The sequence below is a fragment of the Agelaius tricolor genome, unplaced genomic scaffold (genome assembly GCF_023055355.1).
Source record: "Agelaius tricolor isolate 1412-34295 unplaced genomic scaffold, bAgeTri1.0.p SCAF_1, whole genome shotgun sequence".
In the NCBI taxonomy this organism is placed as follows: Eukaryota; Metazoa; Chordata; class Aves; order Passeriformes; family Icteridae; genus Agelaius; species Agelaius tricolor.
In genome coordinates this window covers 68327413-68399501 of record NW_027269261.1, presented here as the reverse complement: position 1 = coordinate 68399501, position 72089 = coordinate 68327413, and positions in this window count along the sequence as shown.

Sequence of the window (72089 nt, the reverse complement as noted above, 5' to 3'; positions counted from 1 at the left end):
CATGCAATATTTATGAAATCAAAATCATATGCCAGGAAAGTGTGAGAACTGCAGTCTACTTGGTTACAATTTGTGTTTTCTTTCCAACTTTCAAGTATCAAACATACAATACAAAATTCCAAAGTGTTGAAGAATTGGAGAGTACAAGAATATCAGGGAAAGAGAATCACAGAATATGCTGAGTTTGAAGAGACTCATATTATAAAACAATGAAATTCCAGATGGGTTTACAACAATGAGAAAGGGACTGGGTCAATGACTGCACATCAGTTTATGGTAGATATGGAAGAATTTTTGGGTGTCTGTGGGAACAGGGTTAATCTTGTTAGCTTACTTGAAAGTTACATTTTCACTTTGTAAGTCAGATTTTTGCTTCTGATCTTTGATTTATCGTTAACTATTCTGTATAGCTTCATGTTGGACTTCTTTCTCTAAGAAGTTATACTTCCCAGAGTTAGAATACAATTAACCTTTTGTAAAAAGGTTAATTGTCAAAAAAGACCCTTTTTGATGCAATGAAGGTAGAAACATAATTAATCAATAAAGTAGTGATTTAAGCAATCAGTTCAAGCTGGTTAAACAATGCTTGGTTACCTTGGGAAGTTTGCTTTTTAAATAGACAGAAGGAAATTGTTATTATATATGTTTTTTTAATCAGTTTCTTGTATTTGAATCTGTGCAGGTCTTTTTTATTTTACAAAACAATTAACAAATCCTCAGCAATAGGCTCAGAGAAACCTTATATACTTCTCTATTTACAACTCACACCTGAAAATATTCCACAGGTTTTGATAATAAATTCTATAAATTTTATTAGGATTCTTAATACAATCACCATGTTTACATATTGCATAACAAAATTAAATAAGACCGTTAAACTACTTTTGGCCTTACTACAAAGACACCACACTAAAAATTAACCATAAAGGATTAAGTCTTGAATAGATTAAAGCAGGTAATCACATACATATCTCATGCAATTTGTCAATTCAACACATAATTAAGACCTTTACTGGACCACATCTTCAGATTGTAATCAGAAAAAGATTAAGAAATTTAAATAGGCTTTGTTGGGTTAGTTTTGGGGCTTGCTTGTTTTTGCTGTATTTTGTTGTTGTTTCATTACATTCAGGAGCAGTTTCTGGGGAGGGGTTGTTTGGTTGGGTGTTTTTGTTTGGTTTGGTTTGATTTGGTTTATATTTAGGGTGAGTATGACTCACTTTTTAACACTGCATTTAAATGTCTTCCTCTCTTGTATTTTGTATTCTTTGTAGTCATGTTGTACTTAAAGGCATTCCTCAAAAACTGAGAACTATCATAAGCATTCTATAAAAACAAGTGGACTGATCAGAGAAACCATGAACCAGGGTACTGTAGAGCCCATTCAGATTGATTTCTTCACCACTTGAAAGTCATAAACTCCTTCTATTAAAAATTTTAGTATTTCCTGAAGTTTGTAAAGAGGAAAATTTGAAAAGCTGAATGTATACTTTTTAAGAAAGATTAATTTTATTCTTAGTTTCCACTATTAAGTGAATAACTTCCACATAAATTTACACTATGTTTTGAAGACACTAAAAACTGTTAAGTGACTTTCTTCGCAGTTGGCCTTCTTATATGTATTAAATGGGCTACTCCAACACTGAGGCTGCAAAATCACAAATGACCCAAGAAAAAGTACTCTGAGACTTTCACATCAGTAAAATTTGTCCTAACTTTCTTATGATAATCACTATTTGATATCAACATTGCAGTTCAAGCTAAAATGTTATATCCAAAATGTATATCTTCTATTACTTCAATATATTTAAGATATCCAGGCACTTTTAACAAAAACCCAAGCAACATTTTAAAAATTCAGTAGGGGGAAAAGGTTTCTAATTGTTTTCACTTTCTAGAAATTTAAGTTAATATAAAGCATATTTCCATGCCCATGAATGTCATCACAGCCAAGATTTAAGTACATTCTTTGTAAGAGAAGCCAATCTGAACCATTTGAACTTTTATTAGTGGAAAACTTATAGCTGAAGTCAAATGATTGAATGCAAACTCAGATTGCAGAGACATTCCAACTGCATGTGACTTCCCTCCACATGTTTAAGAAATGCTGTCACAGTTTTCTCTGCTAATTCAGTGGCCATAATACCACCAGGACTAAAATTACCATGGCAGCTTGGTCCTTTTTCATTGCGGAATGGTTGCTTATTTATTAAAAGTGTTCTAAAAGAGTTACTATTACCTTTAAACAAACGAAAAAAATAAAAAAAAGAAAAAGCATGGAGATAAACACTTGTTTTTATCCATTTTCCAACTCAGGATTTTACTTGTGCTTCAAAAACAGGAGGAAGCATCTGTCCTAGCATACTGTAAATTCAGTCATGAATTAACTTGTACAAATTCAAGCATTCTATTTCTGATCTGCTACGGAAATGCGTTTTGGAATTAAGTTGCCAACAGTCAGCTCCACGTATTGGCTTTGGATGACATTCAAATCTTCCCAAGAATACCAGCGTCCTTTCCTAATTGGCCAATATTTTTTTATTTAATATAACATACATCCATTTATTTTTATACATAAATCATTCAGGAACAATGAAAATTTTTAAGATTCTTTTACCCAGATTTTATTTCTGAAACCTTCATCACACAGTTGCTTCCACAAGTTGCTACCAATTAAACACAGGGAAACTCTTTTCTTACAGGAGACAGGCTGTGCAGAGGAATGTCCTTCCTAATGGAAACCCTGCTTTGCAGAAATTTCTTTGATTACCAGGAGCTGCAGAATTAGACCCATATGACTGAACAAACACTGTGTGACCATTCCTAACATCTTTTGCAACAAGGGACAATTTTTTGCATCTTTGTTATGTCAATCATAAACTGATCTTTTCTTCTTTGGTTCATTTTTCTGACTTCACTAAAATGAAGGAGAGAAGACACTTTCATTTAGATATTACACTATATAGCATGTCAAATACATTTAAGGATCTTCTTCCCAATGTGGAATTTAATCTGGAATTGAAGCCAGGTTAAGAGAGAGAATAGTGGATTATAAACATACATCTTTATGTCTAAACAAATAACAATTACAAAAAGAAGCATAGCTATTATCAGCAATAGTGGGGCCAGCAAAGCTATGGTAGTTATCATCCATCTGTACTTAGCACTGGTGAGGCCACACCTTGAATCATGTGTTCATTTCTGGGTCCCTCACTAGACTGAGGTGCTGGGCCGAGTCTAGAGAAGGGCAATGAAGCTCATGAAGGGTCTGGAGCACAAGTCTTACAAGGGCTCTATAAGGGAGCTGAGTTTGAGCCTGAAGAAAAGGAGGTTCAGGAGGAACCTTACTTCTCTCTACAACTACCTGAAAGGATTTTGTGGCAAGGTGGGGGTCAGTTCCTTGTCCCGGGTAAGAAGAGATAGGATGAGATGAAATGGCCTTACATTGTGCCAGTAGAAGTTTATATTGGATACAAGAAAAATTTCTCCCCTGAAAGTGTGGTCAGTCATTGGAATGAATTGCCCAGAGAAGTGGTAAAACCACCATCCCTGGAAGCATTTGCAATGTATGTGGGATGCTAAAGGACAAGATTTATTGGTGGATTTTCAGTGCTGGGTTAATGGTTGGACTCAATGATCATAATTAGATCCTAATTAGAGGTTTCTCCCAAATTGAAAAACCATATGATTCTCTTACTGGGACTGTGGTACAGAAAAAGTAACAGTTGATAAATGTATGTATTGGTTTTCAGGATTGAGATTGCTTAGAAGAGGTTAGATGCTTTACTTAACTGTTGAGCAAGCAGGACATGGTAACTTCTTCAGTATTTGAAAAATATTAGATACATAAAATAGAGGCATCTTTTCAATCAATGCAATATGTTCATTACAAGATGCATAAAAGCAAAAATCAATAAAATGACTGATGTATCTGCCTGCAGGTAAGCAAAGGAAAAGGGATTAACTGACCAAATGAATGCATCTGATATGTAAACACGTACAGCAGAGCTGGTAACATTTTACTCAGTGGAGAGAAATAAACACGCCTAGGATTTGTTTCACCCTTTTGTAAAACAGACATCAGAAATAGGCCACTTGTTCTGGAAATTCCTTTTAAGCCTTGAATGTTAAGATTTTGTACAGAAATCTAAGTCTAAATCAATGAAATGGTCATTTGTGGTGAAGCTCATTTTCCCTTGGAGTGCAGCAGTTGAGTTTGTGGGCTTGTGCTTTTCCTGGCTCCTGCTGAGATCAGAATTTAAAAGTGCACAAATAGTAGGAGAAATGTCATGTTTACAATTCTTTTCAGCATGGTGAGAAACAGGAAGTGACAGAAATAGTATTCTGGGATGATATTGTACCAAAGGGTTCTCAGACATTATTCTTCACGCTTCGTCTCAAATGCCTCATATTATGGTTTTGTGAGTTTGCAGAGTGGGTGAAATGAAAATCTGTGGAATCCATCCATTTTGTTTTTTCCATTAAAACAATAAAGGTTTCCTACGACAGGAACAAGATCCAGAAAGGAAGAAACACACTTAGAAAACAAAACTTACATTAAGAATGCTTTGCTAGAAATATTTATACTTTACTCCTGGAAATTTTACAAACTACAAGTTCACAGTGGTATCACTTGAATCAAAGGGTCTCTGCATGTTAAGATATTGAATGGAGGTCTAAGGTTATCCTTTCTGATGAATTTTGTTTAAAAGTACTTGACACATGTTGAAATCTGTTTCTTCCAAAAGTCAAACAAAAACTGGCCTTTCTAAAAATTGCATGAAGTTCAGAAAAACAATATTTTATAAGGCTGAAGCAATACACAAAGTGCACAAGGAGGATCTTTTGCTAATTCTCCAAAAATTGTTTTATCTTTTCATTATGTAGTCTACTACAATTCTCTCTTTCATCAATGAGGGTGTGTGAAACATACTTTCAGTCACTTTGGTTAAGTGAAAACCTTATGGTATGGTAGGAGTATCAGCCAACCTGTAGCCTGGGTTCCTCTAGCAAGATTATGAGATGCTGTATGGGCGTCCTGGGATCATTTGGCTCAAGTGAGGGTTGACCTTATCTGGATGCCATGTACCCACCAAAGACACTCTATGACTCTCCTGGGGTAGTGGAGAGGAGAGAAAGTGGACAGAGGAGAGAAAACATAATGAAGACTTCATGGGTTGAGATGAAGACCAGCAGAGATCACTCACCAGTAACCACCATGGACAAAACAGACTCGAGGATTCTAACTGAATTTATTACTAACATAATCAGAGGAGGTTAATGAGAAGTAAATTAAGTCTTAAAGAACACCTTCCCTCCTCCTCAACCCTTTCACAGCTCTGCATCTTTCACCCCAGCAGCACAAGAAGTCAGGGAAGGGGGGCTATGGTCACTTGATCACACGTTGTTCCTGCTCCCTCTCAGGGAAAAGAGTCCTTCCCCTACTCCAGTGTGGGGTCTCTACTACAGGAGACAGTCTCCCATGAACTATTCCAGCATGAGCCCATCCCACAGCCAGTGTTTCTCCACAAACTGCTGCAGTGTGGGTCACTCTTTCCTGGGGTGCAGTCCTTTAAGGACAGGCTACTTCAACGTGGGTCCCCCATAGGGTCACAGGTCCTACCAGGAAACCTGTTCCAGCATGGACTCCTCTCTCCATGGGTCTGCAGGTTCCTGCCAGGACTTTGCTCTAACTTGGGCATCCCATGAGGTCACAGCCTCCTCTCAAGCATCCACCTGCTCCAGTGTGGGTCTCCTCCAGGGGCTGAGGATGGATCTTTGCAGCCCTGTGGTCCTCCATGGGCTGCAGGGGCATAGCTGCTTCGCCATGGGCTGCACTACAGGATGTGGGGGAACCTCAGCTCTGGTGCCCAAAGCACCTCCTCCCATTCCTTCTCCACTGACCTTGGTGTCTGCAGAGTAATTCCTCTTGCATATTCGCACTACAATCTTCCCTGGCTGCAATTAAAACTGTTTAATAACTTTTTTTTTTACCTTCTTAATATGTTAACATTTAACACCTATCACAAAGGTGTTCCCACCATTTCCAAGTGGCACAACCTTGGCACATCTGTCTTGGAGCTGCAAGAAATGGAGGAAACTTCTAGCAACTTCTCACAGAAGTCACCCCTGTAGCTCCCCTCCACTACCAAAACCTGGTCATGCAAACAAAATTCACTGGGATGCATGTATTTCTTGCTTTCATGAATGTTTGGTTTTGATTCTGTGGTAGTAAACAAAATTATGCCTTAAGCTGTTATGTCAGAGAAAAAAAACAACCCTCATCTAAAGCTGCTCTCTTGTCACCTGCTGAGAAAATTGCCTCTTTTCCACTATACCTACTGAACTCCTTGTGGGGAAAATGCCTTAATCTGCTGAAGTAAAATTAGTGATTATTTTCTATTTAAGCTTTTGAAGTTAACCTGTTGTGCCCTCAGAGTGGGTTGGAGAGCTCATGTAGCCAGCCATTGTAGGGCACCAGTAGCCTCAGAGGGTGCATGGTGACAAGTAGCAGGAGTGGAAAACTCAGCCAAACTCAGCCTGGAAGAGGACTGAGCTGTTCTCAACCTGCTCCAGCCAGGGAGCCTGCTAACAGCAGACAGACAGGCTGGTCCTGGGTGGGATGTTTGTCTCTTCAACAACACACACTCTAACCTGTGAATTTCTAAGCCAACACACCACAACACACAACAACACAACAACACCACAAGGCACCCTGCATGAAGAAAAGTATTTAGCTAAAAGTGCAAGGTCCCCTCTTGTTCCCTTTCATCTTCTCTCCCCACTAAAATTTCAATTGATTGGCAGAGTTTGTGCAATTTAAAAGTATTTGGCAAACACAAATGCTGACTAATTGAGTAGATTTTAAATGAAATAATTTAGTTATTATTTTTTTCTCTTTTTCTGAATTTTCAGGTTGACAGCTGAAACAGCATTCACACTGGAAGACCTGAATACTGTTGGGATGGGTTCTGGCACTTAAGTTCATGTGTCTGTCATTGGCTGTCTGAGTCTGTCATTGTTTATGAGATGGCCTCAGTAACCTCAGAAATAGGTCTGCACAACCAGGCCAACTGAGTCAGAAAAAGCTTTGACAACTCTTCCAGGTCTTCCTTCTCAGGAAGCAAAGCTGGTGTGTTTCAGAACCACAGCAAGGATAACTTTCTACACTTGATTTTATAATGAATCTAGTGACTGAGGAAAGAAAAAAAAAAGTGTATAAATTAATTTAATTAGATTTTCCCCTGTGTCCCTGATTATCCACCCAAATTTCTTTTACTGTTGCTTGTTAAAACTCATAACATACAAAACCAAAGTTAATGTCTGGCTGCTTAGCTTCTCTTTCACATCACTCATGGCACAGATACTCTGTAAGTGATTCCCGACTTCAGCTCTTTTTTATTTCTTTTTGACAGACCCTTCTTTTTTCATCAAACATTAGAAAGACTGATGCTCTTTCTCTGAAGAGCAAACTTCTGGTTTAGTTTTCATGGCCCACAGTGAGAACTACCTCATCACTGGAGTTTGTTCACAGAAATGTTATACTCCAGAGTGATGATGCTTTTTAGAAACAGTTTTAAGCTGATGGGTCTAGTAATTATGACATGCATGATGTCCCACAAGTCATTATTTTGCTTCTGAACCAGAATCCAAGTAAATTAATGTTACTTTATTTATGTGGTTTTGTGGGCATTGTATGAATGACAGGCATTTGAATCTCTAAAACCACTATATTTAATTAGCACATCTGTTGGGAAATTTGGAAGGGGTTGGAAGCTGGAGGATTACTGTTTTACCACTAAAAATTATTATGATTGATGAAAATTAGCAAATTTTGGCTGCAGATGTTTTCAACAGATTGTTCTCCAATTGAATTGAGAACTTTGGGTTTAAGGTGTAGCATTTCAGTACACATGTCACAGGCACAGGTCATTTTTTGAAGGTGTGGTTTCACCACTTCCCATGGGCAGGCAGGAGTTCAGCCATTCCCAGGAAAGCAAAGATCTATTGCACACAACAGTGACCTGGGAAGACAAATGGCAATTCCTCCTTCTTACCCAGCTTTATATGCTGGCATGATATATATATCTGTATATGTCTATATAAATATAGACATGCATATATATACACATGCATATGTGTATATATATATATATATATATATATATATATATATATATATGTCTTGTTTGTCTGTTTGCTTGTTTTCTCTTTGTGGCCCTCTGCTTTGGAAGTGATCTTTTATTAAGATGGGCTGTTCTTCCTTTTTAATGTGAAAATTAGTATTACAAAAAAACCTCCAAACCCAAACCATTTTTTTCGTATTATTTTTCAGAGCTTATTTGCCTTTGATCAAGATTCTAAGGCTTGAATGATTGTGGTTCCAGGCCTGTAGAGCAACAAAATAAAAAAATAAACAGAAAAAAAATAAAATATTTTCACTTTGCAGACTTAATATTTCAAGAGTCTGAAGTTCCACTTGATAAAGCTGGAGTGTCTCTTTTACTTTTTCTCCCAAAGCCTTGGGCCACAGTGCTGTTGGCTCTTGGAAATCACAGCAGATTTCACGTCCACTTCTCTATGCTAAGCCAGCTCAATTACAACACTGAACAACAGCCACAACAGAGTATCTGACAAGTAGAACACAAGCAGATTACTTTGCAAACAGCAATTAGACAAACCCTTTTTTTTTTTTGCCAAGCGACACTCACAGTTTCTCACAAACATTCTTCTTTTACTTCCCCCAAACATCTATCTTCTGGTGAACATATAAGGAGAGAGGAAACTGGTTTTTTCCTTTTTGACATTCTACCGTTTTTTTCAGGCAGAGACCTATATGTAACCACAGGTACAGTAGGAAAACCCTAGAAAGTCAGCAAGTAGAATGCAAATGGCTGACCTTCAAAATTATAAAGCAAACCAAGAAGTTCTTTTTGCATCAATTAGATAGTGTTTTCCCAAGAATATATTGAGGTTTATTTATCCTGGCATCAATGCACTTATGATTAAGCCTGAGGAGAGAGAAATTATCATTTGTCCTCATTCAGAAGTCTCTCAGAATATTTTGATTTTTTCCTTGCTGTCTTCATTATAATCTCTGGCAAACTTATACTCTTCCATCTTGCCTTTGTTGCTGTGGTACTTGTGCAATTGATACCTTCTTAGTGTCTAGTTGTGCACAGCTACAACTAGACAATAATTGCCCCTTGACAGATGGTGAACTGAGATGCTGAAAGAAGCTTCAGTGCTACAGTGCTGTGCACTGGGACAACCAGCAAGGTGACTTACCTCCCTAGAGCTGGGCGTGTCTGAGAAGGAAATCCATCAGCACACAGTGGCTTGGCTGATAAAAATCCTGGGTATGGGCAGGACCTGGACCCTGCTCCCCACTGTGGGGTGTTGTGGGGGTTTTAGTCCTTGGTTTTTCTGGGTGTGGATTGAAGGCTCTTGAGACAGTAATTCATGTTCAGACTCAGGTGTTTATTATTTCTTATCAGTAAAACAGTCTTATACTGTGAGTTCAGCAGCTTTTCATTAGAAGGCACAAAGTGGCTAACAATCTCTTGTTACAAAGTCTTTTAAGACCAAACTCTCCAATTAAGAACTGACACTTAAATTATTTTTCTTTTAACCCAATAACTGATCCCAATGAGCCCACCATGCAGACTTTTCTGCCCAATTACAAAATGCCACCCAAACCCATGAAGAAGAAGGAAGAAGAAGCATGAGGAAGAAACCCAGGACTACACCCTGTGCCCTCCATCTTGCTTCCATCCACAACATATTAACAATCTCAAAACCTAAATTTCTCACCAATTGATACTCCTACACTACTTTCTATAATCTATTTCACACTTTTGTGGATTCTAGTCTATCTTCAAGTCTAGGAAACTTTCTTCATGAATGAGGGTCAAAGTCAATGCTCCCTTGGGGGTCAGGGCACTGCAGAGCAGACAGAGAAATATTCCTGGTGCCTTGGGTTTCCACAGGTGAGCCTTAGTCCACAAAGTAGTCTTATATCATCTCCTGAAGGAGAATATCTGAATATTGTATGTGAGAAAAAACCTGCAGAGGATACAGGAAAGTAGAAAACTAAAAGAAGACAGAACAAAAGGAATATTTCTTTTCATTTAAAAGCAACCATGGGGGAAGTGTTATCCTGCAGATTTATGAGAAAATACTCACAATCCACAAGTGTGTTTCCAGGGCTTATTTTGTGACTGAGAGATTTCTGACCCACATTTCCCAACTTTTTAAAATGTTAAGGCATAGATTCAACAATGAGACCACATGTCCCAGCTGAACAGCTAGATTACAAAATAATTTGTGACAAGACAGATCTAGGAATGCCTTTCTGAAACTGTCATGAAAAATGGATGAATAATGGGAAAACATTTTCAAGTGCCTCATTCAGTCTTTACAAACAATATAATTTTGATGTGATAAGGAAGTTCATGCAAATGGTCAAACTAAGTATATTAGAATCTACTCAAAGCAAGTGATTGAATTGGTAACATATTGAATGTCTTGCATCTGTACTTCATGCTCCATATTATATAATTAGGATTAGTAGGAAGGAAAATAGACATATCTCAAAAAGGCTTTTCACCACTTTCTGTAACAGTACGTTGTTATATAAGGCCTCAAATAAAGACACAGAATAAGTTGTAATTATTTCACCCTGCAAAGCCACCTAGAGATGTTTTTGTTTTCTGAGTCTTCATACTTAGACACATTTATGGAAATTATGTTACTTTTAAATGAAATTATATGTGCGTGTACAGAGGAAGTGTTCAGGCTGTTACAGGAAAGTGGATTGTTCCTTAATTTTATAATGCTATTGAAGCAGACAGTTTTAAGTAGTACTTGTACAATAATAATAAGAAAGTCACAGAATCGTAAATGACTGAGCAAACCATCTCCAGAAAGCCACATAATATTAGTCCCACAATTATGTACCTTCTCTAAGTCTTCCCTCTATAAAAAATTCCTTCAAAGATATCACTTAGAGGCTTCTAGGAGAATTTAAACATGTTAGGAGTACTTAATTTGTTTTCTCAAACTGCACTCGCCCTTTTCAGGATGTGAAAACTGAGACTGAAAATAATTCTTGGTAATTAAATGAGCTACAGAAAGTACAGAATAGATTAAGTGGAGAATAACAGTTTGTGATTTGTTTTCAAAAAGCACTCTGCCTTCAATTTCTTTTCTGCACACTATAAATCCCCCACATAAATTATGTCATGTTGTGGCTTCCACATAAGTATAAGAATGTATGACACTACAATGACACCACCTAGTATCACTGTATTTATAGTGGCTTACATATTTATTATTATAAAATCCATTTTAAACTTCTCATATATTTCCTAATAAAATACATTCACCTCGAAATCTGGAACTCTGTTTTTTTAAGGAACCCTTTATAATCCAGATAACTCTGATTAAAGCAAAAATGCATGTATTTGGCAAGCCGGTATATTTTTAATGGACTTGGTTGTGGACTTGTCACAAATGTTGTGGAGGAGCTGGCTATGTAGCCTTAGAAACCAAGAACCTAAAGGGAAAGTCCTCTATGGAGAAAATATAAAAGCACAGCCAGATTCTTAGCTCCTCTTATCTGAGTTGGGAAAAAAGAAAAAGTTAAACTTTTCCATGTATGAAGCCAGCAGAAAATTGCAGCATTCTTCCCTTGGCTCAGCTCCCTCCTGTTCAGTGAGGGAGGAAGCAGAGTCCAGTGCTGATACCTGGCTGAAAGGCACTCACTCATCTCTGTGAGGGACCTCTCCTCTTGCTCCAAGACCCCAGGGAGGTCTTCCCATTGTGTTCCCCATCCAGCTTAGGGCAGGAGGAACAGGAAAGGAGGAAAAGATGATGGAAAAAAGAAGAAAAGGTTGAAAGGACAGAAGGAAGGGAGGAGAAAAGGAAGGGAAAGAGGCCCTGGCATTCCTAGCATGTGCTCTGCAAGTAAAACACAGCCATTTTCAGAAGCTGAGGCAAAGATAGAGTAATTATGAATACTGCTTTCTTTAAAACTCCCTCTCTTTACTTTGTCAAGCACTTTACAAAGTGTTCCCTGGATATTGCACTCAAGGATTTTTTATATCAGAATCTTTCTGATAATTACAAACATTATCTACTAAGTCATCCAGATGTTTCCAGAATTATCATTTTTAGAATGAGAAGAAAAGAAATATAGCAACTGTTAGCTCCATCACTATACACACAAGCTGTATTCACACAAGCTGTGAGAGTCTTCAGCAGCAAAAGAGAGTGTTAGAAGAAGGAATCCTCTCATGAGAGGAATCTCTCATGAGACATGCACAAACCAGCATTATTTCTTGAAGAGATCCTTCTAGCTGCACAGCTGATGTCCTCTGGGTCGCAGATTGGGACAGGTATAATCTAGGCTCTCCTCTAACTTTAAAACCTTCTGCATTATGTTTAGTGAGAATTCCATCCCTGTGGAATAAAAAAAAATTGAATTCTTAAGATTGAATATGCAAATAATGCCAATTAAGATCCAAGTGTTTTATACAGATGATTTAACCTTTTGGATTTTGTGCCAGCTCTGACTATGCCTCTGTACAGAATATGGCCACTGAAATTTAAATCCTGTTGTACAAATGATGATAATTCCTGGGGGGCATGGCCATTGATAAGCCTGATATTTTCTCCTTTGTTTTCTAAATCAGTATAAGGAGAGGAGAACCAACTAGATAATAACAAATCCACAGTAACATCAGATATATTCTCTATGCAAAACCATCTCTAAGTACTCTTGGTTTTAAAGCAGTTCATTATACACTGAACAAGCTGAGTCAACAGAAGCCAAGTCAGCAAATACAGCTTTAGTGCCTGTTTGTAATTACTTTAGACATTCAGACTACAAAGGATGCTAAATTATTTCTCTTTGACTGTATCATAAAAAAGGGAGAGTCAAAAGAAGCCAGAGCAGGTTAGTGTACTACATGGAATGCTTTCCATGGGGAGAAACAGTCATTGTGCAACATGCTACTGAAACATCTGCATGTCAAAAATTCATCGCGGAACACATACTCTTTCTCAGTGAAGCCTCTGCTAACCTTGTCTTCACCTGAGCTGTTATAACATGTCTCCAAGCTAAAAAAAGCTTCTTCTTTGGGATGCAGAAGCTTGGGTACCTCACTATTAGCTTTCAAATAAGTAAATGAGTTAGCTTGTTTACTTAGCTATTCCCAGGCTGTGTTCACTGGAATAGGTGAGAAAGATGTGCAGCTATCTCCTTCATCATCCATGCAGTATCAGCTTCACAGGTACCTAGTAATTAGTGCCCAGAGAGCTTGCTGATTAATATCTAATTTGAAAGCTTCTCATGATGACTCACCTCACACTCAGCATAATGCAAGTATTCCTGTGTAAATAACAGGCTTGGCATAGATTAAGTTGTGTGAACTGATTTAAAGGATACTGAATGCTCCATGTTTATGGACTTCCACTTAAACAAAGGACCAAAGTACAACCTGAGGAATAACTGAGCTTAGGGCCACATTTGTAGAATTGATGGGGTTTAGTCTAGAAATCGTGATCCCTTTATCCCTCCCTGAGACTCATGTTTCAGATACCTAAGATCAACACATACCATCAGTGTTTAACACTTTAATCACTCAAGAACACAGGTTCTGCAGATCCTTAGCAGCTCAGTGGTGAGGGTACCAATGGCTAGCTCATGTTTAACCACTACTTTGTATGCACAAACAAGTAATTTCACTGCCAGACTTATCTGAGAAGCTTGTTCTAGTAACTGCTGGGAGTCCACTGAGTAAAAACACCCTGAGTGAAAGCTGCTGGTGGTTAGCCCATTTTTTTTTTTAAGTGGAAAGCTGATGTTTTTCTAGCAGTGTCTGCTTCAGGTGTCTGGTTAGCCCTACAGCTGAGGGGTTATGGATCTGATGTAGGGAAAGGGCTGCTGCTTATGGCTCTCCTCAGTATGCATTTTCTTGCAGGTGTCCTTCTGTGGCTCCACACTCACCATAGTGGCTGTTAAACATCTTGTTAAGGGGTGTATAATACCCCTGGGTGTTGTACAGGAAGCCCTCATAATGGTATTTCAGGGACACAGCCTCTACTGCAGAGATCAAATTCTAAAAGCCAAAATGCAAGGACATTCTTGTTTTTTTTCTTAAATCTGGGACAAAGTTTCTGTTTATTTCAGTGGCAGTGCATAAGATCTCAGAGGAATAAGGTCCAAAGTAACTGTACCCCCATCACCATAGGCCAATGAAAATACATGTGCCCTGTGGATCACTGGAAGCACAGATCTGGTTTCTCTGAGCACAATGCTGCTACTGTCATCTGGAGACACAAGGATCTAGACAATGCTTTTTGCATCTGCTATGCAAACACAGATCCTCAGCAAAATCACCAAAAGTTATCCAATTCTAACTACTCGAGAAGAAGGTTACAATTTGTTTTGAGATTATTGTTTCAGTGTGCTTACTAACTCATTTAATACAATCAAGAAGAATGTTAAGTTGATATATAAAGCTTATTTCCTGTATCCCCAAATCTGATACTGGATATTTGTGAGCAACAGCCATAGATGTCAGAGATAGAGGGTTTTCAAAATTTCTTTTGCTATTAATATGAACAGGACAAGCAGGAAAACAAAAACAAAACTAAAGAGAATAATATAAGAATGAGAAATTAAGAAAAATAAATAAGAAAAAGAAAGTTATGTTGTTCTTTTATTATTTCTAAAGAAAAAGTTTTGACAAGAAGTTCTTGCAAGTGAGACTGAGGGAAAAAAAGAAATAAATTATTATGGTTTGGTATAAATGATCAAAATTGTTCAGGCGGGAATTAGGCTGTGTAAAAATTACCTGAGGGATGTTTGTCTAGTCCAGAGGACTGTGCTGTTTGGGACACAGGAAGCAGGCTTTTCAACTCTGCTATATCTGAATCTGCCATTTAAGGGAGCAGGGATTGTGTCTCCTGTAGAAGAAGGTGTCATCCCATATTTTATCAGAGAATTCCAAAGGACTCTCATTAAAGATTTCATTGGTGGCATATTCAATATCCCTATTCAAGAAATACATCAGTGTACCATTTTCAGCATTAGTTTCCATCTTCTATCCAGACTCCTAGGTGTTACAGCTTTCCATGAACAAAATAGTAAGGATTATATTGGTAAATCTTGAAATCACCATTGACTGTATTGGTTGCAAACTCGTGCAGGAAAAATACTTGCTCGGGCTTTAGGAATTTACAACTGCTTCCTGAGCAGAATTTGGGGACAGTCATTTTGTCAAGTCTTGGATAGACTTTTCACACTCCTACCTTGTGATTCACCCACACTGAAAAATATTTACAGATGGCTACTAAAGAAACTCAGAGAAGAGCATATCTTCCCATGATGGAAATTTTTCCTATTTTCTCATTCTGAGTCTGAATCTAAGGGTCCTTCATACATATGCAAATTTTAAACCTGTTTCTCAGTGCTGTTGGAATTTAACTGTCCTGAATACATTGCCTGTTCCACATTAAACCTGATCCTACACATATCATACAGGAAAAACTTCTATAAAATATCCCTTCCAGCTCTTTTCCTTTCCCTACCCCTTTAGACATTTTTCTCCTCTTTTTTTCTCTTTTCTTTGATATTTCTGTTTCTCTAATCGCTCACTAGCATAGTAATGTACTTTGTACATCTCTGTTTAAGCTTATTGCAGAAATGTGATTTTCCTTAGCTTAACCTATCAGCAGAATTTCTGACTATGAAACAATCTTTCATCCCAAATACATCATTCTGTATGTAATTTCTTGATGTGATGGAAGCAAACACTGAGAGACTCCAAGGGTGGCCCTCTACTAATGGAAGAGTTTTCCACCTGGTTGAGGCAAATGGGTCTATGGAGTTCAAGCAGCAACAGATTCTTGGCCCACAGTTCAAACCCATCAAATGCTATATTTCTGCTGGGCTTTTTTCTCTAATCTACAGTGCATTTAGGACCAAAGAAAGAAAGAAAGAGACTCTGCATATTGAGTGTTGTTCATGTTTTTATTGTTTTATTTGTTTTTTTCCCCAACTATGATGGATTTTGGTTTTACTTCTTCCATCACCCTGAGTTCCCAGTGGGAAGGAGGATCACTTCTGTGGCAGACCCCATACAAGGCTATGATGGGAAGAGAGTCCCTGGCCCTAGGACCTACTTAACCTTTTATAATTACCTGCTCAGGTTAAGATTTCAGTCCTCACACTTGGAGTATTCTCTTCCTCTCAGTCTTTTCAAAGGGCAGAAAGACCAGATTGTCCTCTGGCTTATTGAATGACTAAGAACTCTTTCTGGAATGCTTATTTTTTATCACATTTTGTATCAGTTATTTATTGTATGGGCTAGTGCTGAATCATACCTATTGCTCACTAAATGAAAATACATGATACCATACTATGAATGTATCCTTCCCTTTAAAAAGCTCAGGGTATTTGAACTGCTTTATTTTTGTATTTTTTGTCAATGGCTTACAACAAGCTCATGCATTGAAATTCATCCTGTGAATACAGCACATGCTACAGGGTGTTCTTATTGCAGCACAGACAGCAATGGGTCACAACTAAACCAGAAGTGTACAGCACATAGGAAAGGCTCTTCTTTTCTGGGCTCTCAGAGACTGCAAAAATGTTACTTTTCTGATATTAACAACCTGGCCTAGTCTTATTTTAATAATTCAAGCTTTATTCCATTCTTAGAAAGTCAATATTCCACACCTGATTAGAAAATTGCAAAGCATTACAATTATTTCACATCTGAAATATATTTTGGTTAAAAATCTGTACATTTGGAATTAATGTACAGGTTTTGATTAGTGTTTTAGAGAGTGGCATAGTGTTTTCTCCTGACTTTCAACTAAAAAATAATGGAAAATTTTAAAAAGATGTTTTCTTTTAGACCAAAAAGGAATTAAGGGCTTTTTTTTCCCCTAAATACTGCAAAACTGGATTTTGATACTTAAAATCATGAGCTGCTCTACCAAACCATTACTCATCAGAATGTGTTTTATGCTGATATTGCAAATATAAAGAATCTTCATCTGAACGTGAAACTTGTCACAGGGAGTATCCTTTCTTTGACTTAAACAGTACTGTTTTAAAGATCTTCTTTTAAAACATTTTATTCTCTGCATTTAATTAAAACCAAGTTTTCACCCATTTGAGTTAGAAGCCTAAAGTGGAAACAAATATAAATCCCATTTCCAATTCCTAGGGCATTTATTTTTGAAGAGAGGCTTATAGTGAGACACTTCCATTTCAGCAAAGGGATCTTGTATTTTAGTGCCTGGATAAGACCAAATTTTTCATTTTTAAAAACAGCAAGAGTAACGATACCCTTCATAAGCAACACTTTATTTACTTGGCAACTGAAATGCAGCTGCACATGGAGTACAGAGGAACAATATACTTGGAGTATAGGGCATCAAGCTGTACCGGTGTACCAGTGTTGAACAGGCTTTTGGGTGCCTGCTTTAGTTAGGAATGTTATCAAGTCACAGTGAAGATGCACTTTTGGAAGGATGGGAAAAGCTAAGGAGACAGACAGGCTTTTTTTGTTTCCCCTGCTTTAACACTGCTGGCTGCACAGAACAAGCTGCAGTCCTGACTGCCAGCCCATTGGAACCAAGCACTGAGCAGCCTCTAGGACACCACAGCACACCTTCCAAATGTCCTCTTTTTTACAGTAAATATTGATAATACAAGGCATAGAAATGACAAAGCAGGCTGAACATGCTGTGCACTGGATTTTCAATGCTTTTATCTACATTTTTGCTTCTGTTTCCAAGCAGTTTTACCAGAGAAAAAGAGAAATATTTACACATTTATCTCAAGATTTATATCTTTTCATTCTTGAATAATGGTGGCTTTAAAAACCTAGCATCTACAGTTTCAAATGACAGTGGTTTGTGTTTTAGGGCAAGTTTTACATTTGGCATGGTCTGGTTTATTTGTTTGACAAGAGGAATGTTAAGCACAGTACAATTGCTGCTCCATCCTAACGTAACACACTGCATACATCACATTTTACAGCCTCCCAATGCTATGAGAAGCAAACAATACAAGAGTGAGTAGCTGCCTGCCTAATGAATAGCTTTACAGTAAATCCACTCTCCATGAAGAGAGCACTGGGTTGTAATAAGGTGTCCAGGACTGCCAGGAGTTGTTCCACGACTTCAAGCAACTACAGTCCTTGCTGCTGCTCCTCTCAGCTGTTTCCTTTCTTCTCCTCTTTGTGTGTATTTTGCTGCCAGGCTCCACTCTTCCTCCCTCCCAGCAGCCTGCAAGCCATGCCCAGGTGGCAGCAGCCACCAAGGAACAGAAGGGCCAGAAAAAGCAGGCAGAGTGGCAGTGCAGATGGGCAGTGACCCAGCACAGGTGGTGAGGCAGAAGCTAACCCACTAATTCCCGGTCCAAGAGAGTTGCCTTAAATTGCCCTCTTCCCCCTTGTGCAAGGACTGACATAAAAGGAGTTTGACTACACTGTCTCACAGGCTGTTGCACTATGAGGTTAATAAAACATAGCCATATACAATCCTCCCAGAAAAATTTTTGATATCTTAGAGATGACAGGCTGGGTGAGGAGCTTCTTTTCCTTTTCCTTCTGATCTTTTTTCTCCTCTTTTGATCTTTTTTCTATGTTAGTGTTTCTTCACACCCTGCACACATGTTCAGAGTAAGAGCTGAAAAACAAGTTAATAAATAAATTCTTTCTATTTCTCTTTTCCTGAAATAATCTTTGCCATACATCAAAGATGATGGATTTCTTATACAATGAAACTCTCTAAGCAGCAGCAAGTATGGCAAGCTGAAAATAGGTGTGTTTTCCTGGGTTTTATTTCTCAACTAAAATGGATGGAATTTTAGCTTTAAAGTCAACATGAGTCACTTTTGGAATACCCTGGTGACTAGCTAAATGCATGCTTGCACTTTCTTCTGCATCACATCTTACTATACAGGACACAATACATCCCATCATCTTTCTGTGCTTAGCTTCATAACAAAGAGCTGTCAAAATTGATAAAACCAAACTGAACAATTACACCATCCTGCACCTATTTATAAACTCACTTAGTTCATCTCATGGCAGTCAATGACATGATAGTACAGGCTGCTATGAACTTTGAATGACTGTATCAGGCCTGTACCCTTGTGTTTAGAAGGAATATGTGGGATCAGGGGCATGGTCATGTTTCTAGACCAAGTCACCCTGGCCTTTGGACTAGTTTAGCTTATTTTGTTGCTGAAAGGCTTATAATTTGGGTTCTCAACTGTACTGGGAAAGAGAGGAAAACAACTGATACCAGACCAGCACATCCTTCACAGAAATCTCAGTCAGCTTTTAGTGTTCATTTGGATTTACTCTTGCTGTTGCAGGGGAACAGACCTGGCTTTATTTGATGCTGAAAAGAGGAGAGTCTTGGGGATGAGCCTTTTCCCTGTTTTTTATATTCTTAAAGCACTCACTTTTGGTAGTTAAAGGCCAATCTCTTACAGAAAAAATACTGGGCCATATGACCTTTGGTCTTGTATATTATTCCTGTGTCCTTAGAGGCTAGCAGGAGCTCTACAATAAGTCACATGTATTCTAGAAAGCAATTATTGTGCAAAACATGGTTTAGAATGATAAAGACTTATTTCTTATAAAAGATCCAACAGTGAAAACTACTCAGAGAGATGTTTTCAAAATCTATTAGCTCTTCCTTAAGAATAACCTCATTGTTACCAGAGGCCTTTAGTCATTATTAAGGGTGGAAAGCTTATACAGCATGTTGGATGATTCAGGACAAATAGCACATACATAGCTAAGTGAGAATTCAGTTGAAGAAATACATATGTGAGCAGTGATAAAAACAAATAATGGATTGACTCTATGTAGGTATATAGCTCCATTAACTTTAGTGAGCTAAAGTGACAGAAACCAGCCAAAGATCTGTGCCATCAGTTTTTCAGTAGTTTTATTTGATTTATATTGGTGTGTAAAGGGAATAGGATTAATTTTATCCCTACCATGACTCCAAAGATTTCAAAGAGGTTTTGTAAAATATCCAGGAGAAAATGAGATACTCAAAAGCATACATTCCTCTCAGAAGTTTGCTGAATTATGCTTGAAAAACACTGCACAGCTCTCAATGTCTTTTTAATGGTGCTGTCCTACAACAAAATATACCTGATTAAGTGCCCTAAGAAACATTATCATTAAGGTTCTATGTCTGGTGAATATCACTCTCAAAGCTTTTCTTTCCCTGATTTTGATGAAAGGGACATTATGGTCAGTTTGTGATGAGTTCTAAGTAACTGGACTTGATTTACTGTTGAATTGCCGCATTTAATATGAGCATTAAGTCACATTCTATCTTGTTACATATTTTCTAGCAAGAAAAAAAATACTAAGGCTTCTTGATTTTGTTGGAACTTATACCAAAGGAAAAATACAGGCTAAGATATCTACTTATCCATGTAGTACTTTCTAAATGAAGAGGCTGCTAAAAAAATGAAGTTGTAGTATTTCTTGCACACCAATTTACTTAGGCAACTAACGGATGAAAAAAAGAGTTTAATTCATTATTGTAGCTCTTGAAAATATCTTTATACTGCCATCATAAACTACATATAAACTCCAGAATTTCCAGATTTTACGTTTCAGATATGTACACTAGCTACCTCTTGGATAGATGTTGAACAAGAACCAAAAATTGTCATCTTCCCATTTCCATTCATGTTTGTTTCCATTGAAAAGAAAATTAGTCATGCCAGTGGGAAGGGAACACCAGCCTTTGTCACAAAACCAGGTGCCCTCATCAGACTGATCAGCAAAGCTTGGTTTGTCACAAAGCACCATGCTGCTGAACGTGATCAGATGTAGTCCCAGCCCTTGAATATCTATGTAGAATACGTAAATCATCAGGAGATGGTTCACTAGAAACTCCAGTAAACAATTTTAAGTCTAGGCTTTTAAGTGCAAAATTGATGTTCTTTCTGGCTCCATGTTAAGATCTGTGTAAAGGTGGGTCCGGTTTGCAGTTTCCAATCAAAATTTTGAACCTGGAATTAGAGGTGCTTTACTCAAGCCCATGACCAAGATGTTCAGAGCTTTAAAATTGTACCCAATTAGTAAAGATTCAACTCTTGCTGGAGACACACAGTCTCTTCAGAAGTTTACATGCATACCTGAGCATATCCTATAATCTCTTACAGGCTATTGGAGGAGTACTGAGTAGGTAGATAAGCCAACCTTAGCCCTCAGACTTAGGGATAATCACAGTATTAGAAAATCATTATGAACTAATTGGAGGAATAGTTAAGGAAAAAAAAAGTAAAACTTAGAGCCTAATTCAACTAATTCTCAAATAATTTTTTTAATTAGATTTAATTAATTTAGAATTAAATTAAATAAATTAATTTAATTCTAATTTAATTTTTTAATTAGATAGATTATCTGTCCTTTGACTGTAACAGGGAAGCATTGAGGGCTGTGAAATCCTTCCTCCCACACCACCCTCCAAACAGCCACAGTGTAATGAATGTGTACATCTGTTCTAGCAGTCTCTGAAGTGGGATGTTTTGGAATGAGAAGACATAGCCTCACAGATATCACCAAGGGAAGATGAAGCACTGTCCCATGATCAGGGATGCACCTCCCCAGACTGACTGTCTCTGTATTAGACAGAAGCACTGCTTGTTTTTCCACAGACACTTGGTGCCCACACATGTATGTATGTGTGTGTTCATTGTGCTTCCAAAACTTTTCTCAACAGAAGACAAGCGGGAGACAGGAGGATGATTTTAAAGTACTCCATACTTTGAAGTACAAGAGCTACTCAGATTTGCAGGGGAAAACAATAATTTGGTAAGGATTATTTATAAGAAAAAAACCCATGGGCTGTTTCTGCCTGACAGAACAGCACAAAGAAAATTATACATCCAGGTGGTATTCCAGCAGTGGTGCAAGTAATTCCATTAAGCCAAACTAGCTAAAAAAATGAATAAATTATTCTGAGGAGAGTGTTAAGCCTGATAACTGAATACAGGAAAGAGCAAGTGTTCATTATGGTGGCAAAATATGGGGGTGGGGGAGTGGGAGAATGGTATAATGGGATTTTTTTGTTTGTGTGATTTAAGGCCTATATTTTCTAAGAAAGAGCTATTACCATCAGCACAGAATTTGTGCTGATGGTAATGCAGTGAAAATTCAATTTGTTTATTCCAGTCAAAGAGTAGCTTATGAAAATAGGATGTCTAGGAAAATATTAGTGCCTGAAAAATTGAGAAGTTTAGTTTGTATAACATGCAAAGATTGAATGTTTGCTACTGTAAACCATGGGTAAGCTAAAGAACAGCCTAAAATTTATGAGAAACTGTGAATGTAGTATATTAGTCATAAAAAATAATGTGATCCTTGAATTAGAATTATGTGCACAGCCACTGATATAATGAATTATGGGAAATAAAAAGTCACCAAATTCACAAAATAATTAAGTCAAGTGGGAGAAATGGAAGCATCTTAAACATGCAGTTGGAAATACTGTGTGCAGAAATCTTTGTAGAAAAAGAATATCTGAACGTAAGAAAAAATAAATTAAAGTAAAAAAAGCACTTGCAGTGTGCTTGAAAAGGAAAAGATTGATAATGAGAGGAAAAGATTGATAATACTATTTGCAGCAGGACTTCTTCAGAAGTATTAATCCCTTTCTGTAATTCATCAAACCCACCCATAAGGTGATTTGCACTTTTTTCTAATTTGACAAGCAAGTAAAATTTTCCAGCAGATAGGCTAAACCTGCTGGAGAGAATTTAAGCTTATTGATGCTTCTCTTACTTTCCTTAGTTACCTTACACAAATCCCTTGGAAATAGACCACAAACGTCAAGGTATCCATGGATCCCAGCCTAAAAATTGCTGTTCAATATTCAAGGTAAGTTGATTTAGTTTAGAAGGGGTGATGGTGAAGGAGGTAATTTCTCTCAATGTTTAAAAAGGTGATGTTTTGCATTCTAAATGGAGAAAGCCTGTACAATACCAAAATAAAGGTGTGAACATGTGTCAATTGTATGTGTATCATGTAGAAATATAGGTTGTGGTAATTATCTAGATGAGGCATCCATACAGGGAGTTGTGATCTGTAATAAGCCATGAACAGCTGTGATTCCTACAATATTAAGTATTCTATGAAATACAAATAAATCATCATTACATAGCCTAAATATGGTAAATATTTTAAATTTTGTGTCGTTAGAAACAAAATCTCCTTGTTTTCAAGACTTGCACAAACTGCATTTCTTTTGCTTTTTTATGTCAAACTAAATGGAAATACAGATAATAGTAAGCACAACTAATGTTTCATGAATACTTTGGTCTTTTTTCATGCACACAGGTTATAGACACACAAGTGGCTTTAAGATCTAAAACTGACTGTTGGCATAAAACTGCTCTAAGTATTCATTATGGTCAAAAATTGCAAATAAAAGTAGAAATTAAGTGGTTGTGTTAATAAAAAAATTGCTAGAAAGAGAACTTTTGCATGAGGGTTTTTTCCTGTTTTCTGAAGTCTTTACACTGAGTATACCTCAAAAATTCTTTACAGCCATATGAGAGAAACTGGAATTAAAACCTTTCCCTCTGTTATTATATGTATTCACAATAAATTATGCCAAGTATCTAATCATAGGTGTTGTGACACCAGGAAATTCCTGACCACCAAAATATCGGCCCAATGTGGATCCTATTGTAATAAGGGACTACCACAGATAGAGAGTTTGTTTTAAAAGGTTAAGGTTAACATCTGGAACAAAGTTCCCCTGAATCTATCTGAAATAAATTAAAACATGTTCTTCCATGACTCTTCAAATCTCTTTGACCCTATTCTGGTTTGTCAGGAAGGTTAGAAAGTTAGAAAAGGCTCCTTTTGTTTTGTAATTCAATTAAAATACATTTGGATAGGGATAATTCTTTTTGTGAATCATAAATAAAACACATGAGAACTGAGATGAGTAATATGACCATATTGACATAATCCTAATGGAATGTTGTTTGTTAAAATACTCTAGAAAATAGTAATGTTATTTAAAAATGTAAAAAGTTTAGATTTTACCTATATTTTCTTCTCTTTTTTTTATTAACACATGACATGCTTTGATTGCTCCCAGCCATTTTGCAGTTGACATAAATCTGCCTCTTAAAATATGGCTGAGACTATTATATCTATGAGCATCACTAAGCAAGCCAACCTTTCATTCAGCATTTTCATTTTATCAAGAACAGTTAGACTGCTTTTTTGTATAACCTGGACCTACTTTCCTCTGATGCTGAAGCTCCTTCCTTTCTGATGCTTGGCACACCCATATTCTTTAATAAACAATGAAAATGTGAATTTTCAGACCCTCATAAAATTGTCAGTTTCTGCATTCAGCTTCAATATTGACTACATCTTAGAGTTCTGATGATGTATGATTGTCACGGCAGATGATTCCTTAGACCTATATTTTGTGGGTATAACAATGCTTGGTCAGCTTCTGTGGATCTCTAGCAAAGCAGAAATATAAAAAAGAAAGAAAATAAGGCCTGATATACTAGAAATCATTTTCAAAAATCCTTCACATCATTCTCACAAAGTATTAACTGAACTGTTCAATAATGTGAAGATAATATTCACATACCAAATTTAGGTAATGAAAAAACCTAAACTTGGAGGCTGTTAACTCCACAGTTCTTTACCAGTAGGAGAGATGGTTGTGGTTTTAAGGACTGTTGTGTTGTTAAGCCAAGGTGGAAATTAAACACTCCACAGCTGCTCCCTCAGCTCCCTTCCTCTTCCCCCCACTCTGGTGGAATGGGGAAGAGAATTGGAGTAAAACTTGTATGTTGATATAAGACCAGTTTAATTATTATTATTATTATTATTATTATTATTATTATTATTATTATTATTATTATTATTATTAATAATAATAATAATAATAATAATAATAATAATAATAGTAATGTAATGCACAATGCAATTGCTGATTACCAACTGACTAATGGCAGACCTGCTTTCTCAAACCCAGATCAGCTGCCCTTCCAGGTAACTGCCCTCTGTTTATATGCTGGGCTTGGTGTTCTGTGGTGTGGAACACCCCTTTGGTCATCCCCAGTCACCAGTCCCAGCTATGGTCCCTCCTAGTTTGTTTTTTTGTGTACCTCCTCACTGGCAGAGCATGGGACAAGAAAAAAGAAGTCCTTAGGAACTTTGAAGATTTAGGATAAACAGAACAACAAAAACATCAGCGTGTTATTCTTACATCATTCCATTCCAAATCCAAAACTCAGCACTGTAAGGTATGGAAAAGAAATTAACTCTACCGTAGCTGAAATCAGGACAAGGGACATATTTTGGGTCTAGGAGGAGTAATACCAAAACATTCCCATGGCTTAGAACCATGATGTACTTGCAAAAAGCTTTTTCTGAGGTAAAAAGAGACTATGAACAGTTTGTGAGTAGAAAAGGACAGGAAACCATTTCTGTGCATTGCCTGTACTGTCTGCCAGACTCCTGTGATGGGGACTTAATGTAACCAGCATTAAGTCCCCATCACAACCCCTGCCAGCTGGTCATGGACTGCCTGCTTGATGACCCAAGAGCTGAACATTCTCTGCTACCCTCAATGAATACTGAATATCCTGTACAGAGCGCAAATCATAGAACTGAGATCATCCTCCTGCCTTGCTTTTCCCTCTGGATTATCTTACTTTTTTCCTATTGCCTACAGAGATATATTAGTCAGATGAGACCCCTAATCTAGGCATGGAGTTTAGGTACCTAATGTGAGTAAGCACAAATACCTCACAGAATGTACTCCACCAAAATGATTGCACACGTGAACAGCAATAAAAAGCAGTTTGCCAGAGCAGGCCAGAATTAATGACTGAGATGACCATAAGGCAGAAAACACTGAAGGGGAATGGCAGGCAGCTCTTCAGAATGCAGCAGTTGTGCAGTGTTTAAAGGCTTTTAAAAGAAAATACCTCTTTCAATGCCCTCCCTCAGGACTTTTAATTGAAGCCTTATGAGCGAGATGACTGCAATAGTTCCTTTGGGAATAATAATTGTTGGGAGTGCCCATGACAATGAAGTAGAAATACTAATCCCAAAGGTGGTTAAATGAAGCAGTAGGCATGAGCCTGGGTCTAAGCAGAAAAGTGTAATGCCTTTTCCCAAAGGTGCTGCAAAAGGAATGTGGGATAAAAACTTGTGCAATACTGACTGAAATTTAAGCAGCATTTGCAGCATTTCGAAACATCCCATTATTTAGAATGTGAGATCAGTTTATAGCTAGAGAACAGGGCACAACAACAGCTTCTAGAGTAAATATAGTTCCAGAACTTTTAAAATGGTGGCTACAGAAGGTTAAGAAAAACATAATTAGTTTATTATAGGAAGTTCTGAAGAAGGTACAAATATTTCCACTGTGATATATTTTTCAGAGGGAACTTCCCAAAATGCCACTAAAACCTCAACCTTGAAAAAGTTTTGGTTGTTAAAATGAAAATTTGCTTTTCTAATTTTTTAAAATATAAAGGAAATAAATTTAAAAAGCCCTAAATTTTAGTTATGATTTTGATTTTTTTTTAAATTTAAAGATACCATAATCTCTTTCTCATATGACAAGAACTTTGCTCAAGCTCACAGGACTGAGCTGTTCCCTAGAAGAAAGGAATTGTAGGGGCAAAAGGTGCCTTTCTAGAGCATTTTTTTCTGTCTTGTATCCATTCCTATATTCCTATCAATTTTTTCTTTAACTTTTTATCACGAACTCCCTTTTCCATCAGAGATCTGTTCCTGAGGGAAATTTCTACTATTGCTGCTCCTGTCTATTTACTTTGTTTAAGTGCAGGAATGTTGGGCCATCCTTCTTGGGCTACCACAGCTCCAAAAATTGAGACATTTACTGCTTGTAGAGATTGCAACTATTTTCAACTTATTTATTGTAATTCTGAGGCTTTCCTGGCACATGGAACCAAGTTGGCATGAGCACACACTGTAAATCCCACTCTTTGGAACAGCACCAGATTTATTGCATTGGGATTACATAGTCAATCTTTGCTTGGGCAGTAGATCAGACTCTCCCTAGAAGTTTTGGGCTTGGGGACCATGAGCTAGCCATGCATGTACATTGTGGTCATCTGTGGATTGAGAATCAGCAGCTTTGGGGAGTGCAAACAAACAGAATTTCACTAATGGAAGGAGGAAGGTGTGGCCTTTCCATTAAAAGTCGAATGGGATGAAAACTTATTTGTTCTCTTGTGATTTCTCCATACATTTACCTTAAAATATAAAGGAAGACCTTTTAAGTCTCTTATTCCTTGTGACTTTACTGACTTTCCTGTGGTTGCACCATAAAGGCTGTTACTGATTGCTAGTTAATGATGCCTTGGTTTTTGAAAGATGAAGAGCAGTATCTGTAAGAAGGTTTTCTGTTAAATTCAGTATTGACATGTTATGCTGTTGTATTTAAAAATGAATAATCTTTGGTTGATAGGAACACTTGGGAACCATCGTAGCTTGCAACAGGTGTTGAATGCAGTTTAAAGAAGTAAAAGATTAAAAGAGAAATTGTTTTTCACCAAAAATAGTGGCCAAAAGCACTTTCAGTAACCTACTTCAACACCTTATTTCACTTTTGAGACTGAACTGAACCGTATTTGTAAGCCAAGACACACTTAGCTGAGAAAGCTTGTTATGTTAATGCTATATAAATTCTCTTCTGGACCCTGTTGCTGTATTAAGCAAAGGAGTACTTGCAGAGAGAAACAAAGTTGTTCATTACATGAGCTGATTTCCATGCTCTCAGAACAATAAACTGCTGCTGTTGCTACATTAAACCAGCTGTTGCCGCCTGCCATTGAAATCTCTATCTGCCTCCCTTATCCCACGTGTCTGCATTAATCACAAGGGCAAAAACCCACAATAAAAACATTTCCATGAATTGAAGATTTCTCATTTTCTGGAAAAAAAAAATTAGTTTTTCAATATGCTAGTTGTTTTTTTTAAATGGAGCATTGTTCCTTGCAGGTGAACTGCAAAACTGGAGGGAGACAATAGATATTCTGATAAAATACTTTATCACCTTCATTAAAAACAAACAAACAAACAAACAAACACCCAAGAAAGAAATAGAAAGAATAAATACTAACTTAGAAAGAATAAATACTTTCTGCTAACTGTAAAGCTTGTGATATGTCTTTTAACGTTATTTTTTGTTTCAACTTGTTTCTGCAATACTATTTATTTGATTAGATTCTTATGATATTTTGAATATGTATGTATACAGGGACTGCTTGGAAATATGTGAAAGTTCATCATGGCAAGAGAGTAAGAGATAGACACATATAACTGTTCATAAATACATATAAGACAAATCCATATATGACTATATTAGATATGGATTTTAGTTGCTTTGTTATATTATTTCTTCTATGGATTTGCTCTTCCTGTCTTACCCAAACTCTGTGTAATCCAAGATCAAGAACCAGATTCTTAATATCTATGTAATGGCTCCCCTTTTAACTCTTCCATCTCACAAAACAGTCCATGGTTTTCTATAACAAATTTAATATCTTTTAAAACACCAACAAATATTGGGGGAAGCATATAGTACAAGACTAAGAGAAGGAAATTTTTGCACTGAATACTTCAAAAACATATTCATTATCTCAGACTCTGGCACATCCAAAACTTCAAGAAGGCTCAGTTTTGCAGACAGAGTTATTGCAATGTCTACTAAATTTTGGCACTGAGTCTGGGAAAATAGCTTAAAAAGCAATGGTAAAAAAGCGCAGCAGGTGATGATGCCACTCAAAATTCCAGTCTGGTGCACTGCTCTGTGGCAGACGCTTCTGCCTGAAGCCTTCAAGCCTGGTTGCTACATTTGCAACCTTTGCAGACAAGATAGTTGTGCCAAAATACAGGATAAGGAAGAGAGTATTTAGCCCTGGGAGAAGCACTCCAACTGGGCTGTGGCACAAGAGTAAAACCTGGAGGCACACAAGCAAACAAACTACAGATGTGTCTAGAAAACTGTTAAAATAGTCACAAAACTGGATCTGGGTTTGTGAAACAATTTTAAGAAAAAAAATGTGTAATGTGTATTTGTCTATGGATATGAGGAGGGAGATCTCAGTTATATGACTTTCCTTTGCATATCTGTCTCCTTCCTCAAAGAATACAAAATAATACACTGCAGATTAGAATCCAGATAAATGGATGTATTGAAAAAACCCTCAGAGATAAATACATCCCCAGTGGAACTCCACTGTGATTACTGGAATTATTCCAAGCCATGAATTAGGGTCATAATTTCATATTTGTATTAAAACCTAGAAGATTAGTGAAAACTGTTAGACTTGAGTCTTAGAAAATCTGCCAAAATCCTTTCTACAGCCCCTTCAAATCCCACACTTGGCATATTGTTTTTGTTTTGGATACTAAAACATGAGTTTAGTAAGCACAAAGCATAGGTGTTTGATGTTAGTGTTGTCACTGTACTTAGTACTGGAATGTTCTAAAATATTATTATTGTAAAGGTGATATGTGAGTAAAACAGAATAAAATAGACACTACATTATAGAAAAAAAGACCCTTCAGTTTTATTGCTCTATAATCACAGCATTTGTATAGCTTTAAGAATGGTAAGCCTCTTTTCCTGCTTATTTTATTCTTTGTGCAATCTTTTTTTGTTTTATTTTTCCTAAAAATTGTCCAATGATTTGCAGATCCAAAATTTCAAGTAATTTCACATCTGTAATTTTGTAATCACTGTAACTCTGCATTGAAGACAAGCAGGAAAAATGTGTTTTCCCACCTCTAGCTGGTATCACTCTTGAATGAATACAGAAATGTCAGGGCCTTCTCATATCTTACTCTTGAAATGGGAAAAAAGGAGTTATGTCAAAAGTGAAAGATGAGTATTTAATAGCTGTCCAGGGGTGTGCAAATTAAAGCTGCAGGCTAAATAGCAATTTATGGGGCATAAAACCCAGGAGACAATGAGTAGACAATAGGCCCACGGAATTGCTGGACAAGACTGAACTGTCAAACATGAGCTTGGCTCCCTGCACTGTATCTGCAGCTGCATCAAGGAGTGAGCAGACCAGGGTGCCACACAGGGGTCTGCAGAAAGGTTTGATGGCTTCAAGGACTGAGATTAGATAAAGATGCTGAAGTCAAGGCCAGACTTATGACACTGAGTACTAGAAGTGTTAAGTTGCTAGTATCTCCGTTGGAGACAACTCCAGATTCACTGTAGATGTGAGAAGCTGTGGGGCTGTAGCCCAACAATCCTTTAGGAATCCCATTGCCTCTGATTGACCTCTCAGAGGAGCTACAGCACACCCCTAAACCTTGTCCTTTCACAAGGCAGGGAGGGTTTTATAGCTGAAGCATATTATCCGCCTTAATCATAGCAGTCTTTCCCTTGAATGGAGGTTTAATTTTTAAAAAAAGTAACAAAAAGGAAAGAAAAACCTATGAGTGAGGCCACAAACATGTATTTTTCCTAGGAACGTACTGAGTTTGAAAGCCTGAAAACATCTACCAATTTTTTTTACTGACTGGAAATAGAATCATTCCAGTTCCATTTAGGTTAGTGGAGCACCAGTGATTCATGACATTAGTCAGCCATGTACATTCCAGTAGAAATCAAACCTAGCAGCCAGAAATAACACCAAAGTTGAGTGGCTTCGTAAGATTTGAAGGATTCAATGCATTTTTGTCTCAGCTGAGAACGCTATACTCTGGTTTCTCAATTCAGAGTTTTTTCACGAGCTTCTAAACCCTGGAGAAGATAGCTAAGTTACAAAACAATCTGTGCTTACATTTTAACTAAATCCATTGTCCATGTACTAATAAGTTTCCTCAAAGCTGGCTAATAGTCTTAAACTAGAATATCTTGGGAACGGGAATGCTCATGATAGCCAGAACTAAAGTGTTTTCAGACACTTGAGTCCTATTCTGAGCACTTCAGAGACTGATCCAAGAAAGGCTTTAACCTTGATCATGTTGGCCTATTGAGGCACAGATTCAGGGTTAATGGTGGTGGTTCTTTGGTGGCACAGCACAGAGGTACCAGTTCTCCCCTCCTAATAGAGTACCCAGCAACAGTAACCTTTTATGGATGGACCCATTGCCCCTGAGATGAGCTCCTTGCTCTGATTTGTAATTGCTGGGCTTGTAGCTGTGCTGGTGAACGTGTGCATGACTTAGGATGAAATGCAGCACCCTCTGCACCAAGGATGCTGAGTAGGAACAACTGAGGAAATGCATCAGCTACCTCTTCTGCTGCATTGACCCACAAAGGGCCAGCCCAGCTGGAGAGACTTTCAACAAAACTCATTGCCTGTGATTGCTAATTACATCCCTAATTTGAGTGGAGGGAATTTTGCAATGATCAAACACCCCAAGCAGCACAGGTGGCATCCCAGCCATCAATTCCCTCCTGAAAGAACAAATCCCTACCAGTCCAACATTTTGGCAGACCTAATAAAACTGTATCTCAGGCTGAGTCTCTTCATTGCCACTTTCATAACAAACACTGAATCAAACAACTGAAGAACAGTTGTCCCCATAATTTTGTTCTTCCACTCATGCAATTTGTTAGCAGCATATAATTTTTCTCAGGATATATATCATGTTGTGATATATATAATGTTGAATATTTACTCACACCCATAATTAATATGTATGAAAAATATTTGTGTTAGCTTTCGTTTGTGTTTGTTTGTTTGTTTGTTTTGTGGGGTTTTTCTTGGTTTTACTTGTTTTTGTGCTTTGAGTTGAGGGATGCAGCAGGAGATAGTCTACCTCCTTGGCTTGGGAGCTATGCAGCCAAAAAACTCTCCAAAGAAGGGAAGAGATTGCAAACATACAAGAAAGAAGGTGTTTCTGTGTGTATTACAGATTTTTACCTCTGAAAGTTACATCAAGGTAAATGGGAAAAAGATGGCCAAAACAACCGAAAGAAAAAAAAATTAAAAGAAGAAAGCTAATCACAGAGTGGCTTGGGTGGCCTTCAGGGTGAGATGGTAAGTCAAAATTTCTAGAAGTGCAAGTCATGGAATCACAGGGTCACAGAATATGCTAGGTTGGAAGGAACCCATGAGAATCATTAAATCTAACTCCTGGCTCTGCACAGGACACTGCAAGAGTCACACCTTGTGCTGGAGAGCGTTGTCCAAATAATTCTTGGACTCTGTCAGGCTTGTTCCACACTGTTTCCTCCATGACTGTAGAGGTGTTTTCCCAGACTAACACTGTTATTTGGCATCCTTGCCATTTGACATATTTACCATTCAAACTGGAAAGCTTGAAGTGTGATCTTTGTTTTAGAATCCAAGTCACTGGTCAGACTTTCCCCTTTTAGGACATAAGTGTTTTGGTCCAGGCCTTTCAAATTCAGAGTTTACAATCTTTATTCCAGGGTCTTATTTTTTCAGGAATAAACCAGTGATTTTGAAATTGCTGCCAATTACCTCCTTGATCTTGTTGAAATCCCATGAGTTCCAGTCTGAGCTTAGTACATAGTATCTGATCTATTCTTTGTCATGCCAGGAATTTCTAAAAATATTGAAAATATTGAGAGATAAAACAATACCTTAGTGAACCATTGTGTCCTGCAGTTTTTTTAATACTGGGATATGATCAGAGTCTTGTGTGTAGCTGTCTTCTGCACAATTTCTGAACCAAAGGTGTGTCAATACAACAAAAACCAAATCAGATGAACTTCAAGGAACATCACAATAAACATGAAATTTTGCTGAGGAATGCTTTCTCTCTATGAAAATACAGGACTGAAAAGAAATTAAACAAAATTTTATAAGCTGAAAAGCCTAAAATTCTTCTTGCTTGTAATCAAAACTTGCAATCAAATATATAACCAAAGTGACAGAAAATTCTTAGAACAATCTGTGTTTATTTACTTACTCAGACTAAGGCAACTCTGGTATAAGCCTGATTGTTTAAAAATAAACTTCTTGAGCAAATATTAAAAATTTTAAAATTTTAAAATGTTGTTTTCAGTTTTCATAGAATGGAATAGAATAGAATCTAGAATGGAATAGAATCATAGAATGGTTTGGATTGGAAATGACCTAATAGATCGCCTCATTTCAATCCCTTACCGTGGGCAGGGACACCTTGCCCTAGACCAAGTTGCTCAAAGCCCATCTGTCCTTGAACACTCCCAAGGGTGGGGCAGCCACATCACTGTGTAACTTTTTTCAGTGCCTTGCCACCCTCACAGCAAAGAATTTCTTTCTAATTTGTATTCTCAGCCTACCCTCTTCCAGTGTAAAGCCATCTCCCCTTGTCTTATTACTACCTGCCTTTGCAAAAAGTGTCTCTCCAGCTCTCTCGTAGCCCTTCTTTAAATACCGGAAAATAATATAATATCCCCATGGAGCCTTCTCCTCTGCAGCCTGAAAAATTCCAGTTCTCTCAGACTGTCTTCATAGGACAGATGCTCCAGACTTCCAGTCATCCTTTCTGTGGACTCACTCCAACAGGTCCTCTTACTTTGAGAGCCCCAGAGCTGGTCACAAGTACTCCAGGTGTTTAGAAGAACTGTGCTTTAGGAAGGAAACATTTATTTCAAACTCTCTATTTCTATCACTCAATGAAAGACGAAAAATGAGAAAGCAATGGAGGCAAAATATATTCTGGAGAGTGAAGTTAATAGAAGCTGTGAGTGTAATATCAAAGATTTTTGGTGGCTTGCCCTTTTGGTAGACATTCAGATTCATGGAATAAGAGTCTTAACACTTGGCCAAGCTTTGTGCAATGTATTTAATTTGTGATGTGGTAGTGGCTGATAGGGAAAAGGAAACTATCTTCAGGAGGCTATGACATAATTGATGCCATAGAAAATCATTCATGAAATAATCCCATTGAAACATACATGACCAAACCACCGCAAAACATTTTGAAAGACATTCCTTATCTGTGTAACCATGTTGGGTGATTTTTCCAAAGGGAAGTTGATTTATAAACTTCCCACTTATTTTTTCAGGGTGTGAGTTCAGCTTTTACCACCTTTAGAATTTAAATAACAGCAAATTTATATTTTTTATCTTAGTCTGATCCACAAGCAGTTATACATGTGAGGCTTCTTAAAAATGTAAGAGGACATTTTTGAAATTACATTCTGTCTTTCCTTTCTTTGGTGTTCAGAAAAACTGAACCTCATTGCACTTATGACTTCTGGTCAGGGTATTCATTTTGTTGGATACTTTTGATTCATGAACTCTGGGAGAACAAAATAAATCAAGGAAACCGGCTACTTTGCCTGGACTAGCAGTTTTCTAAAGAAAAAAACTATTGTCTCCTGTTCTTTAAAAGTTTCAATTCTGCAAAGATAAGTTAGCCAATGACTACAAAAATTCCTCCCATCTCCCCTGACTTTTTCTAAGGCCTAATAAACCCCTTTTTTTCCTTTTTTTTCCTTTTTTTTTTCCCCTTCTACGACTTCATCTGTATTAACATGTGAGTCTTTGGACTTTTCAACATTTATATTCTATTAAATGGCACTTGGTAACAAATTTTGTTCACACAAAAATAGCACTTCAGCTGTAATCAGTGCTTAAAAAATTATGAGCAGTTTGTGTAAACCTCTCTTTTTTGGCACCGCTAGAAGTCAGCTGTGATTTCAGAGTATAATAAATGCATTTGGTTGAATTCCCCTGTTGTGCTGTGAGGAGAGCTTGTCTTTGGCTCATTTAGATTCTGAAGACTTTGTCCAGTGTCCAGATGCACTTTTAAAATGTAGTTAGGAGAATAATTACTGAATATATTGAAGAGCCATTCCTATTTTTTTCCAGTTTATGCTCAGTAGATTTCACAATTCACATAATTACCGCAAACTCAATTGGCAAAGAGCTGTTATCTTCAATGGGAATAATGCCTACTACGCTGCTCAGTCTTATCCATTATTAATAATGTGCATTTAATAACTTGCAACTACTGGCCTTCAAAGCAGTCCCAAAATTGCTTAAGCTGCTTCTCACAGTGTTTGAAGCAAATTAACAGATTCTGTAGTATGAAAAGGCGGAAATACAACAATCAGTGCTGGCAATTCTGTTCAAGGAAAATCATGGTTGAATTAAGTTGTTGCAAGAAGAAATAAGTTGATCAAATTATTCCTTCAAGTTGCTGACTGTCTGAGACAAAACTCTGCCAGGACACTGAATTGAATATGTGATGGATGGTACAGAAAATCCTTCTTCTCACCAGTAAATTACTTTGCAATAGTATTGCTAGGGAACTCTAAGATGTTGGGGGTTGGCAGGTAAGATGTGAAAGCTTGCTGTAAAGACTGTTTTGGTCTCAATGCAAAAGTCATTGAGATTTCTTCAGAACAGATACATTTGCATGGAAACTGTCAAAAAATTATTCGAATTTTAACTGCAGATTGTTGAGCTATTTCCAAATTGGGGTAAAGCTAAGGTGAATTCCAGTTTCACAACCAATCAAAAACTCAATAAAATGCTCTTTGCCACATTCTTTTGTTAAAAAGATATTGTAATTCCCCCTCATGTTACTCATTAGTCTTTTTGTTAAATTAAAGCCATTTGATCTCTCTGACCTTTGACCAGTGTGACTTCTTGACTAATCCTAGTATTTTTTGTGAAAGCAATATGACCAAAACATTTCTATGGAAATACCTTTGGCAGAAAATAAAATGGCTTATTGCATTATTGAAAATAGAAGGAAGTCATTCACTAAGTTCAAAGACCTTTTATCCCTGTGAAAACTGCCTACCAGCACATGAGAATCCATGAAAATTGAAAGCAACATGCCAACTTCTTGTTTGCATGGCAAGTCTGTCTCAAATATATTTCCTTGGATTTTAACAATGAGCAAGAATTTTCTTCACAATTATACATTAGCAAGGGGGTGGAAGATTGAAGGAGAGCATTCTGTATAGTGTGTGCAAATTATGACTCAGTCTGTTTTCTACCTGCAAAGCAAAGCAGGAGGGTTCATGACAATCTTCAAAATGTCATATGGACTAAAGCAAAGCTACTTCTGATCCATTGCTCTTCATTAAACAGACATATTTTCAGAGTATGTTGGTAAATTCTGATAGATATAATGAGTGCAGCAAACCCGAGTTTGTAAATAGTCACCTTTTTTTCTTGGATTGTTCTATTTGTGTATGGGTTTTCCTTCTCTTCTAGAATAAGTGCTGCACCCTCTATCAATATAGATATAGTATGGAAGTCCTGACATTAAGGTTTCCCTGAAAATCAGTAAATTTCTTCTACATACTCAAGAATCTTCACCAAAAGATACAAAACCAAACACAGACAAGTTGCCACTTCCAACAATTTGAATAGTCTCTTATTTTAAATAGAGTTCTGAAGGAATGTCTGACAAATAACATCCCAATTGCTGCCATTCTCATCAGAAAATTGGTCCTCAGTACTTAGAATGAATACAAATATTATCTCCTTGCAAAGCATTATAATTTTCAGGCAATCATACTAGTGCACTGCACTCTGATGCTGCCACTATTCTAATTTTCTTGGCTGGCGACTACACTGTTGCTTCTATTATGTCCTGCCTGGATATCGAGGGAAGGGCAGCCAACAAGGCCACTAAATGATAAGTTTTGCAACTCCTAATCTAGTGCTAAGGGAAGAACTGTATGTTCTAGATAATTGAGTCTCAGGGATGCTTTTAAGGAGAGAAGTATATTCTCTCTTCACTCTCTGGTTAACTCTTCTACCTCCATTTCCATTACAAACATAACTGAACTCTGCATTTGCTCAAATGTATCATCCTGGACATCCCAGGTATAATTTTGCCTCCAGAGTGCCTGATACAATTTTCCCAGCTCTGGGTGGCAGGGAATGGTCTACAGATGTGTGCTTCATGGACTAAACATGATCATGCACCTGGTCCCTAGGTACAGAGACATGTACATACCTGTTAAAGCATTCTTTCTGAGTTTTGAGAACATTCTACTGGGTTTTGTCACACTTATTTTTCCAGCTTGGGCCATATCTCTCCTTCTCTGGCACCCACAAGCCAGGTCCAGGCTGCCAGCCTTGCACAGCATCCATCAAGAAGGTTTTCCTTTAACTTGAGGCACTAAGCAGGGAAATTCTGCAACATCAAGCTGCAGCTGAAGTCCCTGCAGGGAGCAGCTTCCTCTCATCTGCAGCTGCTCACATACCTACAGCAGGGCAAGAGTCTACACTGTCTTTTCACCAGTAGACAGCTTGCAGAGATGCTTATGAAACCATCCTTTCTATCCAAGAACATGCCTTAAACTTCACCATTCCACTCCAACAGACTTAGGAGCATGAATCATGCTGGGGAGAAAAAAAAAAAAAAAAGACAAAAAAAGACAAGGAAAATGTGGTCCTCTATGTTTGTTTGGCCAGACCAGGCCACTCAACATCACTTCATTGCTTCATAGCTGACAAGATGCAAAAAACAGGAACCATATACTTTCTGTACATTTTTTTCCCAGTGAATTTACTAATTAATTTGTGTGCTGCAATATAGAGATGCCAACATAATGATTCAGGCAGAATACTAGGTATTACAGGTCTTTTTTTTCCTTCTAATGTCTCAGTGATTTAAATCTTGGTTCTGAATTTTCCATGTGTGCTTGGCTTCAGTTTATGCTGAAGGCAATTCTGCTGTATTTCAAAGAACACTATGGGACCTCAGTTTTTCCACTTTCTGGAACTCTGCAATTCTTAAAAAAAAAAAAATTAAAAGCATTTTTATCAAGAAACAAAATGGATTGCTGATACTTGGGTTACTGGGAAAGCCAAGCCTCTGTGGTTCAAGAAATGAAGAGAGAAATAAAAGGTAGTCCAGCTTGTGTCTTTGGTCTTGTTGTTTGTTTGCATTTAATTGCTATGATTCTTGACACAAATTCATGATTTCTGCAGACCAAATTCAAGGGTTTGGGTTCTGTTTCCAGAATTCCAAAGGTTGCTCACACATCCAAGACTGTCAGAACAGATTTGGAGGAGCAGGTAACTGCTCACTCATGGGTTACCTGACATCTGCATCTGAAAGTGTCTCCATGTGGTGTCTGAATGGCTTTATGTTTTTCCATAAATTATTCCTCATGTTTCTGTTTCTAGTTTATTTCCTGGAAAAACATCTCCTTTTTTTTTTTTATTTTTATGTTTTAATTTTTAGAGATGTAACAGGCTTTTTAGTGGATCATCATGTCAGTTTCCCTGGGCACAGCAATCCCATAAAGCTAAGAGGCACATGATTAAATTAGGAGCTTAACTACACCTCAGTGTCAGGCTCTGAAAAAAAGAACAGTAAATTACATAAAATGGTCAATATAATCTATATCACTCAATGCAGGATGTGACATCCTCAAGCAGCATGCATTAACTTTTTAATGCAATCCACTGATTGCATTATAAATCACAGATTTGTGTATCAGGGATGAGAAAAGCCTATCCAAAAGGTCATCTACTCCAGAATTTTTTAAAGGACTCTAATTGGTTTCTGAGAAATTCACTGGCCATTTTGCATGGTGTTTCCAGACTTATTTACAAGCCTGTTAAAATTAGCTACACTTTGTTTTTTCTTCCTTTGTTTTGCCTCCTTTTGTCTGTTTGCTCAAATAAAACAATGCTTCAGTGGGCTTTTGATAGGAATTTCTGCAGTCCTTTTGCACATCACACAGGACACACGCACCATACACAGAAATTTACCAAGTGTACTTTTTCCCATTTTAAGGTGTTATTTTCATTTATAGTGCTTTATAGTGCTTTCAGTTCTCATTTTGTCCATAATGTTTGATATTTACTGAAGTGCCACAAATAGGATTACAAAATTCTGGGATATATCTTTCAGCATATACTGCTTTCACTCCTTCAAACTCAAGGGAGTGACACTCCTTTCTTCCTGCTGCTGGTCTGCAGGAGGTGGAGTGAAAAAACCCTGAAAATAGATGAAGGGAAAAAGAAATAACCCACATCATTTTAGTATAAGCAGTCACTAGCTTTTTGTCTGACCGTAATCCAAGATCATATTAGCATCTGGACTCCCTTCCTTTTTTTTCCCTCTCATTTTTCAGTCCCCTTGCTGAGCCTATCCTTTCACATCAAAACTTGCAAACAGATGGGCAGCTCCTGAGAAAATTTCCCTGGGACCTCTCTAGGTCCCAGAAGTAGCTGCTTCCACCTGACTCTTCCCACAGACAACAGGGTGCAAAATCTCTGCCTCCACAGAAGCTGTCAGGTGCACTTTAAACCTCCCAAAGTCACATCTCCCAGGTTTGCTCAGCGCTTCATCAGACAGCAGGTACTGCCCTTTTTATTCATCAGTTTGTTTTGCCCTTTCACTCTCAGGGCCTTTTACTCCATTGTGTCAGGAGATGCCCAGTAAGCCCTCTAAGAGGCTCTCCAAAGTATTGCCTGTGCCTTTGTGCTCCTAAGCCTGTGCAGAGAATTGTAAGCTTGTTATTAGTATAATGGTCGCAAGCACAACAAAGGCTCCCACCTGCTCCTGCGTGGAAGGGCGCCTTGGCTCCATAACAATTAGCATCAATTACGGCAGGACTGCTCGGGATCCGTGTGCCCGGCCCTCTGCTGGCTGCAGGTGCAGGATTATCCCCCTGACCTTTGGCTCCCAGGGCCCCCTCTGACGATGGGAGCAGGAGGCAGTCAGAGGAGAGCCACATGCCTTGCGGTGTTTGTGGCGGGCATTAGCAATTCTTGTCATTTCCAGAGCTGCAAGCTCAGTCATTTTCAGGAAACTAAACAGAAAGCAAGCTCCTTCTCTTTGGCTCCAGTTTGCCCTGCTAAGTGCTCCATGCTTGTACATCCTTGTACTCATGCCTCGGTGATCATGCACTAGCCACAGCAAAAATATATTCATGATAGAATATTACAGCCTGTAATATTAATAATGATGTTAATAATAATAGCAGTGGTGCTATATAATAAAAACTAGAGCCCACAGCTGGCTGGCTGAGTGGCAAACAATGGCAGGCATGTAATATGCTTGGATAGACTTCATTTCATTGCCTCAGCTTTTAAGTGCAAATGTGATGCCAGACCCCTCTTTAGTTTCAGTGTTCACTGTTACAGTCACTTGCAAAGGTAAGCAGTGCAAAGTCAGACATACCTCAGGTAGTTTAGGTAGCAGCCTGTCATGACAGATCATTTTAGAGAAATGCCAACCAACTTTTTTTCTAACAAACTGGTGAATTTACAAGGTAAATTACAGCTGAACACAGAGGTCACAATATCTTCTAAGTTGCAAAGATGACCTTTTTTTTAAGTTTGAACATTGTTAATTTTTGATATGCCTCCCAAAAAAGTAGAAGTAGCATTCTTTCCAGAGACAAGTAATGTTCTTTATGCATAGCAATTTCTGTATATAATGATTTTTCAAAGTCAGTAATTTTTTCCCATGTACAAGACTACATGTAACCCTTGTTGTCTGCTTACAAATATTCACCAAATAGGGGAAAATGAGGGAGAAATCAAATAAATCAATTACAGAGAAAAGGAAAAGTAAATAAGCAAGAAAAGAAACACGGAAAGGATATTCTACTTGGAAGGAACCCACAAGGGTCATTGAAATCCAAGCCCTGGTCCTGCACAGGACCACCCTAAGAACAACACCACATGCTTGAGGGCCTTGTTTAAACACTTAGTGAACTCTGTCAGGCTTGGTGCTGTGACCAGTTCCCTGGACAGCCTGTGCCAGTGCCCAACACCCTCTGGATGAAGACCCTTTTCCTGATAGCCAACCTAACCCTCCCCTGACACAGCTTCAGGCCATTCCCTGGAACCTGTCACTGGCCACCACAGAGAAGAGATCAGTGTTTGCCCCTCCTCTTCCTCTCATGAGGAAGTTGTAGACTTCAGTGAGGTCTCCCCTCAGTCTCCTCCAGGCTAAACAGACCAAGTGACTTCAGCCACTCCTCATACAGCATCCCCTCATGGCCCTTCACCATTTTTGCTGCCTTCCTTTGGACACTTTCCAATAGATTTATATCTTTCTTATAATGTGGTGCCCAAAATTGCCCCCAGGACAGAAGGTGAGGCCACCCCTTCCATGCAGAGAAGAGCGGGACAATCCCCTCCCTTTGCCTGGCTGCTCACCTACCCTTGCTAGTCAGTGCTTTAAAAGTGACCAACACCAATGGACCCCATTTCCTTCAAAAGTATATTCCCAGGGGAAAATTAAAAGAAAAAGAGGTTTTAAGCCATTGGTATTCTGGAAGAGCATCATGAAGCAGAGATGGGAATGATCCCAGAGCAACAGAAGAAAACCTATGAGTATCCTAGTAAGTCAAAATATCCCTCAAACTTTTGCATCGCTCAACGTTTGTATTTTTGATCCAAACATAATGAAATATTAGGAGAACAGTGTGTGGTGTCTGTCAGTTTTTGGCACTTTGTTGCCCCCAAAAAGTCTCTAATATTCTACATTGGAAAAATAGGTTGCTTTATGAACACTTTGACCTGGGTCCTAATTAGCATCAGATATCTCATTGCGCATGGTTTCTTTCTTTTTTAAAGTGTAAATTTGTCAGAGAAAATAGAAGGACTTAAAACTCTAAATGGTGAATTTGGCATCCATAATCCAAAATTTTTGCATCATTTATTCCAATTACATTACTTTTTTAGGTTATGTGGAGAATGATAGCAGCAAAGGATTAGGACACATTCTCAAAGAAACATTTTTTGGTTTTGCTTTACGCAAAAGACCATAACCCTGAAACTCTTATATATTTTTAAATTAGATTTAAGTCTGACAATATAACGGTGTAAAAATAACATAAGAGGAGAACAAATTATATGGTAGTCAAGTCAGCATGCATCACCCTGATTACATGCCATTCTTAAAAAAAACCCAGTAACATAAGGGCTGGGAATAGTGTGTACTGTTAATTATATTCTTTTATTTTAGGTTAGAACTCACCACCATCCCTCACAGGTGTAAATTCATCAGCAGAGAGAAGAGGACATGGTGGATCTTACTAAAGAAGATCTATTCAGTCCACCATGTCAATAGCATTTTCATGGAGTAGGAGATGATGTGGGATTGCCATCACTTCAGATTTGTAAACGTTTTTAACAGCATACACCATAAGTGCTTTAGTTTAAAAAAAAACTATAAATTTCAAGACAGCTGGAGTATTGCAAGTTGAAGGAGTGAAACCACATAAGGAAGTTTTCAGTTCAAACTTTCATTGTTGAAAAAACAGTAAAAAATGACACTATGCTTCCCTCAAGAGAAAGTACATACCAAGTGTCACAAATCCTCATTTTATCTAATACAGTGGGTGAGAAATAAGGTGGAATGCGAGATCTATGAAGGTCTTCTACTCAAACTTTGGTGGAGGAGAAGAGTGGATCCTGTATTTTTAGGAGGAAAGAGGTGATTTTGTTGTATCCCTTATAAGAACTTTCAGCAAGAGAGGAGATTTTTTTACTGCTAGAGAAAATTTTACAGATATGTAAGAGTGGGGAAATAATTTTTAATTGACTGGGAATAAGTACTAATAAAATAAAAGGGAGGGCTCTTTTTTACAATAAATGCTATAGCCTCACATGTAACAGCACACTGGCAAATTCAAAATAACTGTATCCTGATGCTTCAGTTGCTGGGAAGCAGTAAAAGTGACTGAAAAATATCCTCCATTGGAAGGATTGCTTTCCTCTACTGCAAGGATTCCAAAAACACTTCTTCTGTGTGGATCTTATCCCCCCAAGCCAAAACAAACAAACAAATAAATAAATAAATTAGTCACAGACAAAGGATAGTTGTTGAATTGCCATTCCAAGCACAAAGAGGGAATTGAAGGGAAGGAGAAGGGAGGGGAAATCCCTCCGTGTTTATGAGCACACATCAAAGAAACTCTTCCAGAAATCTGAAGACTTGGATAGGACGTAAGGAAACAAAGCCTTGATAGGAAACTTGAAACAATTCAATGAACACCATTGTGTGCACCCATTCAGTGGGTTCAAGTTACACATTTACACAAGTGTGGGGTGGTTATGTGCCGATGCCATGCATGTGTGTTGGGGAAAAGTGTGTTGGGGACTCAGCAAGTCTGCTAAAACTATACAGGTGTAACATTGATCTGTACATGAAAATTTGTTTTAATGTTTCCAGTTTTGCTAAAGAGAAGCCACGGACCTATCTTTTCCTTCACTAGCACTTCGCTTAATTAATTTTAGATAGAACATAATTTTTATTGATTTTAGGCATTGTGCAAATTGGTTATTATAGGACATTAGCTAATTAAGAGCTACAACAGATAGTGTGGTATAAACAATGTGTCTCATGCCAGAATATGTCACATAAACTCATGAATAACCATACTAATGGCAAAAGTAAATAATTGACTTAGCATGACAGTCTTGCCTAGTGAATATGTATTTATTTACCTGCACATGTCCATATATATATATATATATTTGTGATATTTCTCCAGCATATTTGTTAACATATTTTCAATGCAGCCATTTCTTCTATTGACCTTAATGAATTCAAAATGTCTTCATCACCCCTCTCCTCTTAATTGGAAAAGTAGCAGTGACATTTTTTGTTATTATATGTAATATACCATATGAATATCAAGGTAAACAGTTAACTACAGAAGTTCATGGGACTGTGAGCAAAGACTGGAAATTTATACTGTCTCTTTTTTTTTTTTTTTAATTAGTAAAACCTAGGAATACAGGAGCAGCTGGATCACATTATCATCTGCAGGTATGACACTGGAGGATGTGAGTTTTATTCCTGCTCATTAGAGCATTAGGTTTACTTCCGCTTATATTCAACTTTATCTTATACAGAATAATAGAAAAATTACACATAGCATGTAGTTTACCACTTTTGCTTACAGATCATGATAACTTAGGGTTGAAATAAGACATTTTGGTTCTAGTTACTGAAATCCACTCTTTAGCTGAGGGTAAGGAAGGAACAAACTATTCATTAGCACAAAAGAGCTGAATTTCATTGTTTTTCTTCAGTCTGGTGTTATTAAACTCCTTCAAGGTTTTATTGTTGTTGCTGTTTTTCATCAAATACGTCAGCTCCAGAAATAACTTTCATAACTTATATAGCTCAAGAGCTTAACAAATACTATTCTTCAATAAAATTAGTGGTTAGTAAATATTTCCAAGATATATTTATTGCACATCCTAAAAAAAGTCTAGCTGCCCTTATTCAATAAAATTTAAATGAGTAGAGATTCACAGTCAGAGTTTATGAAAGTAGTAATGATATTGATGCTATTCCTTCTAGTTTCCATGAACATTTCTGAAATTGTGTTTGTCTAGGTACTAAACCTAGCCAGTGTGAGATTGTAATTGCTGTCAAGGTTCACAAGTGCAAAATAACTGTCCTATAGGAGGTGGAATTCCTTTCATCACCAGTTCCAGAGCTGCTTAGAACCTTCATTCTTGGTTGAAGGAGACTATATTGACATTTTGCTTACAGCTAATCCTCAAGTTTTGCTTCAAATTCTCAGAGCAGGACTCCATCTGAAACCGCTCCATTTTGCCTGACTTTGTTAGAAATGGATGAATCATCCTCCAGTATTGTGAAAATGGGCTTGAGTTCTTTTGAGAGCTTGGGGCCATTTCAGTCCTTCCTACAGATGCAGGAAAGCTTGAAAGCTAAATGGAGATAAGTTTTCTCTGAAATGAGATCTCAGCAGATATATTTAAATTTCATTGATTGTGGATTTTAGTTCACATGTATCACCTAATATCTATGGATTATCCAGTCATACAAAGTGTGATCACTGGGCTCAAATGCTTTATCGTAAAACACACACACACACACACACACACAAAAATATATGGGTACACATATGTATACATGTATATGTGGTTTGGTGGGGTTTTTTTCACATGCATATCTGGTTGTTTCCTAAGTTAAAGGTACTGGAGAAGTGTTCCTTGCCCCTAGTGCAAAAGGTGAAGGTAGTGTAGTTGTGCTTGCTTACTTCCTGCCAAAAGCCCTTACAAATTTTGTGACCAGTTTTGGGGATGTATACACTCCATAAAAGAGAATTTCTCTGTAAGAATAAATCATTGCTTGATCTTGGTCTTAAATCAGTTTTTCACTTGCTCTTTCACAGCGGTTTACAGTTTGATCCAAACTATTTGTCCAAGCTCCTTCTACAGAGAATGAAGGCCTTGCAGAGGGCAAGTGGTTCACCCTATTTGAGACAGTAATCTTAGAGTTGGGATGAAGCAGCTTACAGTGGTATTGATCTGTCCCCATTAATTCTACAGGAAGTTTGCAGGACTGCTAAACACCTAATCTTTATACAATACCCTCAGAAATACTGAAAATCAGCCATTCATTACCTTTACAAGGGTTGGGATTAGACTGCATGTAATATTTTGTTGCTTTTGCCTTACTGATATAAAAGACCATTAGGAATCTACACCCCTGTGGAACAGTACCTGGGATTTTGGCCTGTACTTGACAGTCTTGAGAAATCAGAGGAGAGATCTTTGATGTGGATTGTAGCCTTTGCTGCTTAGGAGACACATTAGAGAGACTTACACTGCTTAAATTTCCTACATGGCTAGAACTCATCACCTGTTAAAGCATGCCTCCAAAGAGGAATTTCCTTGTTCATGGATGCCATCCCCAAACTGATAACGGCTTCGGGTCTGTCCAATGCCGCTCCTTTGCTGGGGTTATTACAAGTCAGAATAAGCTGTGGTCTGACCTTGCAGTGTACTTACTTCCTCTGACAGAAAGAAAGAAATAAAAGGAAGGAACATGACCTCCCAGGATAAGAAATGAAACTAAGACAATGAGTAGTCACTTTTGAGCAAGGCAAACTCCTGATAGTAGGAACCAAATATTGCATCAATAACTACAGCTAAATTGAATGTGAAGAATAATGTATTAATTTATTTTTCAACATTTTCAAATTTTTTAGAACAGACTTCAGATCTTTCCACTTAATATCAAAACATCAACTTAACATTTAGGAGTAGAATTCTGAAATTGTGGCAATAGCCAATTTCCAGGTAATGTAGTAATTCATGCTCTTTTAATGATTGTTTATCTTGAGATATTTCCTTTATGAACATGATGGAAATCACATTAAGGTCATAGCCTTTCTGCTTATTCTGATACATAGATTTAGTCTATTAATCCATTTTGAACTGAACTTCTAATACTCAAATTATCACATTTTCATTTCCAACCCTCTCCAGGTTATCAAGTCTCTCTTAAAATTATGTTGTGGACATCAGAAGTGGAGACAGCAATCTATGAATGATCTTACTAGTCTGTATGTAGTGTGTGGGAAAATGGTTGTAAGAAGTTTAGCTCCGTTCTGTGTTATTCTAGATGGAGCCTGGCAACTTTTCCATGAATACTCATCCACATTGGATCATAAATTTAATCCTGACCATGCTAATAACCCTGTCTTTCTAAAATTTGCCTAAAATAAGAGTGTACATTCAGATGGAAACTTTGATTTATGATTTCAACTTGTGAAAGTTATTTGTTTATAATTATATGCTTGGCTGAATTGACATGCAAATCAATATACTTTCCATTGCATTAAGATGACAAAGGAGTTTTTAATGGTCTGAAGACACTTGTGTTGGAGACACCTTGTATTTAAATGCAGTGTTCAAAAAGAGATGACAGAGAACACTGACTTTTCACATCTTGAAAAATTATTAATGACAAAAGGAAAGAATTAAAGGAAGGATTAGGAGGCCTGAGTAGATAACTTAAATATTTGATATATGAAATATGTGGTGGCAGCAATGTGTCCACTGTGAATGTCACTGTAAGAAAGATTTCTTTGATTTGAAAGTGAGAGACTAACAAGGGAAAAGGGAGGGTTTTTTTTAACAGCTTTAAAGAAATATTTGAAACAATGGCAATAAATGAAACCTGCATAAAATTGTTGGCCATTTAAAGGACCTTGTCAAATAGATGAGCTCAGAGACTATGTCTATTTTGATAGAAGTGATAAAATGCTGAAAAACTCAAATACATCAAAGTCCAGGAAGTGACTTGATTCCACATTCACATCACTGACCTGGATGGAGGTAGCTTACATAACTGTAAACCAAGGGCAGGGAGAGTGAACTGCCACATTGTCACTAAAGGGCAATTGGTTCATCTGTTACAGCATTGTTTGAGAAATTAGTCCTTAAATATTTACAGTATTGATGGTGATCTGACTCTAATCTCTCTGTGCAACTATCTGGTGATAAAAGCAGGTTCATGTTTATCAGTCAGAGCTGTTGTTTTTCTGTAGCACTACTGCTCACTTTAGGATTAGATTCATCTTACTGTACAAAGAATGCTGCTATACATTTTAAGACAGAGGTATTTCAAGCCAACTTTCGTGTTTCTGGTTTGGATATCAGATTCCTACTACATGCTGTACGTGCTGTAATAGGAACAAAATGCCTCACAATGACATATTGCTGCAATTTAGTGCACTAAGTTAAAGGTAATGACAATGTGTTTATGAAACAGTATGATTTCATTGTCCTTAATCCCTCTTTTCCCTGTACCTTACCAGACAACTTTATTTCAGTCAGTTCAAATAGCTGCATGAACACTACCATTGCCTCTCTGTGAGCTATTGTTTGGATGAGTAATAAATAGTGAAGATGACTGGGAAGAGGAGATGCCAGGAGAAGGCTGGACTGGTGCCCTGGGCTGATGAAGTTAGGTTGTTGCATATGCGTCGCTGGTATGCCCAGGAAAGGGCTGGGAAACCTATGCCAAAAGGGAACACTTGTCGACACGAACCAGAACAACCTTCTAAAAAATCTTGGAAGCATTTAAGGCCCAGTAATTGGGCGTATTCTAACTTGGTTTCCTTCCAAGTGGGTTCTTCTCCAAATCTTCCTAGCTTGGAAATATTCATGAATTGTCCTTATTGCTGAGCAACGCATTTTCCACAGAGAGCTGTTCCAGTTGTTTTAACACATTTACTCCACATTCATCCACATAGGGTTGTTTTGGGGGTGGTTTTGCCCACTTTTTGTGGCAAGTCTAGCAAATAAGCTTAGTGTCTGCAAAAAAAGAGGAGTGCTAACTTCATACATTTTATGAAAGCACTATTTAAATTGCAGACTTAATTAAACTTGGACAGACAGCTCAATTGATTTTTTTCATCTGTTTGTACAATAAAACTGTACTGTTGTTTGTAGCTATGTAAACTTTAAAATTAACAGTGGAATAAACGCATGATAATGCCTCTTCTCTGATCCTTGACCTTTGAGAATGAAACTTGAATAAATAGATTCAGTTTTGTTCTGTTTTCAGGATTCCTGTGTCAGATATTATGCCCATGAAATATCTGACATACATCAGAAATATTTCTATATAGATAAGGCTGATAAACCATCACAACTTTTAGATGGTGGGAAGTGAATAAGCTTAATATGAAAGAAATACAGACCGAACAGGAATCTCTGAGAAAATACCAAGGCACTTTGAACAGCTCAATAGAAGAATTTTTATGGAAAGTGTATCTTATCAAATTATTGTTAACAAATTATTCACTATCTCTATTCAGTACGTATTGAGTGCTACTTTTCTCCTTTCACCTTCTCCCTTAGTCTCTTCTTTGCCACTCCATCCAGACAGATTGCCCATCAAGGGACACAGAAGTTATCTCACACCATCCCTAACACATTTGTGATTATTATAGTAATAGTGAATCCACCAGACAACGATTTTATCAAATCCACCAGACAAATATTTTATCAAATTATACACCCAATAAATGCCTGAATTTTGTTGCTCAAGTTTTCAAAATTAACTATTTATTGTCTAATTTTAGGACTTAATTCAGGACCCCCATTTTAAAGGAGCCCAAGTTACAGAAAATATAGTCTTGCAAAAGTCTGGTATTTTATAATGCAGAATGTTTACAGCATCACTAAAACTGGAACAACATTTAGCTGCCTAAATACATACAGTAGTTTTGTTGTGATAACATTTAGGAACCCAAACCACATGAAGAAAACTCTGCAATGCTTAGCTAGTTATACTAGCTAAAGTTAATTATACTAGATAAAAGTAAATTACCTGACTTCATCACTGTGTCTTAAAGCCTGTAGGTTTTCTGGAAAGCTGGAGAAAATTTGTACATGTGAAAGCCTACATACTAAGGGTGCCAGCAGGAAACCTTAGGCAGGACTGCATCTGAATTAGTTCCTCCTGCCATGTATTAGGCAGACAAATAATTGAGTGAGTTATCCTTTGGGAAGGCCCATGGCACTGAACATTCTCCTGTGGTGCCAAACTAAGTAGTGCTAGGCAATAGCATAGTTATTGGTTCACTTGCAGTAGAAAATGAAGTGTCTTCTCCCACTTTTTTCTCACCCTAAAGCATTTGAAACTGAGCTTTTTTCCACCAAAGAAGTTGGCATGGTGACTTGGAGTATTTTGGGAGGGATAATCAGCATTGTTACAGATTCAGGGACATTTACTAAGACAGTGCCAGCATTCTTAGACTTAAACTTGTGTAATGGGAAAATAAGAGCAAGCTGTATATTATAGAAAGAGCAAAAACTGCAGATTGTCATTTGGTTTTGGGGTTTTTTTGTTGTTTTTTTTTTGTTTGTTTGTTGGTTTGGTTTTTTGTGGGGTTTTTTCTTCTTTTTTTTTTTTAATTTCAGAATAGGAAAAGGGTTAAAAACAACAGATTCATCACGTTCTTAGCAAAAAAAAAGTGATGTGTGTCAGCATCATGTGGTAGGAAACTTTTAGGCAAAAAAAGGTGGCAAGTTTTTGCCCATCTGGGAAGGAGAAGGAAAAGAAGTACTGTCATATCAGCAATTGCCAGCGGTATTTTTAAAATGCCATTATGGCAACACTTTTCTTCTGCAAACTCATCTGTTGAAAGATTGCCTATTTTTTTTTTTCTTAAAAAGAAAAATAATTAAAAAAAAAAAAAAGATGTTGCCAACTAGTCTGAGGGAGAAAGTGGAAGCAGAAAAGCCTGACTGACATGCAGCCATCAAAAGGTCAGAAGTTCAGACCTTGCTCTTGTTTTTATTATTTCTAATCCATCCTTATACAGAATGAATGGCAGATTTCAAAGGGAAAATGAGTGAACTGAAGATTGATATTTCCCAACATATATTCTAAGTTGGAGAGCAAATAATTTCATCAGATAAATATAATTTCACAATGACAATGTTGTTATTACTTTAAGAGCTCCAGACTCTGTTAACAGGACCTTTTCTCTCCTGTTTCCCTTTTCCTTTGAACTGCTAATTAATCATTTTGAGCTCTCCTGCATTTAATGTCCATCTTTGAAGCATGTGGCCTAACATAAGTCTCTTTCAATTAGGTGAGAGGGGAAGGCAGGCTTGAAATAAAAACATGAAATCAGCTGCAAGCAGCACTGTAATTAGCAGTGGAGCTGGACTGCTCACTATAGCCCCTTGCCTCTCCATGTTGAAGCTGTGCCTGATACAAGATATAAAGATTAGAAGTAGGTCATACAAGTAACTCATGAATAGTTAATAGCTATTTAGCTGCTGCCTTGAGAAGCTCTTGGGAAAAGGATTGGGGGGAACAAACACAAACATTAATCAAAAGTAGCAAATAATCAATTGTCTCAAATGGTTCCAAATGGGCCACTGGACAGGAGTTCACTTACAAGGGTAATTTTTAAAGGAGTACATTTCTGAAAAACACAAGAAGAAACTCCCTTGACTGAATAGCTGCTAAGAAAAATAGCTTTTATATGTGCAAAACCCAGGAAAAAAAATAGCAGAAGTACACTTGATTTCTGGGAAAAGCAGTTTGCATTGAACCCATTAATGTTCCTGACTTGTTATTTAGTGGTATGTTCAATTAATGAGTAACACAAATAATGAAATGAGAAATATGACTGCCCTACTGTTCTGCAAGAGAGAAAGTTAAAAGATAACCTGTCATGAGCCATAAGCATTATTTACATTGAGTTTTAAATTTGTGATTAATAATACTAATACCACTGAACATATGTGCAATACATGCAGTAGGTGACTGCATGAAGGATGGACTAGAAACTAAGTACTCCAATCTACTCCTGCCTTTGCCACAGATTTCTCAGTCCTCTGACAAGACATACACTGGACATGAAGGAATTTTACTGCCAAATATGCAGAGGAGAAACCAGTAATATGTATAGTCATGCACAAGCAAGCTGTTTTAAAATTTTTGAAAGAGTTGACTACCTAACTCTTACTGAAATTAGAAATTGGAAAGCGTCTGTAAAACAAAATCAGACATTTGCTACAGTGAGACTGAAACAACTAATGAATTGTACAGCTAAGTATCTTCAAAGTTTTTGTCTGATATCCAGAAATTATCAGGTAGTAGGGCATGGAGTTATTTAAAGCCAAGTTTACTCTGCAGTAATTTCCTTGATTACCTATGTCCTGAGCTTCTCCATCTGTAAAGTCAGTATTGCAAAACTTAACTCCCTCCCTCACAAGTCTTCCTGAGGATTACTTAACTGTGAAGACATTAAATGCTGAATCAGTCCAAGTGGAAAGTCTCCCCCTAACATTTGTTAAGAGCTGTAAAAGCATTTGTACTTCCACCCCTCCCATGCATAACTCATACATATCTGTCCTGGAAAGCTTTACTAAGGGGGAAGATTCTTCTTCATGAAACTATAAGGACACAACAGGCTTAATCTATAACCCCCACTCAGCTCCAGAAATGAAGTAGAAAATCTGTAGCTGATTAGAAGTTTGTTTTTTTTTTTACACACATTCTGGCCAGAGCCAGTATCTTATCCAGCCTTTCCTCTAAGCAGTCTTCAATCTTAAACAAAGGAAAGAAGATTCTGATGAGAATCAGACTCTGTTGCAACAAATTCTTCTATTTTATTCCAATGAATATCACATTGATTTTATTGTCTTATGTGTCTGCCCTTAGAGAAAGAGAAATTTCCCCCAGGTATTCTTGTTATCATCCTCTCTTATGAAGTCTTTGTCAATAATTGCACCATGTTTTTCCTAATGCAACATGACACTATTAACTTTTTAGTATGAAATGAAGAGAATGCCTGAAGAGATACTGTATGTTTCTAAAATATATTAAAATTGCTGCTGAATTACAGATATAACCATTTAGTTAATTGTCTTGGTGAAAAGAATAGCTCTGAAATTCTATCTTTTAGACAAGACAAAAACCAGCTGTTGCTATATGAAATCAAAGAAATTGCACATTTCTAAAACCACTGTGAGATAAGTGCCACTTAGAACAGGCGTAAAAGACTATTGTTTCTGGGTTTTGTCAGGGAGCTTGGGTTGGGCTTGGGGTTTGCATTTTTCATTTTGTATGGTTTTTGGGTTTTTTTCTGGGAATACACAGGGATTTTTCAAGTTTGGAGAAGAGACAGATTAGGGAGGATATGACACGTGTTTTGAAACTGTGAAGGTGGTTGATGAGTCTCACAAGGTAAAACCTGGTAGGTGCTTACAGCACAAAGGAGCTGAGAGAAGTAGGAGCAGTCCCTCTTCCTGTTGTGAGAAGGGAACCTCTGGGAGTGACATCTGCCACAGGTGGGTGAGGGAGACTGGCAGGACAAATAATTCAAACAGGGGCCTTCAAGCACGGACATTGAAGGGATGAGGCAGGGGAATATGTTCCTTAACACAGCAGACATGGATGCTGAGGGAATGTCAGGCAGCAGATTGCAGGGAGCAACCGGGCTCCTGTGGAATGCTCAACAACACTGCTGGAGACAGCATTGTGCTAGAGATAGGCAGATCAGCTCTGGTGGAGATTTCTTAAGTTCTTCTGTTCTTAAAAACATTTCACTTCATCCTTTAATAAACAAGATTCTGTGAAAAAGGTGAAAACACATAGTTATATTTAGATATGGTGGAGAGATGTGACAAACAAGATCAAGGGAAGCAGAGTATTAGAAAACATCACATGCATTTCTGATTTAGCTTCGCTTCATTATAGATGTCTGGCTTTTGACCACAAAATTACAGCACAACCCTCTGGCATGGTAAGAATTTGTGCTCCTTGTCTGATATTACCTGCTAATATGCAGAAGGTGTTAGCTACAGCATGCTCTTAATTTTGTGTGAGAGGGAAGGACAGAGGCCAGTCCACAGAAACAGCTGCTGCAGAAGCAACCTAAACCCAGTGTGCTGTGTGGTATTTGTAACATAGCAGCCACCCACATCACTTTCCTCGCCATCAGCCTCACACACAGAGCTTCCCTCAATGGTTCTGGAAGCACTCAAACCTCAAGTATGCTTTATTATTCCCAGCCACATTATTTAGATGACCAGCCAGTAGATGCATATGTGAGAAACAAGTTTGTCCAATTCTGGCATTGTCTGTGCTGAAATTTTGTATCAATGTTTTGTTTCAGGACACTAGTCCTTTGATTATTTACTGCCAAAACAGCCCTGCATAGGTCTTATGGCAAATTCTATGCCATGTGAATGAATCTTGCCTTGCCTTGCCTTGCCTTGCCTTGCCTTGCCTTGCCTTCCCTCTTCCCACATTTAAAACTGGAAATTTAGCCTGCAAGGATTCAGTCTCTCACCTCCATACACACCAGAATATGCTCACGTGTTGAGTTGGAGCTCTGCAAGACTGCCAAGTTGAACCTTGTCAGTGCTAACAGACAAAAATCTTACACTTGCCAGAATTCAGAGTGAATTCCAGTGTGAAATTTCAGCATTTTCAAAAACAAGCACCCATCTAGCCAGAAAAATGATGAAATTCACAATAAAGATTTTGGTTTTAAATAGATTTGTCCCAGGCTGGACATTTTCCAGAAAATTAAAGATTTTAGAAGAGAAGAGCATAGGATGTTAACAGAGCATGAAAAAGAGGACTTCAGCAAAAGAGATTCCCTCCCTGACCATATTAATATACCTGATGTTTAAAATATTTTATTGCCTAGTTTCAGAGCTAATTACCTTTATGCAATTGACTTGATAAGATATGCATTCTCCAGGTAGATAAATAAGGAGAACAGGGATTCAGCTTGTTCTCCAGTGGTTTGGAATAGCATAGCAAAACCTGCTCTGCCTCCCCAGAACTTTTCCTGATTGATGTTCTGCCATCTATACTGACTTTTCATTTTTATTGTGACTGTGTAGAAGGAGGAGATTGAGAAATCCACTGCCACCAAGGGACTGTCTTGAATTTTTTCATATAATGTGGGAAAGTCCCCACTCTTTCCTTTGTGTAGAAAAGAGGAAAAAAACCTGTGCAAAAGTGCTGGATCATGTGATATCCAACACAAGACTGAAATATGTAATAACCAACTTGCTATTTTCTTCAGAAAGAAAATCTGGCTAACATCAGCACAGAAGAAATTCCCAACAAAAAATGAATAGCAGAATTTCAAACAGTGCTTAGGACTGTGGTAGTATTTTTGTTAGAGGTGTCTGTGCATCCCAAGGGCTGAAGATGCTCCCAGTGACCTAGCTGTCACATGTCTATGATGGCTCTCCAGTTGGCCAGGTACAATGGAAAGACCAGGCAATCAGTCGCTCTGGAGTGTGTTGCTACTGCCATTTCAGGCTTCTAAAATTTATGTTAAAGGATGCCCTACTCTATTAATTTTTCTATACAGTGGTCATAGATGAAGAAATTACATGCACCTCGGTGACAATGAGTTATCATCCCATTTTTCTGGTATGGTAGATCATGCTGTTTCAAGAAGCATATGAACCTGAGTTCCCATCTCAATAAAGAGTTCTCCTAGAAGACTGCTGGACTGAAGGATTCAAAAACTACTGATTAAAATGATGTCTGGCTTAGAGTATCTGGCTTAGAGGTAGATAAGAAAACTTATCTACCTAAGGAAAATGTAAGGAAACTGCTAAGGAAACTTTCCTGCACCCATCTTGAGCTGTTGTTATGTTGCTGCATGATGATTAAATTATTTCGAGTACTGAGATGTCTGAGACATGCTATGGGAAACCAAGGGTTAAACCAGTAAGGAAACCTTGTCTGACTGTGTGAGTGTAGTGAGGGTAGGGGGTCAAACAGGGCCCCTGTAGGCTCCCTGGAGCTGCCTGCTGCGAAGGGCCTTTGCTCCTATCTCAGGTGGTGCACATGTGACTGCCAGGGTTGCTCCTAGATGGTCAGACAGGAAAGTTTCCTTAACACCTCTGCAAAACAAGAAAAAGTGGTTTCTTGCTTAATTTGAAATTTTTAATAGTGGGCTGGAAAGGATGTCAGTTCAAAGAAGACAGGTAGCAAGAATGCTGTAATTTACTAGATAGCTGATGGATCAAACACATATATGACATAAGTTAAAGTGAACCACATCAAAATTAACTTAAATTTCTAAATAAACTCAACATATAAGAAAACTATTCTGCCATCTTTTCTTCATCATTTTTGTAGAAGATATGCACTCAATATTTCATACTGCAAAATACTTTCTGAAAGTCATCAACTACTCTCAATTTCTACTGAGTGAGATAGAACTTTTTGTCCCTTGCAAACCTCAGCACCTCACAGGGTCAAAACCTTTATACCAAAAATAAAAATGGTCCAGAAGTTCAGCTTTCTGCTATGGAGATGGAAGTATCACAGTTTTAGAATTATGGGCAATATTTCATTAAGAAAGAAATGCTGGGATTTGTTGTGACTGTTTTTTGATTTTTTTATCTTTCTTTTAAAAATTCTGAAGCCCTGTCTTGAGGCATGTGAGATCCCATGAGTGGAAGCTGTGCATGATGAGAAGTAGAAAGTTCCTTAAAAAACTATCTGATAAGCTCTAAAGTAAAATTGAGTTGTGTTCACTCAGAGGTTATCTGCAGAGATTCCACTACTGAACAGCAAGTTCTCAGGAAATTGTAAATATAAAAGCCAGGCATCTGTGATGATTTTAAGAATGTGTGCTGTCATGAATCATTCCATCTTCATGGAGTCATAGATTTTAAAGGCTAGAATTTACTTCCTGAAAGATACAAACCAGAAAACTTCACCCAATACATTTTCTACATGGTATTTCCTTTCTTTAAATTAATTTCCAGTAGTATTAGTCGATAGGATGATTAAAATATTTTCCATAGACAGGTTTTAGGGAATGTCATTCTTTGCATGAATACACACACAATTGGTCAAAAACTTCTCTGTGGTGGACCTGCACTGAATTAGAATTACAAATGCCACACAAGCTGCCCCAATGGTATGTGCTGGGGAAAAGGACACCAGAACAGCATGATTTGTTAGTCCCTACACCCAGTAAGCACAGAGCTTGCTGTGAAGAAGCATCAGCTCATACCAGCAGGAATCTGTCTTTTTTGTTAACCTTATCTTCCCTGTCACTGTGGAATTACCAGATTTACATCAAGGGCTTGGAAAGAAAACAAGGCACTTCATGCAAACAAACCAACACCATGTATTTGTGAGTCAGTGGTCAGCATATGAAATGGTGGACAGGTGAGGAAGACAGCATGTCATCCCTCAGGCTGAACAAGTAGAGCATTTGTCTTAAAATCTTATCTTTTCTATCTTAGAAGATTCTCTGGCTCTTATTCTCCAAAGCAGATTTTTTTCCCATCAGACTATTCTCTGTCAATTTTCTAGTATTTTTTTTTTCTTCAAGGCAGTTTACATTTTCCGAATTGTAACACCTCCAGCACGGTGTCACTTGGAATACATCCTCCCTTTGCTCTCTTACTGCTCTGCTTTAATTACCAGTCTCTTTGTAAAATGGGAAGGTCCTTTCCTCAGCTGTCAACAGACTGAATTGGTACAGTCTAAGGCTCAGAATTCCCCAGCTTTTCAGCATGTACAGCTTGTGATACAGCTCAGCAGTTGACTGCAGAAGGATTTAAATCTGTGTTTTTTTCAGGACCTGATTGAAATCTCATCTAGACAGGATCCAGGAAGAAAGTCACTGTACAATCACAAAAAGGCTGCACACTACACATTTTATCAGTGCACTATCTGTGGCCCTGATGTTGTACCCTCAAAATCCAATGCTTTACTTCCATGCTAGTGCAAGCAGAGCTGCCTTCTTTGCATGAGCTGCATTTCTTCTGCCTTGCCAGAGCTTGGCACAGCGTGATGCTGAGTGCCCTGGGTGCAGGCAGAGGCCAGAGATGAGCAGGCAGACAGGGAGGCTGCTCCATCCCCGTCAGTGCCTTTGCACATGCTCAGAGCACAGAAATCATCTCCCCCAGACATCTCTGCTCCCTCCTGTAAAAGGCTTATCAACTCTCCACTCTCCAAAGGAAAAGAGGAAAAAATGAGAAAAAAAGGGCCCTAGTTAGCTAGATATTTAGGTTAACTACCACATGAGCTGGGATCAAAGGTTTGTGACTTTCATGACTGGCTTTTTATGCAGAGAAAAGGGAGTCAAAGTGTGCTGTGAGAAGTGGTTGTGAGCATCTCAAGAGGAAGGCACAAGAAAGATCATAATGTGTCTTAATTTCCATGTTGTCTCAGAGAAAGATCAAATGTTATTTATTTTGAGTCAATAAACCTACAGGGAGGTGAATAAATGTTTGTTACTTTCTCTCTTCTTGTTCTCATTTCCTGTCCAAGAATGGAGGTGGATCAGCTGAGCCAGAGCACACCCAGGGCAGACAGTACAACATTCATCCTGGTGTGGATGACATGCTTATGTTAAGGCAAAAAAAAAATGTTGTTTATTTAATTCAAACACAGCCATATGACCCTCAGGTGGCAACATCATGATCAGCTTTGACACAGGAACTGAAATGATCTAACAGATGTAAAAAGTCCAGCAAAGTTCTTATAATGGAGATCATTCCTTCAGTAGTCCACAGTCTGTGGCTGCAAAGGAGTTCAGTTTCAAATCATGTTCCTGATAGCTGTAGGTGGAATGCCTTCCAACCAGTATCTGATTAAATGGCATGACACATTTTAAGAGAACTAAAGTCCACTGTAACACAGAAAGTATAAAATCTTTGTTCTTTGTAAAAAAAGTAGTTAATTAAATGCCTGTATTCATTTCTTTCTGACCCCCAAGAGTGCTAAGAGTCTCCTTATGAATCAGAATATTTTCTAAAATCAGAAAAAAATATTAGCCATTTAAGGGAGTGGGGAACTAGTAATGATTATAATTATCTTATAGTGCAGTGCTTTCATGCTTTGCCAGTACACATTAGCAGGATATTCTGAAATGCAACTCATCATTCTGAAATGAAACAGGAAAATGCAGCAGCAAATAGCCTAGGCATGTTTAAGTCAACACCCATCTAGTCATGCATATATATATACATATCTATGTGTATGTTATATAATGGCACAATCGCTGTATAGAGAGAGGATACATGCAAGTATAAAAAGGTTCAAGTGGGAAAAATAATGGGTGAAAGCACAGCATCCATGATGTGCCTCATTTGTTTTACTTACATGGAATGGGTGAACAGAAATAAGGGTACTTGGCATTGTAATACTTTTTGTAAATAAATTTCTTAGGAACAGGAAGGTATATGGAGGATTTCAGAATTCTTACCTTTGCTTTTTACTGGATTCCCACTCATGTCTGCCTGTCATGACTGCATGTCAAATTTTCTGCTTTGAAAGTGAGGTAACACTGTAGGCCTAGAAGCTGCTATAATTTCTTCCTGAAGGGAACTGGCCCTTTCCTGACAGCTCCTGATCATCTTCATTTAAGCTCCCAGTTGCTAATGTTTTGAAATTGAAACCACTGCTTCAAATCATGTCAACTGCATCCTCCCCGGCCTTAGTACTTAACATTCCAGATTAAGGTTTTTAATTTTTTTTTCCCCTCAGCTTGAATACAAAGAAAATAATGATTTTTTTTTTTTCTATTATGGCTACACTTTTCTCTTTCTCAGGGTACATTCAGAGGTAAAGGACATCTGGAGGAGGTGAGCAGAACTCCCTTCTGATTTCAGGCTCTCTGCAAACACAGGCAGGACATTGCAGTTTTGGCAACAGACGGTTTATAGCTGAAAGCATAAACAAAGCTTTCTTTATTAAGTGAAAATCGAGGAAAGCAACTGTGAGACCTAATATATCCTTGTGTTTTGTATACATATCTTCAGAAACTGCACTTTAAATACAGGGCTACTGAACATAACTGTTATATATGTGTATGTGTATGTGAGTGTGAAAATATATATATGCATGCATACATTGAGCCTAGCAGTTGAATGTCAGAAAAGGAGTCTGACTGCAGTCAGCTGAAGTCCCAAGTGACAAGGACGATGGAATCAAGTGAAACCTAAAAGTTATTGGGGCAGAAAGTGCTGCCCACAGTACTCTGAGGGAGCAGTCTCTCCTGAAAGACGGGCTGCTCTCTGTGTGCACCAGGAACTCCTGACAGCTCCTACCTTAAGGTCTGCAACAAAGGGAGTGACAAAAGGCTTTGCTCGAGGTAACACTTTCACCCATCATCAATGCTGTATCCTCATTCAAAACACCTGACTTCCAGGCAGGCTGGATGGTTAAAGCTTTTCCTGCCATTCTTGATGTTATTTTTTATTAACTGCCAAAAAGCAATGGTGTCCTTTCCTTACATGAATTCAGATGTGGAACAGTCTCAGAAGTGTGAAAGGACTATGCAGGTGGCAGCCCTGGCCACAGATTTTGCTCATGGTTCTTATTGCCCATTAGACACAGTGAAAGTGATGTCTGCACATCCCTATTGGGTGCAGCCTGATGGCTGCCAGGTATCAAAGAAAATAGCATGTTTACTTTTCTATTTGCTCTGCTAAAGCAGCCCTACTGTAGCTATCAGCTGTCTCATAGTAAGAGGAAAAATGACAGCACTGATGAGTTAAAAACCAGGAAGCTATTCATGCCTGAGCATTTTAAGCAGTCCATTGCTGTCTTTATAGATCACCAAATAATTTTGTGCAGCATAATACAGAGGAAATGTAGTTGGGGTCAGGCTAATTCCATTTCCATTAAAACTGCAAGTGTGTTACACGTTTCTTTGGATTAGAGAGCTTCTCTTTATTGGACAAGCAGTGTTCTCAGCTAAGGTGCAGCAGCAGCACTACCATCATCCCAAATCATGGACCTGGAGTCCTTGAACTCTTATTAGGTTTGACACTGGCTGCACAATCCCTAGCTAGAACCTCTATTCCTGTCAGAAATTTATTCCTTTCCTCTGCAATAGACAAGTGAGGGCAGAGGCTTCAAATAATTAAGTGAAAACAGAACTGTAACTAATCTGTTTGTCTGATTTTTACCAGATGTTCTAAGGTAATATTACAGAAGGAATTAAATGAAATCAGCACAAGCACCACTGCTTCAGTGAACTTTGGGGACTGCTGAACATAGAGGTACGTGTTCAGAGACTGGAAAAAAAGGGTAGTAAATTGCAAACCTTTTTCCCTGTTATGATCAGGGCAGTGAAGTGACACTACCTACTTTTTCCCAAACTGGTCATTTTTCACTTACCTTGCTAGGCAATCTTGCAGTGTGAGAGATCAGGCCACATGCTCCATGCTGTGGAGGACAATTTGCTGGATGCATGAAGTACAAATGCACATTTCAGGTTATGAAATTAAGTATGCAACAAAATATCATAGTCCACTGCACTAAGGGAGTGCTGCATGGTCACAGAGAGTAGCACTGACAGATTGAAAAATCAAATTCACCACAACTTGTAGTGAGTTCTTCAGCTCCTAAATCATATGGAAAATCTTCCCTAACTAAAATCTCTGCGATATTTTTTTTTTGAAGCAGAAGAAGCTTAGCAGAGAGAATAGTTAATACTTCTATTCTGAAAAAGGTTTCTCCTCCCCAGACCCTTTGCAAAGAATGTTAAATGCCTCACCCTAATGCTGAATTTGAACAACATGCTCCGATTGCATGTTGCTCTTCAATATTAAATCATCACAATAATTTTCAGTTTCTGTGTCCTCTCCTTTACCTTTTAGTCTTCTAGAAGTTTGTTGTCAAACTTCATATTCCCTCATGTCCTGCCATAAACTGGCCATACCTGTTGCTGTAGAATTGGAACAGAACACAGATACAAAATGTCTGGTTGATTGGCAGGGTGGATATTCTGGAGTCTGCAGAATCAACTCCCACAAACTGGTTATTCTGGACAAGGAATTTTATTTCATCCCAGTTATCAAAGCTGAAATATTAATAGGTCCCTGCTAATCAAACATTCCTATTTGTTCAGGGTTTCTTAACTATTTTGAGATCACAAAATATGCATGAGCAGTTCAGTTCCGTATTCCAAATCACTTTAAGTATATAAATAATGGCAATGTGGATATTTACAAATTTTTGCTTTTGCTTGCTTATATCATTATCTGTCACATCTTTCTGCCACCTTGCCAACGTAAAATATTGCTGACAGAGGTATACCAAACAAGGGTTATAAATATGTGTAAAGACAGAAGATAATTTCTTTACAAAAAATGCAAAATGGGATTAATCTGTAAGAGGATTTGATTCATCTACCAGTAAATCGATAGAATGCTATTAAAGACTTGTGTCTGTTTGATCTGATGCAGTAACATCCTTTTCTTCAACTTCACTCACACAAATTCCAATATTCTATATTTAAGTATTTTTTCCAGGTAGTAAGTAACAAATAAAACAAAGTATGTGCACCTTAAAGTACAACTATGCAATTTTTGTTGCAAGAAATTCCCTGTTTCTCATGTGGGAAAAACTGACTTGAAGCATGGTGGTTTATTTGCACAATTAGGCAATTCTGGGGCTAAACAGAATACCTAATTGAAAATAAAATTTTGGGTTGGAATAATATTTGAAAGACAAATTAATAGTTAATTTTAGCAGTAGGGGGAAAAGCAAATAAGGTCATTAAGTGTGTTGAAACTTGACAGGGTAACAAGCAGTTTTAGTTAGAAAATGCTGACACCCTTATTTTCAATACACAATTTAACAAGTACAGGTTTTGAAGTATCTTTCATTTTCATTTAAAATCAGCCTGCACTATGTAGGAGTGGGACAAGAAAAAAGGCTAAAACCAAAGTTCTTATTGTTGGCTTACATCAAATTCCTCAGGTTATGTTTTTCTTGAAAAGTTGAATTTTCTATTTGACTAGGGAATTGTTAGTTTTCCACCTTAAGTACACAAAATAAATACACAGTACTGTGCATTATATAGTGTTTTCCACAATACAATGTCTTTTCAGTAGTTCCATGAATTTCTGGAGGCACTGAGGACACTTTGGCTGTATTGACTTGGTTTGCTATGTGGATTATTGTGTCTGTGATATGGATGTTACATATGTAGCTTACTGGTGCAATAGAATTAGTGAATGGCCTCTTTTCCCACTGGAAATGTAACTAAATTAGAAAGAGTGGTGTCTGGCTTTTGCATCAGATGTAGGAAAACAAATCAGCAATTTTCTCTCAGGAACAGCAACATAAAAAAGGAACTTTGTCACTACAGAGTGGTAATTGTTGTATATTTTATTTACAGATAATGTATCTATTTACAGCAGGAGTTTGTTCGAGAGTTAAAAAGAGCCTCTTCCAGAGCAATTTTAGGCTTTATTTTAGCCTTGGAATTTTTTACCTTCCCCGTAGTTTTTCTGCTTTGTCATATGTATAGCAGCGGATCAGCTAAAACTCTTAGCTCAAAAGGATTAATGTATGATAATTATGAGTGATGTAAAAAGTTGATCCAGCACTTTTTTTTTTTACCTGCATCATTATACAGATGAAAATAAGTGATGTTTGATCAAATGTTTCTTTTTGCCTGTGGATCTGCAGTATACAGCATTTGGGCTCACATTAACTAAACTATAACCTGAGATAAAAGCAATACTTCTTTAAGTGACTTTTCCCTAGCTGTCATTTTTTTAAATTACACAAGGATGTTTCTTTTATATCAGATACAAATAGAGTCAACAAAAAGAAATATTGGACTGTAGGCACCATTTGGTCAGCCTTAACTGCAATAACTTGATTTTTTCAACTGTGGAATAATTTTATTGCCAGTAACAACATCAGTGATTATTCATGCTAAGATAAGAGCAATAATAAATCTAATGATCCATAGTGAATGATTGACAAAAAGACCACAAAGGAATTTTCCTCTTGCTTACTTATATTTCACATTACATAAATGGGCAGATACACTATAGGATTTTGGAAGCTGTTTCTGAAATGCTGAGTATGATTTATTGCCAGAGGCAAGATGCCAGACTGGATGCATCAGGGATCCTGTCTGCTAAGAAATGCTTCAGTTTCTTTCAAGAGACTGTCCATATGTGCCTTCATACCATAAGCATATGTCTGCTTCTCTGAGTTGAAGGTTTCTCCATTTTAGCAGTATCCACATGGCCACTATCATGTCCTGTCCCCTACCTGACATAAATTGACTGAGGCTGCTCCTGCTTGCTCAGAGTGAGTTCTGAAGAGCCACTTCAGCAATTTAGCCTTCCCTTGCAATTTAATTTTTTTCCCTTTGTGATTTGTATTTCCTGTTTTCTTTTCAGAATGCATTTTACTTCTTATATATTGAATTTACCTTGCCTCCTTTTTCTACCCACCTGCAGGCAGAAGTTTTCTTTAATTTTTTTCCTACCAACTGTGTTGCAGCTTGTTTTCAGTTATGAGGAGATGTGTCTTCCCTGAGGCCAGTTATGGTCCTTTTCCCAATGGACATACAAACACAGGCCAGGCAGATGTCTGTACCTGTGATTTCTCCACATCTCTAAAAAGATGGTTCTAACTGTGTGCTGCATTCTTCTTTTAAAATGTGGACATCCTACAGGCTGCCACATCTAGACAAAACATCCCATAAGATACACATAAAATCCACTTTGCCTATCACTGGGACTCCCCTTTTAAAAAAGCAGCAAGCAAACAAACAGATTTTGTGTGTGTGTGTAGATGCCACTGATTCTCTGACCCCATTTCTTCAGGCTGTTCCTAGGCTGTTCCTATCTATTTCTGTGGTTTCAAACATTTGTCTTTAAATTGAAAAAATAAAGTATCCAAAGGCAGTGGGGATCAGTTTAAAAATGGAGAACAAGATTCCATTTATGCTTCTCAGAGTTCTTAGTCAACAAGATGAAGGAAGAAGTGGCACTTCAGTCAACGTTACTGCCACTTCTGAAAGCAAGGGACAAAGGTGGCAAGGTTGTGCCTCACTACATTGTTGAATCCTAATTGCAAATACAGCTGCTAGATTTCTGTAACATTTGCATATGCTGTGTACGTGTTCATGTCCAGGAAATGAGTTCCAGCATTTATGTTATGTTCTGCTCATCTAGAAATTACACAATCCTATTTTCCTATTTTTCTTCCCAGATTGGGGGAGTTTTCTGGTGCTAATAAAGGGAAGTGCCAAGGGCGGCCTAGACATATGGTAACCTCAGCTCTCAGAGACACTGTACTCCAGTGAGACCAAGATTGGCTATTGTGTGGATCTTGGTTTTTTTTCACTCCTAATGTAAAACCAATATTATTGTTTAGACACTTAATAATTGCCCAGTTAATAATCTAGAATTTTTTTGTCCATAAACCACCCTTATTTCTAGTTTTCTTTTTCTTCTAGTCAAATCCCCAAGCAATGCATTTTGAATAATGCATAAGCCAAATTGCACAAATATCCATGGATATTTAGCTACAGTCCCTGGATGCGTAAATTGGTTAAGTGTTGTGTTTTCTTTTTTTTAATCACAGCCAATCTCAAAGGTGAAATGACCTCTAATTTGTAACAATTCATTATGGGCATTAAGGAGGAATGCTTATGTGATTTAATTTAGTTACTTAGTGAGAATTCAGTCTCTAGACAATCTTCATTTTCCTTTGGCCTTCCAAAATGCATTATACAAGGATGCTTTCCAAAAATTCATTATGGTTTTAATCCAGTTATCCCAGATCTGCACATTTCTTTGATAAATTCTTGATTCCATTAACTGGCAAAGCAGAGTCATTCTTCACTCAGTTGTTGAAATCCTTTTCACAGTCAGAACACACTGTCAATACACATTAAATGTGAATCTGAAGGAACAGGATCCCAAGCAAATATTACTGTGATGACACTTTGTTTTTAAACCAGGCCAGGGAAAGAAGCAGTTCACAACACTGCTTCTTCATATGTTTACATAGGAATGTAGTGGTCCTGTGTCTACACAGGAATCAGGTTACTTTCCCATGGATTTGAAAAATCCATGTTAAATTCTCTCTGCATTTGAGAATTTGCATCTTCTGTATTCCAGGTGACTGTGCAAGCTATTAGAGTATACTCTGGCTTGATACCAGAATATAAAGATATTTGCAAGTTCCTACACTGCACAGAAAATAATTCTGAAGTAATTAGGGCAGGAGTTAAGAGCACAAGTTGAAGCAGGACACCCTAGTTGAATGATTAGAAGAACTTGCTTGGAAGAAAGAAAAATCTCATCTCCCATCTCCATTGAAGCCAAGGTGAGGTGTCCTAAGGGCTCTTTAATATGAGCTGCATAAAGTATTCTGAAGGAAAGAGTGGTTTATAGGATACTCCTATCAGAGCTTCCACTCCTTTGTAAAAGGAAGTTACTACAGATAGCAAGCATTTTTCAGAGGAGCTGGCCCCCTGCCATTTTCCCAGTTCACACAGCATACTCCCAAACACAGTACAGGAAACCAGCACACTACTGCATGCCACAGTAACCACTCAGACAAGCCCAAAAAAGTAACCAAACTTGGCTTATTGCAAGTTATTAATTCAAGGCATCTTCCAAAGGATAGTGAAGGGAGCTTTCTGAGTCTCCCTCTGTGACCAATAGCTGGAGACAGGTTCCCCCACAGCATTCCACACCAAGACATTGACTTCAGTGCTCCTCCCAAAAGAACTCTATATGCTTATGAGGGCTACAGGGCAACCCCAGCTTTCTTTGGCTAAAATTTTCTTTTAATACTGTCCCTCAACACCCTAGTTCTTTTTTTTTTTGGATTTAGTTTCTGCAGAGTTTTGCAGGGTTACCAATGGAAAAAGGTTCTTCCCTACAGAGGAAGATTGCTGCAAAGTAAGTTTTTTGCTCAGACCACTTTTAGACCATTCACTCAGGTCATTCCATCTCTCACCAGGCCAGCTTCTAACATGCCTTTGCTTAGTGAACATACCACAGATGCACGTGTAGATTCGTCATTTACAAGCTGATTAGAAAAGGGTCTGGGGCAAGCAAAGCATGTCCCAGTGAAAATAAAGATATTTTTTCCTGCACCACCCACACATTTGGAATGGGGATATAGGTCATTTTCTTATTTCACTCTCAGGCCAAAAAAAGTTAAAACACTTGATTGCAAGATGCTTTATGTAACTGGGGAAATTAATCTAAGCCAGAGAACTCCGATAGGGCCAAGAAGAATGGAAACAGTTAAGCTAAGTGTATTTAAGGAGTGCACTTATTTCATAGTGTTGTTTCTCAAACTGTGAGATGTGCCTTTCTCAGTGAAGTGGATGGAAATACAAATGAGGCATGTGCTGTGATGAGGCACAGAGGAGATGCTAACTGGTTGTGAGTGAAGCACAGGATAAATTAGTTGTGATGTACTGTTTGGCAGTGTTTAAATTCAGGTGGAACTGAGGTGTTTTTTTTTTTCCTTCTGCCATGATCCTGCACAATAGAATTATATTCAGTAACTGTGTAAGGGTATTATTTGCCATTATACCAAAATATAATCGTTTTTGGAAGGGTTTTTTTTCCTAGTGTCATGCATCCAGAGATTGAGAAATGTTCTTCTTGGGGCTATGCAATGATTTCTTAAAAAAAAAACAAAACCAAACAACAAAATTAAGTCTAAAATTAAGTTGTTAACATATTATGTTAAGTGCACCCCATTTTCTCTAAAGCTGTAAGTTACCTCCAGTTCAGCTTAAGATATAGGTAGGAAGCTGCTTTGACATACTGTGTGTTGCAGGTGTAAGGGAGCTAGTGATAAATGAACCCTCATTTGCAGAAATTAAAATATTTTGTCCTTTGTGATAAATAGGGGAAGAAAAGAGGCAAAAGTATAAACTCATAAATAATAATACCAATATAATACCCAGTTTAAATTCAAAAAACCTTGAATCTAGGCACAGGATTAAGGGTTTGGCTCAGGCTGACCTGTTTGAAATTTTCTTTAATAGACAGCATGAATCTAAGTAGTCACACTAAAAAACTGTATTGCAAACCCAGGTTTTGAATTGTTGAGTTTGGAAGCACATAGAGCTTTAGTTCTGATTTAGTCCTAAAGTTCATAACTAGATCAAAACACAGAGCTTGGGACAAGGTGGTGGTTTCCTAAAATTCCTAAAATCATGGTCCTAAAAGTTTTACATGGACTAAAGTGATGAAGAAATGCTAAGAAATGATTCTTAAAAGGTAGTATATCTACGTCCCACACTTCTCAGTTATTTTCCTACTCAAACATAAAGAGATGTTTTGACCCCTTTCAACCTTCATTCAAAGGCACAGTTTGCTTATTGCTCAATCACATTTCAGGACATCAATAGTAACCTTGGGAATAGTGCAGAAAGAGTCTGTGTCTTTGCATTGATATGCATTAGAAGTTACCTGCATTTTCTCCCATGCAAAGCAAGGATCCTTCTGAATAACGAAATCTCTTGTACATCCTAAATAGTAGCAGTTCCTGAAAGGAAGGAAAGGTGCAAAAGCCAAGCTAAGGAATATGGACAAATAGGACAAATACAGAATAAGAGCATGTGAATGTTTTCCAAATAGTGATAACTCTTTACCCTTGTTCATGTACCAATGTAGAATATCAAGCATTGTTCTCTATTACTGCTTTGAAATTTCTAGAAAATGCCACAATATTTGTGTGGCTCTTAAAATTTGATTTATTTCATTTATGAACTGTAGAGGTCTGCTTTTTTCAAAGGGTGACATCACTTAATGGAAGAAAGACAACACTAAAGCTGCCTTAGCATAGTGAGTGACACTTTTTTTCCTAGAGTACAAAAAACTCTTGAGACCAAAAGAGATTACTGAACCTTAGTCCTGGAAAAATTCAGAACTACAGGAGTTTGTATTTCTTCTGTGCCAAATAGCAGGTATTTGAAATTTCCTTAAAGGTGAATCCCTTTATTTCTGAAAGTTGAGTTCTGCCTCCTCTCATCACACTGCTGTACAATTTACCAAGTAGCTTCATTCAAGCCAAGGTGAGGTTTCACATTACAGATGAGTTGACAGGTTGTGGGACCAAACCAGCATTCTCTCCAAACCAAGGCCCTTGGCTGTGTGCCTGCCCTTCCCTCACACCAGCTCTGCTCCCAGCTGGCCACATGGTGTGCTGGTCCATGGAGCACAGTCAGCAGAAAACGATCCCACCCCTTTTCTTCTTCTTTTTTTTTTTTTTCCTAAGCTGAGTTTGGTTTAACCCTAGAAATTTTCTTCATTTCTTAATGCCAGGGAGGCAGAGGAGAAGGAATGGAGAAGCAGAAAAATGGGGGGAGGAAGCGTGGGTACCTCTTAGAAGAATACAAGTAAAATTCCACTCTGAAAAGCAGAATAAGGAACTGCTCACAGTAATGTAAAACAGGGCCTCTGACTTGTTTTGTTAATCTTAATGAAAAAGGCTCAATAGTGAAGTCTTCACTGGGGCTAAATACAAGCATCCATACACTCTGAAAGGATGCACGCATGGGCACAGGGCTGTCACACTGTTTGTGAAGAGGGGCCCTACATGAAGGACTGCAAAGTGCTTCCTTTTTGCAGATATAGTTAGCGAAGCTCTCTAGCCATGCTGTGCTTGTGTTGTCAGCTTAAGACAGCCAGACCAAGATTTGGGATACACTGGCTGTGTGCCTGCCCTCACCAAGGCAGGGGGCTGGAGAGGAAGACTGCAATGCCTGGCAATTCCCTCTGACAGCAGTTGCCCTATTGGATAGCAAATAGCATCTGCTGTTAAAATCCTCTCTCTTTCACTGAATAACCACTCTCTGTATATAGGGCATGTTTTCATTATTTACTAGCTAAAATATCCCAAGATATAATAATATTCTTATTCTCAGCTGCTTGAAGAGTTTACTTCTCCTGTTTGCAGCAGAAAGGAAGACTTTGCTTCCTTATTTTCTAAGCACTGTCGTTTGAAAGAAGAATGAACACTGCTGAATATCACTGCATGGTACTGTCGGATTTAGTATGCCCACATTAGACTTCTTGTTATTCTTTTTATTATTCTCCCCGATGTTGCTGAAGCACTTAAAACTCCCAGTAAAAATGATATTCAGCTATTCTGACTGCTATACAAACAAGACAGTCCCTGTTCATAAAGAATTCTTCTTTAATTTCTTCTGTCTCCACGTGTTACAATTTATTCATATGCCTACTGAGTTTCAAGTCATTGACACTTCTAGTCTTCTATTAATATCTCAAGTCTTGCTTGAATATTTATTCAGACTTGCTTTTAATTCTCCATGAAGAAGTTGTTTTTCACAAATATTAAAGATATTCATGTACTAATACAAATCTCTATAATGTGTATTGTTCACACCCTGTCCGGGGAAGTGACCATGATGCAGTAGTTAGAAAGCAGAAATACTATAGAATCTGAAAAAAAGGCTTATTTTGCAACATTTCTGATGTGTGATGCAGGCAAATCCGGAAGCACAGATTTCTCTAAAGAAAGCATGCTGTTGTTAGGCAATCTTCTGCTTTGTTTCTGAAACATGTATCTACTCACTAACCCACAATTCTCACTAGAGAACAGATCAGAAAAGAAAGATGCTTTCCTTAATTGTTTTCTGACTGTGAAAAAGCACAGACAGGCTCATAAAATCAGAGAAAACAGCTGAGAGAGGTTGAGAGAGCAATTCAAATATGTTTTCATAAGATGTCCATAAATGATAAACATGAGATATTTTTAATGACCATAACATATATTTTCTAGGCACAACATTCTCTAGTAATTCCTGTTTTGTTATTGGATTTGTTGTATTTTGAGAAATCTTCTGCCTGCAACACATAGATGAAAGTCAGTGGGAAACATGTTTCTATGTAGATTTTAAAGTACTTTTTATACAGAACTCTGTGATTTCCTGTCTATTAACTTTGTCCACAACATCAAAACATTTATAGTATATATTTTAAAGGGTTTAATATTCATCCAATAAACACTAACATTTAATTAAAAATGTACTTGTAATAATAATTTTTTACACATTTTCAAAAATGTGTAAATCAGTCTAAAAGAATTATTGTTTGTATAACTGCTGCTCCTCCCCACTATATTCTGTTAAGGTTTTATCATCAGTGCTAGTAATATTTGTTTTCAGGAATGCCACAGGAACCACAACTTTCAATTGCATTTGCTTACAGACATGTAAAAGAAACACATGTAAAAGCAATTAATAAAATTATAACGTTCACAGTTCCCTGGAAGTTAGTTCCTGCAGTTTCTCAGTTCAAGAGCCTAGGCTGACCAAAACAATGACCACAAATCAAGCTGCTCACTTCTCCCTCTGTACAAAGTCACTTGAAAATGCCATAGAAAAAGCAGCACATTTTTACGGAGTAATTATTTTCATCCTCCCTCCCCATTTATTTCTTATTCAATGTATAATTTCTCTCCAGGCACTTGGATTCAAAGCTCTTTGGTATCAAAAGACCTCTAGTTGACTTAGCAGAGCTCTGAATGGGCCTGGGCTGCTGTAAGGTGGGAGCTAATAAAAACTATGGTTTGTTCTCTCCTGGTGCCCTCTCAATAAAGTTTGCCAAGCTGCATAAAAAGCAGCAGCTTTATTTTTCCGTGCAGGAAAATGGGGCTGTGCAGAGTGCCACTACCAGAATTATCTACCAAAGTTCAGGGCAGGCTGGCCAACACTGAGGCAGGATTTACCTCCTAGTGTGCGATGAGAGATGAGAATTCAATGCTTTGCTTTTTCTGCTTTCCTTGTGTTAAAAAAAAAAAAAAAAAAGTAAGTTCAAGGCTTTTCACTGAATGAATTGTATTGTGAATGTGTTGGGGGATGAGGGGGGAGGTGAACTAGTCATAAGTACATTCAGTTTTACCTCCTTGAAGTAAAAAAAGACGTACTGCAAAGGAATACTGAGCACTAGCTTCTCATATTAAAATACTAGATTACTTTTCAGTAAAAAGATCATATTTCAGACAAAACTGAAACATAATTTTAGCATATATTTGTTCTTTAAAGTCCTACAGAATTCAAATTTAACAATGATATTTCTGTCTTTGGACCATGTTAAAATAACTTATTTCCTTGAGATGGTACAGCTACTCCCTAAAGAAGAACACTAATTTATTATACTCAGATGTTTTCACACATGAAGAAGACCAAGAGGACACCCTAGGTACAAAGTGTGCATTTTAAAATGGTTTTCAAAGGAAAAGACTTTTTTGTTTAAGTTATACTCAAAAATTGTCATTTTCTTGTTAAAATTGCAAATGTAGTTCCTTTCATTCATACAGAAACTCCAAAAAAGGGTCAATTGTTTTCTGTGGCTCTGGAGAGCATCTCTAAATAAAAGCTGATATAAATCTGTGCTTTTTAATCACTAATAGAACCGGACACCAAATATCTGCGTGTAAGAAAAGTGCAACAGAGTGTGCACATGACAGATCTGTGCTACCACCACAGCGCGCACAAGAACACCAGGACTCAGGTGAGGCACGACTCTGCAATGAAGGAGTGATGCATTGCAGGTGAAAAGTTGAGGGCAACCTACATCTGCCTCTGCCAGGCATTTCCTTCAATGTTTTGATGTACCTGTTAAGGTGCCCTCTGTTCAGTCACTTTTAATTGAGATACATTGCCTTGGCACCTCAGGCACCTCAGACACGCCGGAAATGAATGTGCACACATCCATTGCATGCGTACAGCAAACCTGACATGCCCAGGCAGGACTGAGATAAGGAGGGAACAGCACACGTGGTGCTTTGCAGAAGCACTGGCATCTCATGTGTGCGCTGTGCAGTCACCCAGGGCACATCTGATCCTTTCCCTGCTCCTTTTGGGGGGCCCTGTTCCTTGCTCCCACACTGGCATCAGGACTGCAGTGAATGCATATGGCTTTTCCCACTTGCAGGCATCTTCTGCTGACCTTCTGCTACCAAAATCATGGAAAAATGCTCAGAAATATCAAATGCCATCTTGACATTGTTCTGTAATCGACA